Source organism: Myxocyprinus asiaticus, chromosome 2 (assembly GCF_019703515.2).
Source record: "Myxocyprinus asiaticus isolate MX2 ecotype Aquarium Trade chromosome 2, UBuf_Myxa_2, whole genome shotgun sequence".
Classification (NCBI taxonomy): Eukaryota; Metazoa; Chordata; class Actinopteri; order Cypriniformes; family Catostomidae; genus Myxocyprinus; species Myxocyprinus asiaticus.
Genome location: NC_059345.1, coordinates 48,259,657 through 48,331,745, shown reverse-complemented (window position 1 = coordinate 48,331,745; position 72,089 = coordinate 48,259,657). Strand labels below are relative to the sequence as shown.

Here is a 72,089-nt window from a genome sequence, read left to right as displayed (position 1 = left end):
CCCACGATGACAGAGGTTGTTTCTGAGTCTCAGTCCATGCCCACGACCACAGAGGTTGTTCCTGAGTCTCAGTCCATGCCCACTGCCACAGAGTTCGTTCCTGAGTCTCTGTCCATGCCCACGACCACAGAGGTTGTTCCTGAGTCTCAGTCCATGCCCACTGCCACAGAGTTCGTTCCTGAGTCTCTGTCCATGCCCACGACCACAGAGGTTGTTCCCGAGTCTCTGTCCATGCCCACGACCACAGAGGTCGCTCTCGAGACTCTGCTCATGTTCATGACCACGGAGGTCATTTCCCAGTCATCCTGGACTCTTAGCCTCGAGCCTCCCATGGCTCCGCCTTCCACGGCTTCACCCTTCGAGCCTGCCACGGCTCCGCCTTTGGAGTCTTCTATGGCTCCTGTCTTTAGTCTGTGGCCGCCTCCCAGGCCTCCTGACCCTTTCTCAACCCTGTGGTCACCACCCAGGCCTCCTGATCCTGTTTCATCCCTGTGGTTGCCAACCAGGCCTCCTGATCCAGTCCCTACCCTGAGGTGGTCTCCTGGCCATTCACCTGATCTGCTCTAGTCTCCCTGGTCTCTCAGCCATCCGCCTGATCCGCTCTGGTCTTCTGGGTCTCCTGGATGTCCATCTGATCTGCTCTGGTCTTCTGAATCTCCTGACCATCTGCCTGATCGGCTCTGGTCTCCTGGGACTCCTGGCCATCCGCCTGGTCTGCTCTGGCTCACTTGGTCTCCTGGCCATCCACCTGACCTGCTCTGGTATTCCTGGTCTTATGGCCATCCGCCTGGTCTGCTCTGGCTCCCTTGGTCTCCTGGCCGTCTGCCTGATCTGCTCTGGTTTCCTTGGTTCCCTGGTCATCTACCTGATCTGCCCTGGTTTCTTTGGACCCCGGCGTTCCCTGCCTCCTCGCTTCAGGAGCTGCTCGCTGGGGGGGGCTCTGTCATGAATCCCGCATTTGTTGTTCCTCCCGCTTATCACCAGAGGGCTCCATCACCTGGGGATTGACTTTAACTCTCTGGACTCCATTTCCCATAATCCCTGTACCTGTCAATGATTACCTGTTCACCTGTTTCCAATTCATGCAGCTATTTATGTCTCACTCTCACTCACTGTCATTGGATGTCTTGTTTTGCCCAGGCTGACATTTCTGAGCATTTTCTGGGTGAAATAATCTTTTTAAATACTAGAGTTGTTAGAAGAATTCATTATGAATTCATAATAAAACTATACATTTTAATATTTATGACCAAAATGGACAATAGTGTTTTTTATACATCAATGTTCGCAACTTGCACGACTTCCTAAGCGTGTCGCAAGTAATTGATTCATCTGGGTCTCAATATTCGGTGGGTCAGCACCAGTGCTTGAATTTAATCAAGTCTTATGGGGGGTCCTCACCATAAGATTTTTTTATTTTTTGTTTGGTGGTGGTGCTGGTGGGGGGGGGGGGGGGGGTTAGTCTCGCAATATACAATTTATACAAAATATACAATATATTTATTTGATCATAATATGCATAACCATATACTATTTATTAAAAACAGGCTTACATAAAAGAACAGGCTTTTGTGTTGATAAAGAATAAAAAAAATATATACATTTTCAGTCCAATGTTATATAACAAAGAGAGATAAGCTACTATTCTTCTTTTAAATGGCTTACTCCAAGTAATACTGGATTTAGAGGGTGACAAAGCAGCAGACCCAAAAGGGCAACTATGGCAAATATACCAGGGGACTACATATAAGGCACCCGAAGACCCATAAAAGCATGTGACTTCAAAATACATTGAAATGTCTCAAAAACAGTAGAAAATAATCAGAAGGCTTCCAGACTCACTGGATGGTATCACTGTCAGATTCAGCAGTGGCACAGGAATAATTATTTCATAATGTCTCAGAAAGCAGAGATAAAGGAGCAGTCAGTAACTTCAAAAGGACCTGTTTAAGGACCTTTTTTTATTACTTAAACAGTAGTAAAAGGATGGCAAAAAAACTACTGGATGATTGATATGACACTTTGTGATAATAATGTTTGTTCCAAAAGACTTGTTTAAATGCATGAAACTAGTTTATTAGATATTAAAAATATAAATTGTGACAAGACAGGCTGTCAGTGTTGGTGGGGATTTTTCAACGATTTTAGTGCAGTTACATTGTTACGTCAGTAGGTGGCGGCAAGGGACTGTTATGAGTGAGTCAGTCAGCAGACTATTCAACCATTTCGGTCAAAAAGGCTGCTTTATTCAGGAACAAACAAGGCTATGTTTATCAATATGTCAATCACTGCTATTTCAAGAGTGAATCCCGCATTTATATGCGGATGTAATTCCCGAAACTTTGCAGCGTGTACGTGGCCGTTGGTCCTCCTCTTAGCAGCATGAAAAACAAGGTTTATACAAATTCTGAATGGATTACATATAGCATAGAAAGCGCACAACGAGCGCTCCCTTTATAATCACTAAAAAGCTGTCACTCATCTTCATCGAGATCTCTAGCACCCCCATAGAACCAGGCCTATTAATAATGAAAAATGAGTAAGCCTAAATGTTTCCAATTTATGCAAGGAATACAAAAGCCCCGACATGGAGTGGATAGATATAGTAGAAAGATATATATATAGAGAGAAAATTACCACTCAAAAAAGTCTGTAAGAAGCTTTCTCTTCCCAACTGCGAGTAGAGGTTTATTATTCTCCATTTTTTAGCTAAAGTTAGCTTCACTGGAGCGGCGCCAAGCAAGCAGTCATGTCAACGATGTCATGCGCTTAGTGGTCTTAGTGGTCTTTAGATGTGGGGCAGGGCGTTTACATGTGAAAGAGACATGACAACTAGACTATAAACAAACTTAATATAAATTATTGTAAATAATTAATTCACGAAATTTACCGTATCCACTGCATGAATTTAATCAGATTTGTCATTATTATTTTTACTAAATATAAGTATCTTGGGGAGCCCCCTAAGTCTATTTTTTACTTCTTATGGGGGGTCCCTAATGCCTAATGGGGGGTCCTGGATCCCCCCAGCCCCCCCTCAATTCGAGCACTGGTCAGCACCCTTGCTAGGGCCCAAATTCATGTTCACATACTGCTACATGACATAGGGAGCAAGATGAGATGAAGGAAGGAAATATAGACATTATTTTGAATTTATTAAGCAGAAAAAAAAAAAAGAAAAAAAACTTTTCTGTGAGAAAAGTAACTTAGTAAAACTTAGTAATGTAATTAGTAAAGTAATTGATTTTCCTATCAAGTAATAAGTAATCACATGTAAACTGATAACAATTTTAGAGAAGTAATTTATACTTGATTATTTTGAATAATTTACTAAACATAGTTCCTAAGTATTTTCTTATCCATTTATCTTTTTCTTTTTCCTCTCTCCATTCAATTAAATTCAAAGTGGCTTTAGTGGAATGACTGTAAATAATACTGTATATATATATATATATATATATATATATATATATATATATATATATATATATATATATATATATATAATTTGAGTACATTTCACAGGTTAATAAAATAAGTACATTTTACATAACTTTTCGAAGCTGGTGTTCCCAACATGCACAAGAATTGAATCATTAACGAGCTTGCATGGTTTCACTGCATGCAAGTTTATTAACACCGTTTTTATTGTTAATTTTGTTGTTACATGTGGTAACTTCTTGTTTGTGCAGTCCTTTTCTAATCAAAATTACCCATTCATAATAAAAAATAAATAAATAACTGTTGATTGTCATGTCATGGTGTTTTGTGCACCAAGTGTTGAGATCTGTATTTTGTTTTTTTCGCAATTAATACAGTGTAATGTTGGCATAGCGTGCAGTAAATTTCCCTGTGGGAGGCTTCCAAATGTCATGTAGTAAATTATTAAACATATGTTTGTAAGAAAAATTCAAAATGTGATATGTTCTAATATGATGTTTATTTTAATTTTATTACGTTTATTTTAGTACCATGTATATCATATTTAATTTACTAAAATGTTTAAGTTAATTTTACTCACTCACTCTTACTCACTCAATATTATGTCATAAAAATAAGCAGATTTTACTAGTAATTTTTTTCAGTGTAACTAAAAACATGTCTCCACACATATACATTCATATACACACATATACTGAGGGTCACTGTGGTGAACAATAGGGTAACATACAGTACTATAATACACATTCACCCACTGCCAGTGCTAGCACTCTCTCTCTCACTCTCTCTCTCTCTCTCTCTCTCTCTCTCTCACTCTCTCTCTCTCTCACTCACTCACTCACTCACTCTCTCTCCATCTCTATCTCTCTGTCATTAACTTCATCTCTCCAAGTATGTATTTTAGAGGTGAGGCTTCTGCTTAGGAGGGCTGAAAAATAGATGGAGCAAAGAATGTCAGCGTAAGATAAACACTGCATAGTGAAGTGGCTCTCACATGCTTGACAAGACACAAGAAAGAGAGAGTGAAAGAGGAAGAAAGATTGATCTTTAAGACCAGTTGTGGCTCTGATGTTTATAGTAGAAGTGATTGTGAGTCCTTTTTTATTTATTTTTTTATTTTATTTTTATTTTTTTCAGCACTGCTTGCCATTTCAGCATCATTTTTCAGCACTCTTTTCTTGTTTGTTAACCCTTATTATTTTGTTCCATAATTTCCAGAGTCTTTCATGATTGCTAGGGTGTGGTTATTTTGAAAGGTGGGAGGTGGGAGTTTGTGTGCATAATGAGGAAGGAAGCTTGACAGAGAGAGGTTGTATCAGTGTTACATCACACCTAATTAATAAAGCAGTCCTGCACAAATTTAAAAAAAGTGTGATTAATGGATTAATGTCACTGCTGGCACACAGCTGTAGCATCATTAATGGCCACATGGGGTAAACACACAAACATGCTCAGTGGCTCTCTATCTCTCTACATCACTTTATACTTTCAATTCTTTATTATGAATAGAAGAAAGGGACAAAAACTGACAATATAAAAGGATGTTAGAATGTCATATGCAGAGGGGGAAAAATTGCTAACCAGAATGTAAAAAGACAGCAGCTATATTTAAACACCAGTATAATGACAGCAAGTTATAAAAAGTTATGAAAACACATTTCGGATTATCCCACTCCAGCTCAGTCACAATCAGTGACTCACTCCAATTCCTGAATCATGACACTCATTCCAATGGATATAGATTGCGCTCTCTAGTAATATCAATCTCATGGGAGCAGAATACTGGGAGTAAACCCAGTCAGGAAGCCAGAATGAGTCAAGCTCCATCTGCTCTATAAAAATACACATATGCCTTGATTGGAGCGGGTTGATTTGACGAAAAATACATGATGCTTGCATTGTGTTCTGCACTATTCCATTGAGTTCATGTTTTTTAATGATTCTCTGCACGCCAAATCATTCCGGAATATTAAAACAAATAGTAAATATTATCGAAATAATATACAGTAATATTTTTTTGGGTCACCTAATCTCAGAAATGCCCGAGTCTTGTTTGATTGTTAGTGCTTTTGACCTTGTAGGTCTGCTTTTCAGAGCCCGCTTGCATCATTAATAGCGTTAAAACAGGGCCAGGGCTATTAGTTATTCCGTTAGGAGCTGTGAGCTTGGCCGGCCATGTTTGTCTGGTTTTCATTGGGGTAAACATTTGTTCCAGTTGTAGATGTTGTGCGGCAGGCACATGAATCAGGGACGAGAAGCGGAAAGAGCTCTGACAGCTGCAGCTCATTACCACCACCATTACTGCTATAGGGGGCTGCTGGGGGAAATTCCTCCTTCCAGGGAAAACGTTCCTGTTTACCATACAGTGCTGTGGATCAGGTCCCGCACACAGAGATGCAAGGCGATCACATACAGGCTTACACACATACACTCAGATGAATGAAAAAGTGCCGTTTTGCACACACAGGCGTGCTTTAATACACACTTACAAAAGTACTTATGTCTGCGGTCACGCTCAAATACACACACAGAGACAAGCATACACACAGACAGTCAATTCTTCTGTTTCTCCTCTCCCACACATAAGCACTCTCACACACTAACAATCATACTTTTTGTGAGCTGATACTGAGTAGTACCTCCACCCACCTCTTTTCTCCAGCCACCCACCACCACCTCCTTTCTAACTGCCACACACACTCACATATTCCTTCAATCACGACTGACTCATGCCTGCTTTACGTCATTCTGTCCAATCAGAGCGAGTTTCAAAGGCCCATTAAACTGAAAGTTGTTTTCTTTTACTTGGTCATTCTTTCACCACTACATCAAAGACAAAACATTCACTCATAATCAACCTCTTCACCCACATCTGCTCCTTCATTGTATACTCACTCAGTAACCCATCATATATCTTCTGCACAAACACAAACTGCAAGTCTTTATCTCAGCAGCTTCAATCACTGTCTGTTTCAAAAAAATGTTCAGTTGAAGCAAATACTTTTAGTGTGAACAAACACCAAATGCCTCAAGCTGCATGCAGTCAATGCTAACTCTGACATAAAACCAGGAAAGTGTATGTACCTTATTCAGAGTAGCGCCATATTTCATTTGTGATGGGAATGAAAACGAGGCTGTGAGGGATAGACTTACAGTCTCTTCAGTTGGTTGTACTGTTTAAATTGGTGTTGATCATTCAGCTGATGAAACATCTTTCTAAAAAAAGCAAAAAACAAAAAACAAAACAAAAATCAGAAGACAAAAAAACTCCAGAGAACATAAGTTGAGAAAATGATATGAGATCTAGGAGCTTTATACAGCTGTATACAATGAATGACACTGAAGAGACTGTAAGTCTATCCGTGGGCCTAATTTTCATTCCTGTCAAGAATTAAATATGGTGCAACTCTGAAAAAGGTCTGTAGAACTATAGAACTACAGTAATAGAAATTTAACCAATTTCATTGCTATGTAATTGTCACGGCTTATAGGAATATTTCTGGTTCAATACAAGTTAAGCTTAATCGACATATTGTTGATTGCCACAAACATTAATTTTGACTCTTCCCTCCTTACATGGGAAGTGAATGGGGCCAATTTTGTGGAGGACATAGACACAATGTGCTTATAATTTTATTAAAAGCATTTAATAAAAGCACTTACATGAATTCTAATGTAGGCCCTAATTGCTTTTATAAATGTAATATGTACTATGTACTACCATGTACTAAAACTTGTGTGTTATTTGAGCTGTAAAGTTTAAATTGTTGTTTTTTTAGGATTACAGGGTTTACGGCATTAAAGCACTGTCACACATACCTTCGCACGGGGAAATTCAATGGGCGAAGATGACATGGGCGGACATTGAGCACGTGTGAAACCAGCAAAAATATAATTGTCAAGCAGCCTCTTTTTAATGCTGCAATTTAAACTCTGTGAGACTGAAGTTAAAAAAGAAACTCATTGCTAAAATTATATCCTTATCCTTTGTAAAATATTCAGTATAGCTGTGTACGAAGCACCACCCACACAAAGGTCACTGCCAAACTAAGCAACTTCCTATTGGTCAAAGCGGTGAAATTCGCCTGTCAAAGTTCACCAAACTTGAACTTGACGTGAAATCTGGAAGGGAAATTCTTTGCCATCAAGTGTCATGGAATGCAGAGACAACAGGGAGGCTCAGGACCCAAGCGCAGAGTAAAAATAAAGGAATGTATTTAATACAAAAAACAAACACAAACTCCCACAAGGGGGAAAAAACAATAAACATAAACTACCCAGAAGGGGAAAAACACAAAGTAAATAATCCAGGCTGGGGCAGGGGAAACTAGAGACAGGACCGACCAGACCGGGTAGGGATGGGGGAACAAACCGACTAACAAACTAGACCAACCAACACACACGACCGACTGGAACAAACACAAGATGAACTGGTACTGGACAGCAAACACGAGGAAACTGAAATAGAGAAAGAAATTAACAGATTAACAAGACAGGGGCAGGTGTGACTAATAAACGAATAATGGGCAAACAAGGAGGCGGGGTATGACGAAAGACAGAGAGACACGCGGCGATACAGAAACAAAACAAAGCCACATGCTCTCACAAGACAACAAAACACCCGAATGGCATGAGCGCACATCGCCAAGGCAATAAGGCAATATACGCCCATGCCAACCGACAAACAAGATGAGAGAATGCATAGCAACGCCAAACAAAGCGACGCCACACATTCTCACACTAAACAAAGCCTGTGCACGCAACAGGCGACAAAAACAAGACAGGACACCTGTGCGAGAGTTCAGCCACACACACACACGACACCTCAGACTGAAGTGCTCCCGTGTTCGCGAGAGACAGAAAAAATACTGACACGAATGCATGCTGCCAAGATGACATAAGCGCGATGCACCCACATCAGTAACAGACAGACATAAAGCATGAGTGTCCAGATCCCGACACAGACCGAAACCGAACCAGACAGGAAGTCAGGATCCAGACACTGTGCTCCCGACATGAAACAATACAGATCGAAGAGCGCACGGCAGGGGATACAACCGAAACCGTGCGCTCACACAAAGATAGACAACGAAACAGACAACAGCCACAGTCCTGTCAGACAAAAACCCAGACTGACAGAGTGACAGGACTGTGACATCAAGTCCATCATGTGAAATTCACGATCGTGCATATTCCCGTTGAGATGACTGTAATTCGCCTGCGGAATTTTGCCGTGCGAAGGTATGTGTGACCAAGCCTTTACATTTAACTTTACACAGAAAAGATTAGTAAGTGATTTTATCAAACTAAAATCACGTTGACATGTATATTGTTTATGTCTTATGGCTATAGTTTAGAAATAGTGAGTATTTTCGCATTTATGGATTGGCCCCATTCACTTCCATTGTGCCTCACTGTAACCCAGATTTTTCCTTTTTTCAAAGAAAAGAAGGAACAAGTCTAAATAATTTTTTTGTGGTAAGATATTATGCTACCAAAGCTATCAATTGAGCTTAACTTATATTGAACCTGGAATATATATACGTGTACACACCCCCATATACACCCCCAGTGTGTATATACACTACCGGTCAAAAGTTTTGAAACACTTGACTGAAATGTTTCTCATGATCTTAAAAATCTTTTGATCTGAAGGTGTATGCTTAAATGTTTAAAATTAGTTTTGTAGACAAAAATTTAATTGTGCCACCATATTAAATTATTTCATTATAAAACTAAAAGTTTATAAAAAAATAAAAAAATAAAAAAATAAAAAAACGTTTTTTGAGAATTTGATAACTTGGACCAAATAATAAAGAAAAGCAGCCAATAAGTGCCCAACATAGATGGGAACTCCTTCAATACTGTTTAAAAAGCATCCCAGGGTGATACCTCAAGAAGTTTGTTGAGAAAATGTCAAGAGTACATGTCTGCAAATTCTAGGCAAAGGGTGACTACTTTGAAGATGCTAAAATATAACACGGTTTTGATTTATTTTGGATTTTGTTTAGTCACAACATAATTCCCATAGTTCCATTTATGTTATTCCATAGTTGTGATGACTTTACTATTATTATAAAATGTGAAGAAAAAAAAATTATAATAAAGAATGAGTAAGTGTTTCAAAACTTTTGTCTGGTAGTGTGTGTGTGTGTGTGTATATATATATATATATATATATATATATATATATATATATATATATATATATATATATATATATATACTGGGCGTGCTTCAGCAAGGCTAGAATCGGGCAGATTCGCCTTTGTGAAGGATGCATAAATCAAGCCACGTACAAGGTTATCCTGGAAGAAAACTTGCTTCCTTCTGCTCTGACAATGTTCCCCAACTCTGAGGATTGGATTTTCTAGCAGGACAATGCTCCATGCCACACAGCCAGGTCAATCAAGGTGCGGATGAAGGACCACTGGATCTAGACGCTGTCATGGCCAGCCCACTCTCCAGACCTGAACCCCACTGAAAACTTCTAGAATGTGATCAAAAGGAAGATGGATGACCACAAGCCATCAAAAAAAAAAAGCTTAGTTGCTTGAATTTATGTGCCAGGAGTGGTAGAAAGTCACCCAACAGCAATGTGAAAGACTAGTAGAGAGCATGCCAAGACACATGCAAGCTGTGATTAAAAATCAAGGTTATTCCACCAAATATTGATTTCTGAACTCTTCCTAAGTTAAAACATTAGTATTGTGTTGTTTATAATGAATATGAACTTGTTTCCTATGCATTATTCGAGGTCTGAAAACACAGCATTCTTTGGTTATTTTGACCAGTTGACATTTTCTTAAAATAAATGCTCTAAATGAAAATATTTTTATTTGGAACTTGGGAGAAATGTTGTCAGTACTTTACTGAATAAAATACAAATTTTCATTTCACTCAAACACATACCTATAAATAGTAAATCCAGAGAAACTGAAATGTTGCAGTGGTCTCAAAATTTTTTCCAGAGCTGCATATATATATATATATATATATATATATATATATATATATATATATATATATAACATTGGCTTTGTTGTGGATGACTTATATCAAACCCATTAACATAAAGTTCCTCATCCCCCAAACAAACCTGCAACGGATCCTAGTGTTGTGGCTCTGAAGACCAAGCCATAGGTTATACCTAAACTGGGCAATGTTTTAATTTCTCTGTTACTCTCTTTGAAAGTATAAATCAACAGAGATGAAAAAAGCAAGCTATGTTTTGACTGGCCCCTCCTTCTTTGACCTATGCCAGTTTTCATCTCAACCTGCTTTAACTTTGTAGATCAGACTTTAATTTTGAAGCAGGTCTGTGGGACAGTGATGAATTGGATATATCAAGCAGGGCTTAAATTACCCTCTCCCTAGTGGCAGAGGATGGGAAGGTGCTGGAGAAAGACTTAGACGAGCGAGGGGAGGGGGCACGCTGTGACCTAGTAACATGCAGAGAAAGAGGGCTGGTCAGCACTTGCCCTCCCAACTCTGCAAGCTAGCACACCCAGTGAGAGAAGGGGGTCAGAGAGAGAGAGAGAGAGAGAGAGAGAGAGAGAGAGAGAGAGAGAGAGAGAGAGAGAGAGACCAACAAAAGAACATCCCCTAACACTTAAGGTAGCTCTTCTGAGAAATAAGTGTGTGAGACACATCACCAGTAAGAGGCAGAGGAAATATTGTGCCTCTCTGAAGAGGCCAGCAGTAATTTTCTTACTCAGAGAGCCCTTTAATTCTCAGTGCAGCACAACAACTGTGAGCTATACCAAACTATATGCATGGTGAACTAGCTCTATATCTGACATTGTTACGTAGCTACATATGATCAGACAGCAGCAGTCATGACTCACATGGTGCCATTGGTGCGATCAGACATGGACCTCAACCAAAAAAACCCACCCACCAAAAGGAGCAAAATAGACCTTATTCAGAGTAGCACCATATTTGAATTTTGACATGAAAGAAAACGAGGCTGTGAAGGAATAATTGCAGTCTCTGCAATGGGTTGTACTGTTGTTTAAAGTGGTGTTGATAGTTCTGCAGATGAAATATTGAAAAGAAAAATATTTCCCAAAAAATTCCAGAAGAGAAGAGACTCCAGAAACACAAGTTGTGAGAATTAGATGTGATCTATGACCTTTAGTTGGCTTTTTAGAGTGCATGCCATTTTAGAGACTGTAAGTTTATCCCTTATATCCTTGTTTAAATTTACATCAAAAATCAAAGATGGGACCACTCTTAATAAGGTCTATTGACATGTTGACACCCTTTTACTATCACTATATATACTGTAAATTAATATTGCTTTTATTGTATGGTATATTACCAGGCTAAATAAAATATAATTTCAAATAAATAAATGAATAAATAAACAAACATTTGCGGTTTCATTTTATCCTGTGATTTAATTAACTTGACCTTACATGGCGCTATTATCATCCATCCCTCCCCCATTCTGGTTCCTAGTGAAAAGACAGGCCGCTTATCCTATTTCCATGGTGCAGAAGTAAGAGGGGGCGGTCATGTACAATAGATCGGGAAAAGTTAACCGCTTCGTCACAATTATTTGGGAGAGGGGCGAGCGGAACGCTGAATAAGGGAAATCGTTTGAAACTGCCGCGGATGAGCAATAGAGAAATGGACTGAACGTCTGGTTCCCCACTACACATCTAGAACAGGCATTTGCTGCCTGTATCTGAGTAAAATGTTTCCCTCTCTTGAGAAGATCTCTCTGATGCCTACCCTCTTTACACACACTACTAGGAACACGTGTGCCGTGAAGATGTGCGCTCCAGAGGAGGAAAATCTCCTATAGCTCTAATTACATGTTCCTTTTTTTTTTTTCTTTTTGTTTTTTTTTTTTTTTTTTTTTTTTTGTAGCCGGCCAGGATCTAGTGCTAGCAGTTGTTTTCAAAAGGTAAGCTGTTGTATGACGGTCAACCCATCTGCCCTCGTCAAATTGCATAAAAATGTTGGGCACTCCGTTATCTGAGCTTATGTTGCATGGGTCTCGCATGATCAGACTTGACCTTGGGCTCTGCATGGCACAGCTGGGTCTCCTGGTCTCATGGGTGAGTGGGGGAGTGGTCACAGTATATTAACCTTTAATCATAAGAGATGTTACCTGAAACAACGGGCCCCTGCCGTGCGTTTGGGTGAGATTGATGCTTTGTGTTCCCGTATGCTCTTTTATCGCATTGCATTGTAGGCTGCATTGCGTTGTGTTTAATATTAGGGGCAACTCTCCTCCACTGACTGATGCTCTCCACTCATGTATCGATCACATCCAACTGCGCCTTATATAAACGTGCTCTTGTCGGTACGATAAGGGTATAATCGGCAAATGGCTCATGCTCCATCAGAAAGGCTGGGCAACGTAGAGGATATTAAAGAATTTAGTTTAGACTATAATATCACTAGATTTCATGCACGCACAGTAAAAGAAAAAAATATAAAAAAAAAAAAAAAAAAAAAAAATGCCAATTGTCATAAAGGTCACAGTATACAGAACTACGAGGCGATAGTTAATACTCGTTAACTAATGCTTGAATTCTTGATGACTTAAAGTGAAGTTTAAATTTAGCAACATCAATATATATATATATATATATATATATATATATATATATATATATATATATATATATATATATATATATATATATATATATATATATATATAACACACAATCACTTTTATTTATTTTTTTGCCATTTTTTTGCCATTTTTTTCTCGAGCAATTTGAGAGGTTAGTGGATGTTGGGCTTACCTGAACACCTGTAACTGCCTCAATGTAAAAAAAAAAAAAAAAAAAGAAAGAAAAAAAGGCTGTTTTACTTGGGTACACAAAACTAACGACTACTCACGGGGCAACACTAATATATTAATGTAAATTAAATTAACAGTGACCCATTTAAAATAATGGACACAAGGGATTACACTTAACACACAACTAAACTTTCAGATCTGTATGGCAAGTTAGTTTAAGAGTCATGATTAACTCGTGTCGTTTATAACGTTTGTTACTTTGCACTCTATTGTTTCGCTTTAATATTACGTAACTGCCTTAGATTCTTTTTTTTTTTTTTTTAACAATGTAGGACATTTTATCCTTTCTTTCTTTAAGACAAAATTTAACTCACACAAATGAAGAAAAATGAACAAGAAGACGAATAGAAGCCTGTAAAAGAGCGCGCAAAAAAAAAAAAAAAAAAAAAAAAACGCGCTGTAGTGATTGTGTTATTGGATACCCCATGTGTCCTTTCCCTTGCCTTTCCCTCCTTTACTTTCGTGCTTGCATCGGACACTTTTGGCATCCATACTTTCTGAAATTATAGAGCTGAAGCTAAAATGTCTGGATTAGTATAGACACATTAAATTCATCTGTGTGATTACAGATGGGCTAGAACTTCCCAACAGAGTCCTTGTTTAGACTATAAAACGTATAGAATATTACAATTATGTTGTCAGGCTATTGTGACTTGTGTCTTTTGAGGCTATTTCAGAAATGCAAACTTACTCATAGCTACATTTGTTCGACTCGTGAGAACTGCAATTATATCAGCAGAAAAAAAAAAAGTTTTTAAAATTATATTATTTCCTTATCCCTCGTTTTTGTTCGTTTTCGTGTTGTGAATTTCAGAACAAAGTTAGTCACTTTTTGGAGAAGATGAACTCCCATCCTGATCTACCTTCTTCCTCAGATAACACTTGCATTCATTTATTAATTTCAAGAAACAAGAAACTTTATGTAATGAAAAGTTAGTGAACCAAAACATAGCCTATTGTAAACCAGGAATACTGAGTAAAGCTACAAGAGCATTTCTTTTGCGGCTAATAACACATATTAGCGTGCCCGCTGTCTTTAGCGCATGTGGCGATTAAAATAAGCCTGCAAGTGCTACTAAATCACTCATTATTTATGATAAAGATATTAATCTCTCTCTCTCTCTCTCTCTCTTCATCTATATATAGTGGCAAAAAAATGCCTACTGCAAACATAAAACAAAATAAAATAAAAATAAAAAATAAAAGAAAATCTCAGAAATTAAGATAAACTTAATTCAAAATTAAAAGCTGCATTATCAAGTATAAAGTTTATCTCCTGTTTCAGGTTTGTAGTCCAGCTTCATTTGAACACTTAGAAAATCTTTGTTTTAATGTGATGTCACTCTCTTCTGCCTCAACAACAATAAATCACTGCACATTTTGCAATTAAAAAGATTGTGTATTACTATTGTAGACAATAATAATAATAATAATAATAATAATAATAATAATAATAAATAATGGAAGGCCCCTTTAAAATACTTTTTCAAGCTGTGAAGATTTGTTAGGCCTTTGGCAGAACACAATAAAGAGATATCTCTAATTTTGACATTTAAAACTTATTGCTTACTTGATATTTGGACAGTTGAACACACAAAAACACACACACAGGTTGATAAACATATGAGCCAGGTTTAGTTTAAAACATGGAGGGTACACATGAATGAAACCACAGAAAGTTCAAATGAAACACAATGGCATAACTTAGAATAATCACAAATAGAGTTGTAGTGAAAAAAATAAAATAAAAATTGAAAATAAAACATTTTAAGGATTGTTTTTTTTTTTTTTCTAATAAGTCTTATGGAAGGGGGCGGTAACACTGGACAATGCGCGCTCACGGTCATACACTCCTGCAGCTGTTCACTAATCACACACACACACACTCACTCACACACTCTCGCGCAAACACACAATCACTTATTAATTATTACATATAGGTAGCATTATATGTATTTATACATTACTCATTATATGTATTTATACATTACTCATTACATGTATTTTTACAATTTACAAATACTCAATTTAGTTCAATGCATTTATCTACACTGATGTAAAGTACAAATTTGAGGCAGAGCTTTGTCGGTTAGGCTACAATTTAATCCTAAATTTTGTCCTAAAGTCTACAACGGGCCTGCATTAGCACAGTTTAGCCTATTATTTTTATTATTATTATTATTATTTGACAGTCACTAAAAGTTTAAATGAAGTTAAATCAAAGACGTGATTCTCAAGAAATGTGATGATATAAAGTTGCTGGTTGATAGTCACATGTTTGTAAACTGATGCAACCGGTCAAAATAGACTCTGAAATAAAGACTATAGCCCAGATATGGCATGCAATTTACATGTTTAATCAAAGTAGTTCACATCAAGACAAAACATTCACTTCACTGCAAAACATGCTTTAAATGGTCACTGAAAAGTCTCGTCAAACTTGAAATAAAATAGAGATTTGTGTGTTACTCGAAGACAATGTTTTACATTTTTAAACAATTATACGATGTTAATACTTAGTTACTCGTCGTACACTCGTATGATATAATTGGTGGCTAAGAGAGAGAGAGAGAGAGAGAGAGAGAGAGAGAGAGAGAGAGAGAGAGAGAGAGAGAGAGAGAGAGAGAGAGAGAGACATTAGTTCACTGTCGTTTGAAAATACAGCCTTGTACACATGTTCGGTGCAGCGATCAATTTTACACTTAATGTGAGCACAGTCGACAAGAAACAGCTTTCCAATGCACCATTCTACTACTTAATGATATATCAATTAGTCCTACATAAAATATTATTTGTCCAACTTCTCTTTTTTGGTAGGAAAGCGGAATGCGTCCCCGTTAATCACTTTTATTCTTGCTTCATCAGTCTTTCGATGATGAAGAAGAGAAGCTGCCCGTAGTTAAAGCGACTCCGTGTGGCGCGCGCGCGTGTGTGTGTGTGTGTGTGTGTGTGTGAGAGAGAGAGAGAGAGACACTGATGGATGCGCCAATGGTTAGACGGACAGATGCTTGGGCGGATCTAACGGCATGCACACACGGAGTGAGATTGGGCAAAAACATCTGAGATCCGCGAAAGACTGCTCTTTCCTTTCAATCTGCCCCTGTGAGCTCGACGTACGGAGATTCGGCTGTGATTGAACGCTAGGACTCCCAGTTGCCCCCTTCCGAGGGCTCAATGCGATTCCCTGTGCGGTCAGGTATGCGAGTATTGACTTTAGTGAGAGAAGACAGCGCGATCTCAAGGCGAAAACACGGACTTGAACGCATTTAGTAGAAGAGACAGTGTGTGACAACTCGCCCCTCAGCTAGTAAACCGTTCCCATCTCGCCCTCTAATAGTGAAGGGACTTTACATTTATAATCCAAATACGGACAGCTTCTCCCTTTCTCCACTGAAAAGAGTTTACACTTCAACTCCAATTTAAAAAAGAAAAGAAGAATAAGAAGAAAAAAAAAACTTTAGTCAAAAACATTTACCTTTTTTTTTTTTTTTTTTTTTTTTTTAAGTAGTGCCAAATATCGGCGATGATGGACATATTTGGAAAATGTTGATCTTACCGTCTTTAAAAGTCCATTCTGTGAAGGAAAGCTAACCGATTCTGAAAGTGACATTAGAGGAGAGAAAGGCATCTCGGAGATAGAGGAAGACGCGTCTGCTTCGCCCGTTGCTGTTTTTAAATACCTGCTGCTACAAGCCACACAAAGAAGGGTAAAAAGTGCTATTAGCGGCCAAGAAAGTGTTTGGCAATAGCTCAGTGATCCATGCTCTCGCAGCAGCAACAGCAGCAGCTGAGACGCAGCCCGAGTCCATCCCCTCCTTCTGATGTGCGTTATTACAAGCAGGACTACCCAATCAAACACCTATCCCATCGATTCGCAACGCTCTCAGCGGATTTCCAACGCGCGCGGACAAAATAAGCAAACGAGGCAGCGCGCGGGCGACAAGTCCGTCCATCTCCTCTCAGAAGCTTTTGGCCCTTTTCCTCGTTTGTTTGTTATGAAAGAGTTAGGCGTCTGAAAGGCGTCGGGGACTTGGAGGCTTTGGGATTGTCACAAGGAAGCTAACGGCGACGCACTATAAGCGGCTGCCCCGCTGATTTTTGTTTTTCTTCTTTTCAAATTGTATGCGATTACTTGGATCGGATTCCCCATGGATGGCACATTTATTCAAGCGACCGAGTAAGTACAGCTTTGCTTTTTACGTTGGTAAATAATTGACTGCTGCCTTTAACGCATCACGCGGTTTTTTTTTTTTTTTTTTTTTTTTACGCTGAAACAGTCAAGTCATTTATTGCTTTAAGACATTAACTCGAATAGTTGTTTTTTATATGTTAGTCATTGTGTACCTTTAGTGTTGTGCTTATGATCTGCTCCTTGTACTATTAGAGGGCATGGGGTTGGCTGCGGTAGGGAGTGAAAGAGAGAGAGTGAGAGAGAAGAGAGAGAGACATATGCCTACCCACATGACATGAGCTAGCTAACCCATTCGAATATGACAGTGCTTGATGTTTGCCCCTGTTTGCAGACTTTGAGTGACGCGTTCATTTCGTTTTCCTTTAAGCTTGCCTGTTGCAGCTTCCAGCGCGGAGTGAGCGAGAATCGCACTGAGGCACGAGCCTTTTTTCTCCCCACTGAAACGGCTCGACTCTCCGTCACATCCAAAAGCCGAGCGGGGGGAACGAGAGAGGGAAAAGAGGAGAAAAATCCCGCTTCGTCTTCATCACCTTCAGATCTTGCCGTCTGATTTTTTGTTTTTGTTTGAAAACTGCCGATACATGTCAGGCGTGTGAAAGCGCCCCAGGTGCCGTGTATCAGAGCAGAAGCGGAGCAGCTCTCGGGATCTCAGGGGCTGAAACTCCTGGAAAAAAAACCCCTGAAAGAGAAACATGCCGCGGAGGAAACAACAAGCGCCCCGGCGCTCGGCAGGTACGGCTCTTCTTCTTCTTCACCTCTCTGTTTATGCGCTATTTTCATCATAACGCTGTGTATGAGCGAGCGCGTGTGTGTGAGATGGAATTATTCACGGCTCTTTTACTCCAGTGAGATGATTGTAGCATTGTATCGGGGGAAAAAGTTTGTTGTTCCTTCTTGTCTTTTTTTTTTTTTTTTTTCTCGAAAGTGTGGTGATTTATTAAGTTCATTATGTCCATGTGGCAGACTATGTTTTCCCGTTATAATTAGGTAATAACATTGTTTAACGTTAATCATCGCAGAATAACAGTTTTATTCCCGTGAATACGGATTATTTCACAGTGATTTGACTTCGTAATTTTGGTACTTTGGTCAGTCCCCTGCTAAGGCTGCCCGAGTCGACTCAAGTCTTTGATCGTTCTCTCTTTAGCCTCTTTTATACCGCTTCCTTTCCTCGTAGGGCGTAGATATCGACTCCATGAATCGGAGATCTATAAAGAAGCGCAGGAAAAAAGGGCTTGGGTGTCAGCTGACTGTCATGACTCTCTTTGATGCTCGCCTTCGTTGTTTTGTGCGAAAACATTTGATCACAACACACCAACTTTCGCCTAGTTTTTTTTTTTTTTTTTTTTCCTCCCCTCCGCGCCGTTTCTGGGAAGGACTCAATTATTTTGTAGCAGACACCGGGGAGTACGACGGGGTGTAAGAAGAGGCTTTAATGGACAATTGCCACCTTTGATTTGACGGCTGATTGATTGCCTGTCATCCGGCTGCTCTTTGATCTATTCATTCTTGATAAACATCAATAAATCACTCGCCATGGCAACGCCAGAACCCCGTGACGTCACGTCTGCCCTGACAAACGCCCATTAAAACATCTTTAATTGCTGCTTTTGTACTTTTTTTTTCTTCACATAGATCAGTCACAAGGCCACATTTACTTCCACTGCTGAGGAACACGAAAAAACAGACCGTATAAACAGCGAAAGGGATATAAATGTGTACATTAAAATGCATTGAACTTTGATTGTTAGTTGACAAACTTGGAACAAGGAAATAATTATATATCTTGCACCAAAGAAGCAAAAATACAAATCTATGACAGCAAAACTGTTGCTAATTTATTGTTCTAGGCCTATATTTTTCCTTTTTTATTTATTTATTTATTTTTTTTTAAGTGGTGACTAAGATATTTTAGTTAAAACTAGAACCCATACATCTAGAGATCTTGAAACCTTGTCTAAACTTTACTGGCAGACACCAGAGGTCTTTGTGTATTCACAGATGAATCACACGATAAATGTAACTGCTACGTATTTACATAAACCTCAGTAACTTTCAGAAGTATTTATGCATAAGGCATATGAATTATCAAGTATAGATCTTGCACGCATAAAGATCTGACTGGAGCAATATACACACATGAACACACTCCAATAAAGGGCACATCAACCTACAATCTATATGTGCAGCTGGTTTAAACACACACACACATACACACACACACACACAACTAATAAACTAATCTGGAGACGGAAGAATGGTTTGCTCCATCAGTATGACCCGTCAAAGCAACTTTGTTTCATATTTGATTTAATTGTCTCTCTTTTGACAGCCACATTCATCAATGGCTCTAATGGTCAATCAGAAGTTGGCAGAGTGAGTGCTCTCATTTTATCCCCCCCCCCCCCCCCAACAATACGTTAGGCTTGCGCTTTACTTTATCAAAATGCTTTTGCCTAATGGACACACAGAGGTAGAGGGAAGGAGGGAGGAGGGGAACGATTATGACTGAGAGGCTTCTCATTTCAGAGGAGTGAGAGAGAGAAAAAAATCAGGCATTTATGCCTTTGATGAGCGGATGAAGACAAATACGAGAGCAGACTGAGTGCTTTTTTCTCTCTTTAGACGAGGCAACTTCCTGTGTTTTTTTTTTCAGTGTTACTCCCTCCTTTCTTCAACCCAATGCCCCTCCCCTGTCTCTCTCTCTTCTTCTCACTCTATCCCACCCTCCCAGCAGCCCTCACAGCTGCAAGTTATAAGGTTGACGACTGCACTGTGGCATACAAAGAGTGATGACAAATTGATTGCGCCGTCGTGATGGAAAGAGCAAAGGAAAGATGGCAGATGATGGGCCTTGATTAGGAACTTTGGGAAATCCAGTCCCCTGCAACCTTGAGCTTTGCATGAGAAAATTTCGCCCTCCCTCACATTTTCTGTCTCTCTTTCTCTCTCCCAATTTCTGTCTCTCTCTCTCTCTACCTCCTTCCTCCCACCAAGTCTGAAAGGCCCGCTCAGCCGTAGAAAAAGAAAAGTTGTTTTGCCAGCTTCATTAGTGTTCACCTAATTAGCTGTAAAGCTGATGGATTCCTGACAGGCCTAATGATTGGAGATGACAAGCTCCGCACACTGTCATCCAGCCCAATTAGGTTTGCAGCTAGTTTGATGTAATCAAGTTGATATTACACAGTCCTCCATGCCTTTAGTTGGTGAACTAACACAATTTGCTGCTGCAGGTGACAAATGGGCCGGGGTACCTGGGTAATCACATTGGCTGGAATAGAACACTTTTAATGGTCAAGAGACTAAGAGCAATAATAGCAGCGAGGTGACAAAACAGAATCAAAAGCCATAGAAAATTGCGTCGTGAAAGAAATGCTTCATAGCCTCTGTACGCATACATGGACATCTTGGTCGTGATTTCTTCATAGGGGAAAAATAGCTTGCTCTCTATTTGGCCAGTCTTCTCTATCTCTCTATTTTAACAGATGGACACAGCACTCTCTGTCTAGTGAGGGTGATTCACCCTCTACCAAAAAAAAAAAAAAACACTCATTCAGGCACAGGAAATGCAGCGTACCCACCGTGTTTTCGTTCACAGACTTCAAAGCTTTTACCAGACCAAACATATCAATTGTTTTGGGGAGTCGAAGAGAACATCAGACTTCTTTTTCCCAGCTATTTTTTGTTTTTTTTGTTTTTGTCCGTCTCGGTTTTTAATATCAAAACACACTGTTGTTGGAAACATCCATGTGCCCTCACTACCTAACTGTCGAAACTACAATCTCTGTGTTGAAGTGTCTGTCTTGGCCCAGGTTTTCATCTTGGTTTAGCAAATGTAGTTTGTACCAAGTGGATTTTATGTATGAAGACATGATGTTGATAACGGTCATTATGATACCATTCAAAGCATATTTAAAGTTAGTTTATCTCATCAGCATTGGAATAAATACAAACTCTCAGCATTATGTTTAGAGAGACTAAATATGATTTATAAAAATATTTGGCTTGTGATGAAGGTAACTGAGGCTGTGCTGAGATGGATTGCAGTTGGGGAAAGGAGCTGATTTCTGTGATTTCGTGTGTGTTTGATTGATTGCAGACATGGATCAATGATAAATCAAACTCAAAGCCTGTTCCAGAGGGGGTGTGGAGCTTTGGATCCGTGAGATCATGTGGGGGAACACCACATACTTAGATCAAATGTTTAACATAAACACTGATGTCCATGTCGACCACAGGTTAGTTGTGGTTAGCATAGATAAAGTTGTTTTCATACTAGGGCTGGGCGATATATCGGATATTAACGATATAATCGAGATAATTTTGCTGACGATGTCAAATTGGCCAATATTGTGAATATTGCGATAATTTTAATGCGCTTTCATTTGGCCATTAAGTTTCATAAAGAGCACATCAGTAGACTAATTTCACGATCCTTTAGGACTGCACAATTAACCAAAATAACATCAAAATGGCGAGTTGGTCATATGTGATTATTAATCCACAGAAGGCTGTGATTTAAAGACAGATAAATATGGTCTGTGTGTGATTCAGATAAACCGTTGACGCGCTGATCTGTGTGCACGCACATGGCGGCACTCTCAGATCAGTTCACGTACATTGTGAAATCAAAGTAATGCAGGCTCAAGCATTCGCACGATTCCAAACATTAGTAACCGCTGCAAGATATTATACAAATCTACAAACACGGCATTGGATAACAGAAAAGGAGGAGATTACAGCGTTTCAGGAAATGTGGAACATTGACAACAACTGTCATAAAAAAGCAAGACTATAGTTTGCAAGTGCACATGGGGACAAAGATCTTACTTTTTGGAGAAATGTCCTGTGGTCTAATGAAATAAAAAGTAAATATGACAGCACTTTCGGTGTCAAAATAAAAGCCCCCAGGTGAAGATGAAGTAAACAGGACAGAAATATATTACTTTTGTATAACGCGAATCTAATAATCATAATAATAATGATAATTCAGCATTATATTATAATAATAAAAAACCTGACGTGTCCCACAGTAATAATTTAGTATTATGCAATGTTCAACTGGGGTTTCAAAAATAAGTCAGTGAAGTAGTTTTGCACATTAAAAACATTTGAAGGTAAAATATGTATCATTGTGTATGAAATATAAATATAAAGTGCATATCAGTGAAAATGACTGAATTTCATGCGCCCTTGTGTTTATTTAATCAAAAACTAATTATTACAATTTTATTTAATGTCTTTAAAACATTTAATCTACTTGGCTACAATGGCTGTTTGGATGAAATGATGGATCATCTGATTAAAAAAATCAAACACTTTTGAGCCATTTTTGAGCAAATACATAATTATTGATATATATATATATATATATATATATATATATATATATATATATATATATATATATATATATAGAATATCATCAATAGGCTGAAAAATATAGAGGTATAATTTTTTAAGACATATCACCCAGCCCTATTTTATACCTACATTTTCAGAAAGCATTCTGTTCCAGTTGGCGGTGTATCTAGCAGTGCATACGTGAAGTTTCTTCACATTTGTTGTGTGTGCTTGTGTGTGATGTACTTTGACTTTTTTATAAATCAAGAGTCATCCACTTTGGTTGAAGGGTTTTTTTCCGTCTGCAATTTAATTAAATTATAATGAAACATGGCAACTTGATTATGCTAATGACCCTTATTAAAACCTAGACATGATAATCATATGCATTATTAAGAAAAAGAAAATTATGTCATGTACACCACTGTCCAGAATTACATTCAGCTCTTCCACTGAATGGATAAAAAAAAAAAAAAGAAAAAAAAAAAAGATTGAATTCACAAAATGATTAATCAAAACTTTGTATTCTAATGCACGTACAGATAAATATAATGTTAATCTAGATGTATTGCATTCATGAAGCATGTGATTAAAATCTTTAAATTTAACAAGTGATGTATTAAAAATCATCTGTAGCTCTTAAATAGACATTTCTGTATCAGTATTTATGTAACTCCTTCCTTATTTGACAGTGTTATGGATGAAACACATGAACACATTTTATCATAGCTAGATGCTCATTTATCAAGAGTGCTAAAAGGATGTTACTTTGCCCAATTGGACAGAATATTATACTGAAATTGTGAATTGTTGTAGTTTGCTTACATCATAGAAAATCATGCTGTTACATATTTTCCCTTGCTTTCATTCTCACGTTTTTACATGCGTTCTGATTCCTGCACACAGCGTTTGGACAGAGGGCTACAGTTGGCCCTGTTTAGGTGTCTCTTCAGCTGTGTGTATGTATGTGTGTGTGTGTGTATGTATGTGTGTGTGTGTGTGTGTGTGTGTGAGTGTGGATTATGGGGCCTGAGTCTTCGTCCTGCTCACATTGCTCTGGCCCATACCCTGCGCTCCCAGGCAGCCAACTGACACTATGATTAGTTATGGCTGTCCTCCGCCTTTTTCACCGCAAGAAGTGAGCAACAATGAGAAGGGTTAAGAGCAGAGGAGGCGGGGATAAAGCACAGGAACGGAGAGAAAGAGAGAGAAAGAATGAAGGAAAGAGGGATGAGGGTTAAGGGAAAAAGCTGAATAACCAGACAGAGTGAGAGATAGAAGGAGAGAAAGAGAGAGGGGAGGGGAAGTTCTCCTCCCTGTGGATCCACACCAGGGTTGATGGTTGATAAACAGATTTTTTTCCTGAATCCTCCGTCATGGCTCCCATTAGCTTGACAGCTGTCAATTAGGGCTCCCTTGGTCTCGCGGGCTGCAGTTTATTGCAGGCAGTTGATGCTGTCATTTCCCTCACAGTTTCGCCTTGAGCGTTATCAGGAGTGTTCACACAGTCAATAGCTGATGCATCAGCACTTATTTCTTAAATTGGCTCACAAGGCTGCATCCTTCCCTCATTTTCCCCCTTTCTATCCCCTTACTATCTCTCTCTCCCTCGCTCTCTCGCTCTCCATCTATATTTCTCACTCTATATGTTCCCTTTTTTTTATCCCTTCTTTAACAGAGATTGTTTGGTTAAGATATGACAATGAATGGCGAGTGCAGGGCGATTCCATGCAACACACACAAACGTGTGTTCGTGTTCACATGCCCCTACACACAAAATAATTTTTCATGCTGTTGACGGATGCCACATATTGACCTACTATCTTTCAGGTTGTTATCTCGTTGTACACAATTATGTATAGTTCTAAATATCGTTAAAATGTATGCTTCGAAATATCTTTCTGTGTGGTAATCTGTTTATAAATATATATTGGCCATACATCTGCTATATTACGTTTTGCTTGCTTATTGAAGGGGTTTCATGGGTTGTCTTTGATTTTATGTCTGGTTAAATATTAATCTGTTTATACTGTTAAATAGAAAAGACGGCGCAGCTATCGGTCCAGTTTGATTGTATGATGTTCTTTTAATACAGCTGAGTAAACAACACAAATTGAAAATTATTTTTTTCACAGTTATTAGCGAGGTTTAAACAAAACATTTTGGTAACTTATCTGCCATTTACACTGCAAAAAGTATCAGGAGAAAAAACATGTCTAAATGTTTACATATGTTCACTGTCAAGGTTCCTGTGTATGTCGATTTGACGAAAGTTTAAACGATTTTAGTTCAACTGGTTGTTTTGCAGCTTGCTGTACTGTGCTGATATTCATTTGTTCTGTCATTCAGAGAATTAAAACTACATGTATCGCAATAATTGTACTTATTTTATGAAGCAGTTCTCATGGACAGAATGAATCACAGAAAGTGCTGATCAGATTCTGATCCAGCGTCTTTATTCCCATTTTGCTTATTTTATTTTATTTTTCTGATCTACAATTCTGACAGTGTTTTGCCTAGTTCGATATTCTCGAACTGTACATACAGTTGAAGTCAGAAATTTACATACACTTAGGTTGAAGTCATCAAAAAAAATTTTTAACCACTCCAGATTTAATATTAGCAAACTATAGTTTTGGCAAGTAATTTAGGACATCTACTTTGTGCATGACATGAATCAATTTTCCAACAATTGTTTACAGACAGATTGTTTCACTTTTAATTGAATATATCACAATTCCAGTGGGTCAGAGGTTTACATACACTAAGTTAACTGTGCCTTTAAGCAGCTTGGAAAATTCCAGAAAATGATGTCAAGCCCTTAGACAATTAGCTTCTGATAGGAGGTGTACTGAATTGGAGGTGTACATGTGGATGTATTTTAAGGTCTTCCTTCAAACTCAGTGCCTCTTTGGGAAAATCAAATGAAATCAGCCAAGACCTCAGAAAAAAATTGTGGACCCCCACAAGTCTGGTTCATCCTTGGGAGCAATTTCCAAATGTCTGAATGTACCACAGTCATCTGTACAAACAATAGTACGCAAGTATAAACACCATGGGACCACGCAGCCGTCATACCGCTCAGGAAGGAGACGCATTCTGTCTCCTAGAGATGAACGTAGGTTGGTGCTAAAAGTGCAGATCAATCCCAGAACAACAGCAAAGGACCTTGTGAAGATGCTGGAGGAAACAGGTAGATAAGTATCTATATCCACAGTAAAACGAGTCATATATTGACATAACCTGAAAGGCTGCTCAGCAAAGAAGATGTCGCTGCTCCAAAACTGTCATAAAAAAGCCAGACTACAGTTTGCAAGTGCACTTGAGGACACAAAGATCTTACTTTTTGGTGAAATGTCATCTGGTCTGATGAAACAAAAATTGAACTGTTTGGCCGTAATGACCATCGTTATGTTTGGAGGAAAAAGGGTGAGGCTTGCAAGCTGAAGAACACCATCCCAAACATGAAGCATGGGGGTGGCAGCATCATGTTGTGGGGGTGCTTTGTTGCAGGAGGGACTGGTGCACTTCACAAAATAGATGGCATCATGAGGAAGGAAACCTGGATCTATTGAAGCAACATCTCAAGACATCAGCTAGGAAGTTAAAGCTCAGTCAAAAATGGGATTTCCAAATATACAATGACTCCAAGCATACCTCCAAAGTTGTGGCAAAGTGGCTTAAGGACAACAAAGTCAAGTTAATGGAGTGGCCATCACAAAGCCCTGACCTCAATCTGATAGAAATTTGTTGGCAGAACTAAAAAAGTGTGTGAGAGCAAGGAGGCCTATAAATCTGACTCAGTTACACCAGTTCTGTCTGGAGGAATGGGCCAAAATTCCAACAACTTATTGTGAGAAGCTTGTGGAAGGCTACCTAAAATGTTTGACCCAAGTTAAACAATTTAAAGGCAATGCTACCAAATACTAACAAAGTATATGTAAACTTCTCACCCACTGGGAATGTGATGAAAGAAATAAAAGCTGAAATAAATCATTCTCTCTACTATTATTCTGACATTTCACATTCTTAAAATATTGATCCTAACTGACCTAAGACAGGGAATGTTTTCTATGATTAAATGTCAGGAATCATGAAAAACTGAGTTTAAATGTATTTGGCTAAGGTGTATGTAAATTTCTGTCTTCAACTGTATTGCACATTCTTTGTTTGAATGTGTAACATAAACGCTAACATAACTGACCACAGGTTAGTTGTTATTAGCACAAATAAAGTTATTTTCACAGTGAAATATTATAGTTTACTGATCAACAAATTAGTGTTTAATCTTACAGAATATGCTGTAATATCCCAAATGCACCTATACACATGCTTGCTAGTTCACAGTGGTGATTGGTCAAGACTTGCAGCTGTGCTACATGATTTGCTGCTATTGTGTCCCACACCTCATCTGGGGGGGTTTGGGAGGAGACAGGAAATGAAGAGGGTTTCTGGAATCTATGTGTCTGGCTGTGGTAGACAGTTATTTTTACCCTGCTTGCCCGGTACCGTGAGGGATATTAGCTTGGCCTCGCACAGAGGTGGCTCGGAGTGTCACAGTATTAATGAATCATCCAGCCTATGCTCTTTCCGTCTGCTTTAGTTGTTACTGAGCTTGAGCAATTCTGTAGGTCTTTGTGTGTGTATTTGTAAGGCCTGTCCACTCTAGCAGCTACATGCAACTGTGAGAGTCCCAGTGTAGTCCAATGAAATATGGCTGCATAGAAGTAATCCCTGTCTGTGCTGTTGTCACGTCGAAGAGCAATGGGGACGTGTAGAGGGAGAGAAATAGAGAGTTGGGGGCAGGGACTAGACGGTAAAGATTTTGGCAGGGGGCTGGTTGTTGGTTCGCGGCAGGGGTTGGGTGTAGAGTGTCACTTGGGCCTTTGGTCTAAGTCTGGATTTCTTGTGTGTGTGCGTGTGTGACTCCACCACAGAAATGGCAGGGGTCTTGCCCCATCGCTCCACACAGCTCCCTCCTCCTCTTTCACTCTGTGCCTGAAAACTGACAGCCATCAGTCTTACACTGCTTTTTTATCTGTGTGTGTGTGTCTGTGACATGCAGGCTGATTTTTGATGGTGGTGCTGGTGATGAAAGACAGAGCAGTAGAGAATGAGAGAGGGGCCCTAGTAATCAGGGCCAGCCTGAGCTCTGACATCCTTCTCCAGCCTGACAGGCCTCTTCCTCCTTCTCTCCTCACTTCCCAGACCAGGAGAAATAGAGAAGGATTGAGAGAGAGAGAGGGGCGGCCTCAAATGCCTGCATATTCCTCTCTCTTCATGTCCTGATCAGTCTCAGATGCTGGGAATTATCCCTCCTCCCTCTGCGTTGTGTTTTATTTAATGAGGGCAGAGGAAGACAAGGGAATGCAGAGACCAGGGGTAGGGGATGTAGTTAACTCCGCCAGAGTCCCTGGTGTGTGTGTCCATGTCTGGCTGCATTAGCGGAACCTCTGCATACATATATGAGTGTTTACGTATGATGATGTGTGTTTTCCTGTGTGTAATGTCATGTTGGCGTTTCCTTCCCGTGTGATCACAAGTGTGGTTTCACATTGTGCATGTGCATGTTTGTACGTAGGGTTAGTCGCTTGGGTTCTTGGCAGAGGCAGGCAGGTGTGAGGGCCAGAGAGAGAGGGAGGGAGGGTGAAAGAGAGGGAGAGAGAGACAGAGAGAGAGAGAGAGAGAGGAAGTCTGTTTTATTTTATACTGCGGGCCTGTTGCTAATTAATGTTTCTTGGTAGGATTCTGTCTGAGTTGAGTAATGTTTTTGATCTTTATGCCTGATAACTGCATACCTAATGAGATTTCAAAGCTTCTCGAGATGTGTGTGTGCTGCTCCCTGCAATTATTGACAGATGCCTTTTCTCCACCATTGGGTTCGGCACCATAAATCCTCTGGCTGTAATGAGCTTGAGAAGTGCCACCCTGCCAGTGAGCTAATGAAAGAGAGAGAGAGAGAGAGAGAGAGAGAGAGAGAGAGAGAGAGAGAGAGAGAGAGAGAGAGAGAGAGAGAGAGAGTGGAGGGGGGGATCACGCTTCCTTGACACATTTTTTTCTTTAAATGCACTCTGCAGATGTCAGGCACCCACTGCCAGTGTGTTAAAAAAGAAAAGAACATGAGATAGAAAAGGGGAAAAGAGAAGACTGAGAGATTTACTGTAAAGGGGGGTCAGTCGAAGCCTTCCTCTGAGTAGAGAAAATATGGGATGAGAAGAGAGTTTCAGTCGGCGAGGCGTTTCGGGTTTCGGTCTTGTGTTAAGGTCATTTGTCTGCCGTATGTAGTTTTTATTTGAAATAGTAGTCGCATTGTTGCCGAAGTTGACTTTGATTGATACCATTGCCCTCTCCCGCTACTCTGAGCCAGGTTTTTTTTAGGTACTTGTCTTTTTATTTCTCATACATGTTTTTTTTTTTTTTTTGTCTTTTCTTTCCTTCGTTGGCCTGTTTCCTCTTCCTTTAAAAAAAAAAAGGAATGTTATGAAAGAGCAAGAGAGAGAGTGAGAGGGAATGATAGACAAGGAAAAAAAAGGAGAACAGGAGAATGAAAAGAAGGGCCAGTCTGTTCTTGGGCTCCCACATGCACAGACACAACACTTCGACCTTTTTGACGGTGTCCTGAACCCGGATAGCAGGACAGAGAGAGAAAGAGAGAGAGAGAGGCACTCCATGCCAAACAGTCGATTTCCCCAGCTCCTCAGCACGGTCATACATCATGGACCCACCCTTCTCTCCTGACAGAATGACATGTGTCATTTATCAAATGGGCCCTTGCCAAGGAGCCCAGTGTTAGGGTCTGTCCCCCCCTCAGAGAATTGCCACAGCCCTCACGCCACCGAGTGGTCTGCACAGCCAGGGGAGGGTGCGTGAGGGGAGGGGGGATTGGGGATGAGGGGGAAACGGCTCCAGTAAGTCCAGTAACAATGCCACACAGATCACTCCTCAGTCTACCCAGAATTCCTCCCTTTCTTATGTGAGTTTATAGCTGTGTCTGAATTTGTGAACGGTCAGAGTGTGTAGGCAACTGCATTTGATGCATTTGTTATACAAGTACAATTTAACCACGAGGAACAACTTTCTTGGTATATATAGCACTTACATTCTCAGCAGCTCCCATGGGATTATCAGATAGCAAAGTTTCCAGTGGATGCACACTTCAGAATCTCTCAAAGTGGTAGGTCATCCGGGTATTTCTTACCTACTGTTTTGTGAATACTGAATATTCTGACATACTACGCAACTGACATACTGCTTTTGGCATATATACATATTAGGGAAGTATGCATATTTGGGCATATGTTGTGTGTCATTTGTGGATATTTTAATTAATTTAGTTTATTTATGTATTGAGCTCACAGGAAGTTTGTGCTCCAAGTTTTAGTTGTTTAAGTAGGGTAGGCTACATGTGGCCCCTCACTTCTCAGCTAAAGTGCCATGCCTGTGTGCGCAGACAGGATGTCAGGTATCACTCACAACCCAAATCTGCCATCCCCTACCCTCCCTCTTCCCCTACTTCTGTCCCTCCTTCTGCCTCTCCATGGGCCTGCATAAGTGAATCGGAGCTCTTTCGCTTTCCCATGATTCAAAAGAGCATTACTGAAGATGGATGCTCCTTAAAAAAAGAAATTGATGATGGATACGAGGCTGGCCATGTCATTCATCATTTTGAATATTATTTAGACTGGCCATGTAAAGCTGTAACCTGAGCAGGGCTCAGAGAGAGAGAGAGAGAACAAGAGAGAGCTCCGAGCAGGACGTGGGCTTCCTCTGATGGATGGGCCGAGCTCTTGCACTCTTCGTTACCAGATACCAGAGGAGACGCACTCCTTTGCTCACTCATTCACCCACTCACTCCTACCCATGTTTTCTTTCGTGCCTGAAAGGGGCAAAATAAAACAAAGGGTGGTGGTGCTTGAAAACAAAACTCAAAGTGTTTTTGTTTGCCATCACTGTGGCCCTGTAACCTAGGTATCCCTGTCTTTTCCCTGTTTTTTGTTTACCTCCCCCTGACATGTTTTTCATTGAGTTCATAAAGTCTTTTGACAGCCCCTCAGGATAAGGTGACCATTGTCGTCAGGAACGCGAAAAGAGTGGGAACAGCTGGGCTTCATTAGCAGGAAATTAAACCGACCTTTAATGCAAGAAAAAAAAAAAGAAACATATCTCTGAGTGCTCTAATCACACGTGATCCTCCGCACCCAGCCCACATTAATGAAAACATTTCTGTCATGTTTTCACTTTTGTGACTGTAAGATGAGAAACGTGACACAAATTTGGAATCACATTTTCACAATATCACAATCTATAAAATCAAATGGTCTGATAATTCAGTTAATGGTGTGCTCTTGCTGTGTGTCTGAAGTTCACGGGCTGGTCAGATTCCTGTCATCTTTGGCAGTGGCAGCTGAGCTCTCAGCAATACTTGATACATACATTTGTCCATTGTTGTGATAGGGGACTACATGACCAAAGACTTAAGATACATTATGCTCTCGGCTGCATTGAAATGGGCTTGATGAATAATTTTGCTTTGTGTCATGCTACAGTCTCGTTGTTGGACATGGTGGGAGTGCTTGCATTCATTGTTCCAGAATTTTCCAGCACCTAGAACGTGTCCCAACTTAGGACAGGCCCCACCCTATGACAAACTCAAATAAAGCTAAGGTTTCAGCAGTCTGAATCTATATAACCCTCTGGGGTTTTTCTGCCCGTAGAAACCCCACTTTTGAGCTGCACCCTTCTGAGGGAGGTTGAAAGCTCAGGTCAAACTATAAAGAGAGGATCAAACCCATTCCAGAGAGAGAGAGAGAGACCATGCAAATAAACATAGGGGCATGAGGGAAGGCAAGAACAGGATGGAGAGAATAGGTTGTTTTGTTTTTGTATGCTCTAATTCTTCCCCTTGCTAGTACCCCTCTCTCCCTCCCTTGCTCTTGCTCTCTCTCTCTCTTTTCCAGTTTTATAGCAGGAGACATGATTTATTGTGGCCATCCATCTCTGGGTCTCATCCATCACCTCCTGGTTGCTAGGCAATCATGGCAGCAGCTGTTTGCTTTGACTCAGACAGAGGCATTGTCAATCAAGACGGGCAGGTGAAAGGCATTAGAAACACGCTATTGTCAGAAGGAATAATTAATCAAAGGCAAGAAAGATAATTAAAAAGATATGACCCTTGCTAGTACTGGCTCAGGGTTGCCTGAGAAGAGAGTGAATGGGGAAAAAGGAGGGAAAGGAAGAAGAGTGGACGAGGAGGAAGCACTGGCGTATGGCATGTCCTCTCTCTCTTTAACTCAGTCTCTCTCTTTTGACATAGTGAGGGAATGAAGCAGAGGAAGATAAAGCTCACTCTCTCCGTCGCAAGACCAGGTTGTAATTAATTAAAAAGAGATCGGAGGAGAAAGAGAGAGGGGAGAGAAATAATAAAAGGGTTGGCGGAAGAGATGAGAGTGAGTGAGGGGAGAGAGACCCAGAGAGAGAGGAACCAAATGAAAGGGTTGAGTACCTCGCTCTGATACGAGCAAATGCTACAAATGCGTACTTAAAAGTGTTCCTCTTCAAATCCATGTCGCTAGCTCTCCTGTGTGCCAGAGCGTGTGTGTGTGTGTGAACGTGCTGTGACTTTCCTACAAAGCCTCAGGCCTACATGGTGTGCCTTCTTTAACTCTAGCTTAAGATGTCTCAGTTGAAATGCGCAAGCACACACACTTTCACACAGTTATTTAGATGGCTAATGTTATTCTGAGAGTGAAGGAAGGGACTGTTATTTGGATACAGTGAGAGACAGACAGCTCTGCAGATCAGAATAGTGACTGACTGTCGGAATATCTCGGAGATGCTTTATCAACACCTGTGCAGTTTTTCATATAATGTAGAAAAGCATTTTGTTCCACCTCATTAGCAAAGTAGTCAGTAACTTTGTTTACATGGACACTTTTTGTTTTAATTGGAATGAAATCATTTCGATTGATGATTCCGAACACACTGTTTACATGAACACTACATAAATGATCGGATTGATGTGAGCGTTTATATGCATCAAGGATCAGATCGGAACTGCTGTTGTGACTGCACGATTATACAGCATTCCCTCGACGTTTGAAGGGGTGTTCACACTTGACTTTGAGCACTCAAAATTATTTCGGACATCTCTACAAATAAGGATATGATGTTATGCATGACGGCTTGTAGTTTAAGTAATCAATACATCATAAATAAAAAAAAAAACTATTCAATTCAATATGTTCAAATATACCATCTGCTCATTTCCAGCAACAATAAAAACATCCAGCTTTGAAATATACAGCCTTTAAATTGAGCCAAGAGGTCAGTTCTATTTACCTGTTTCATGTGATATCATTATATGACCTCACTGCCATATACCGTACAGTTTATGAACAAAACTCTACATACCTTCTGTGTGCTGCGCTGTGGGATGCGACAAAATTCAGCAAAGTTTTGTTTCTATTTATAAAGCTTAATAAAGTGATACTGCTGTTTACATAACAGAGCCAAAATCACAGTCAACTAGTGATGAAGGGGGAGAGCAGCGATTAAACACTTAAATGTATAATATCACGGCCGTGTAAGATGTTTGACAATTGTAACATATTGTATACAAAGCACTATAATGTCACTATACAGTATATATTAATTAAAGGCTATACAGTGTGCTAACATTACATTTACATTTATGCATTTGGCAGACGCTTTTATCCAAAGCAACTTACAGTGTACTTATTACAGGGACAATACTCCTGGAGCAACCTGGAGTTAAGTGCCTTGCTCAAGGACACAATGGTGGTGGCTGTGGGGATCGAACCTGCAACCTGATTACCAGTTATGTGCGTTAGCCCACTACGCCACCACCACTATGCATAGTGCTAAGCTAATGTTAGTCATTAAACAACACATAAGATTTTGAAGCACAGAATGTATTCATGCCACCAGATTACAATGTTAACATAGTCATATTTACACAGCAAGTTGATATGGAAAATGCTGGATATTTTTAAATTAACTACATTAACTACGCTATAAAAGAGACAACATATATGACAACATAAATAAAACAATAGTAATAATTAATAATTTGCATAGGTTTGTTTGCCTTGGTTGCTTTCTGTGTTCTCTTTATGAGCTTAAAGCAGATCTTATTTTCATATAGGTGGGATCATCACAGACGTTTAGTAATATAGTGACCGAGTCAGACCAGAAAACAACACTAACATTTGTAACTCCTGAATGAGAGATGTTTACGTTGATATACCGTAGGGTGTGTGTGCTCGCCGATCACACGTCAGACTGGCCGGCGTATGGAGATGAATCGTGAATTAAATATATTTAAATGTCCATGAAAATCAAATCTGGCTACATTTCTGCTGATTTCAGGCATGTACACACTTTTCCTGGCACTTGGCATGGATCAAAAGCAACTTTAGGATGCTTTTATTGACATCATTTCACAGGTTTTTCTCCATTCACTGCTGTTGCTTCTTTACGTTGATGGTCACAAGTATGGCCACTGTGATGAAAGTGTGACATTGTGCGTGAAACTTCATGATGCCATTACTGCGTCAGTACTGAACATGTGCATATTGTACTTCTTTCACAAAGCAATTCTCAAAAAAATCTCTTTTCAAACAGATTAGAAAAGGTTTACACCACCCCTTACAATCCGAATGAAATTTAAATCAGATGTGGCCAATTTAATACGATTGATGTGATTATATGAGACTTTTTTTATACGGATTGTGCTTCTAGTCAAATCACAAATGGATTACGATGGCCCATGTAAACATAGCTACTTTCTAAAGACTTTAGAACAGGCTCCTCGGTATGAGAAAATCATTGATATTTTGTAGAGATAGCCCAGTGTATTGACCAGGTTAAATAAATGGAATATATTTAGCCATTTTGAGATTATTGGCATCAACTGATAATTGTCTCGATTTACAGTAGTCATTGCACCTAGTGTCGGTTCCAAAATAAATATTTAATCAATTTTGAGTAAATATTCTGTAAAAAATAATAGTAAATAATGAAAAAAAAAAAAAAAGTGTGCATTGAAATCAGCAATATTGTATATATCTAATACTTGGTATATTTAAATTGTATTATACTGTATATACCAGCATTTTATCACCCATCAGCCACCCTGCTCTCTCTAGATATGGTTATGATAAAGAAAATTGGAGAAAAACATTGATATTTTGTAGAGTTAGCCAGTTGTATTGACCAGGCCAATTAAACTGACAATATTTGGCCATTTTGAGATTTGTTAATTAAATAATGTAAAATAATGTTCAGTATATTAGACATTTTGTGTAGATCTTATTTGATATATATATATATATATATATATATATATATATATATATATATATATATTTGGGATCGATGCCAAAAAGAAAAAGGCATCGATAATCAGAAAATTGTCCCCGAAAAGTATCGATATGCTGCATTTTTTTCATATATAAATAGGGCTGTTCGTTGCACATTAGTCACAAAAAATATTTCTCAACACAACTTTAGTAAAGTTTTAAATACATCAATCTAAACATCATATCCGCGTTATATATTGGTGTCAGTATCGATCATTAAAAACAAATATATTAGTGAGCTGTGGAAATCAGTTGCCTGGGACAACTTTCAATTATATAGTTTAAGCTGGAACCATGCTAGTCAAGTTTTCTACAGATTTTCAGGTGTGATTATCATTTACACAGTCACTGGCCAGGAGGATGGAGATGGAGTACGCATTAGCATCTGCCAGAGGGAGGTTGTTAATCCCTTGACCATCAGGGCTCTGCTGAGATAATCACTTCACTAACTCCTAATCAACAACCAGCTTGTTTGATATTATCACTGGCAGTCGGTGGGACAGGTACACGTGACCAAGGCAGTGACCAATGAGCTTCAGGCTGAAGTCCAGTTTATAGAAAAGCTTAAGTAAGTGTTTTCCAGAAGTTTTTCAGAGGACAAAAGCAAAATATTTTTCTACAGAAAAAGAATGGCGTCCAGTTGAAAGTGCGTGTGGATGGGTGGAGAGGCTCATTGCTCTTTGGAGCCAACATGCCTGTTTGTATGACAAATTATATAATATATTATAATTATTTTAGATATTTATATATTATTTATAATTATATTAAAATGAATATTATTGATATTGCATTTCTGAGAATTAACTTAATAATAATTGTAATTATTTTGTACTTAACAATAATAATTGATTGTGACTGTTCATTCTAAGGTCAAATATTGTCCCCCTTGTGCCGCCAAAACAGAACCAACCCGCATCTCAGACTAGCATTCTGAGGTGCTATTCTTCTCACCACAATTGTACAGAGCGGTTATCTGAGTTACCGTAGACTTAGTGAGTTCGAACCAGTCTGGCCATTCTCTGTTGACCTCTCTCATCAACAAGGCTTTTCCATCCACAGAACTTCTGCTCACAGGATGTTTTTGGTTTTTGGCGCCATTCTGAGTAAATTCTAGTGACTGTTGTGTGTGAAAATCTCAGGAGATCAGCAGTTACAGAAATACTCAAACCAGCCCATCTGGCACCAACAATCATGCCACACTCCAAATCACTAAGATCACATTTTTTCCCTATTCTCATGGTTGATGTGAACATTAAATGAAGTTCCTGACCTGTATCTGTATGATTGTATGCACTGCACTGCTGCCACACGATTGGCTGATTAGATAATCGCATGGATGATTGTTGGTGCCAGACGGGCTGGTTTGAGTATTTCTGTAACTATGATTATTTGGTAAAAATGAACAAATTGCCATTACTGATTAAGTACATAAACAGTCAGTTTTCAAAACAATGTCCTTACCTTACCCTGATTCATTTCGGTAAGTCTATAAAAAAAAAAAAAAAAAAAAAGGTATTTTGAACTGTTGGGTCAGATTTGGCGTGAAATCGCTGGCTTATGTCGTTCCTCTTTGCATCATGACGTTATGTCTGTAAACACAGGAAAAAGTGCCGGCTGAGGACACTGTTCAGCTCAAATCAGTAACACTCATACAATTCAGGACAGCATCGCTGCAGTCTGGATGGATGTTTATCTGTTATCCGTTTGGCGAAGTTGTTTACCTGCTATAATGCTTGGAATTGGATACAGTATGTTGTCTGGTAGAGTTATAATGTGTTGAATCGAGCATTACTCGTGTTTACCGATCGCAATCCATTGTCAGGGGAAGTTACTGTGCATGTTTACTAATACATATGACTTCTGAAATTGACTCCTTGTACACATTATTTTCATGTTTAATAAAGTAGGTTTTATCCCCATTATTGCTCATTTTATGTTTTTAGTTTACAGTGTTATTAGGCCTACAGTTTCACTTGCTTTATCAACTGCCGTGTTCATTTTTTCAGTTTTTTGTTTTAGTCACAGTTTGTCTTTTGACAAAAATGTCCTTTAAAAATAGTCAGTATTTTGTCATATTAATTAATTTTAGTCAGTTTTACAAAAATAACATACAATTTTTGTCATCGAAAATATATCTTTTACTTGATGATGAGGTGCAAAATGGACAAAAAGTGTCAAACTGTAACATACCAAATTTTAATATAATATTCAAATATCTAGAAAAAAATATATAAATATTTTCTAATGTAAACATGTATCAAACATACAGTATAAATGTACAAAGGCGTACTGTCCTTATGAAAACCTGATCTCCTGAAATAATAATGAATAGACTGAGGTATTAGCTACTTTTTAGAAGTTAGCCTACTGTACTCTGAATTCTTCGTGCTTTAGAGACTTATTAATTTTCCGTGAAAGGATCTTACATTGTGTGTAGCGTGTTTCTTATGGAAACAGTGTATAAACAATGCAAGTTACGATTATTTTGATTAGCGTATCATTTAATTCCAGTTCACAAGTATATTCGTTTTGTTGTGCAGATGTAAGTTGTTCCATAAATGTTGTGGTTATATTGATGAATCTCTTGTATAAATAGCATGCATTTGAATGAGGTATTTACCCCATTTTAAAGCGGTTAATTTTGCCGGTGTTAGCAAGTTCAACTTGCGCAGCTCAAGCAGAGAAATGCCCAACACACTGGATTAATGGAGTAAATGAATCCATATCTAATATTTTCTTCTATTTACAGATTAAGATGTTTCTTTCTCTGTTTTTATCTTGCATTGTTAATATATTGCAGTATAATTTTTATGTAACTGTATGCTTTAGTAAAATAATTTAATAATCTTCATGATGCGCCTTTTTCGTCTCGTCTTCGTTATCATTGAAGAAATAAAAAAAAAACCTTTCGTCTACAAATGTTTTCATCATTGATTTCGTTGACAAGATTAATAATGTAAAAATAATTAAGTCTTACAATGAACTCGAATCAGCAGTATCACGAGTTTCACCTCTTAAATTGATAATACAATACAATACAAACATTAATAGTATGTAAAACACTTGAATAATCATATTAAAATATACTTGTATCTGGTGGTGATTCAGGAGAATCCCCTGTTCTCTAAGTAAAAGTGCTTTGAGTGTAGTGTCAGAAGTGTACAATTCATTCATTCAATATATGTAAATAAGAGTGTTGTTTATCTTCATTACAGCAAGTAATATTATTTTTTTTTTTTAATGTTTAATAGTATAACAATTATATCAACATGAAAATAGCACGTTATAACTCTGGCTCTGAATATCTGCCAGTCATGATCACACAGGCGATTCCAGGTAACCTCAAATCATGAGATTCATCCACCAGAGCAGTAGTTTTGAAACACGACGGACGTAATGTATTCTTCCGTAAATTGCTTGCGATTTTAAATTTCAACCACAGATGTCGCTAGAGAGCACAAAGTTATGTAGTGCAGCTTTAAATAAGCAACTGTTATGAGCGTGTTCTTATCTCCATTTCCCAATGGAGAATTGCCAAGCCGTATTGTCCGTGACCCTGCAAATGTGGTCTCGTCCAAAACTTATGCCGCTGCTTCTTCTGTTTCTTTCCATGTGCAACCGCAAATGATAAGGGACAAATTCCAACCGCTGCCAGGAAACACTGATTGTTGCTCATGGTTATTGTTTATGTTAGCGCAGTGCTCTTGCTCTTGACAAGCTTCAGATTGATTGGCTGTGAAAATGGGGCAGTCGTTTAGATGCTACACCTTTCCTCCATTCTTAATCAGTGCGTGTGACAGACCCACCGACTGAGGAGGGCAAGATCAGCAACAGCAGTCTCTAAGTGTGACACCCCTCACCCAAAACGAGTTATTCTGAGTCTGATAGTGTGGCGCCGGCTTTATCGTGCACTAGGGTTGCTCTGATACCAAAATTTGGCTTCGGTACGATACCAGTCCTGGTACCTCGGTAACGATACTAACTTGATACTTAGGCAAAAAAAAAAAAAAAAAAAAACATAAATTTTTTTATGAAATTGCACAGAAAATTACTTGTCTAAAAGAACTGCATAATAATTTTTTTTCTGGATTCCATAGTAAATGTTTCAAATAAATGTCATGATCAAATTGTGTTTAATCAAAAAAAAAAAAATATATATATATATATATATATATATATATATTAATTTATCAACATTTGCACATATACAGTGAAGTTCTTTTTTTTTTTTTCACATATCCCAGCTAGGTTGGGGTCAGAGTGCAGGGTCAGCCATGATGCAGTGCCCCTGGAGCAGATAGGGTCAAAGGCCTTGCTCAAAGGCCCAACAGTGGCATCTTGGCAGTGCTGGAGCTTGAACCCCTGCCCTTCTGATCAGTAACCCAGAGCCTTAACCGCTGAGCTACCACTGCCCCTAATATATATATATAACAGATAAAGGATGGGCAAGGAGGAGGTGGGAACCAGCTGAACAGTAAACATAAAGTTAAGTAAGAAACTCAACATAAAACAAACATAAACACAGACACACATGCAACGCGGCCGCGTGCATCTCTCTCTCTCTCGAACTGCTGCCTCCGGCTCCCCTTTATCTCGCTCTCCCGCTGATCAGCTGATTCAGCACTGGCTGTGCATCATCACTGCCCAGCCTCGTCACGCTCCTCACATGCCCGATTCAGGCTGGCCGCTACCGGTCTGACCAACTCCCCCCCCCCCACCCACCCCCGGCCGTTCTGTCAGCCGGTAGTCCACCCCATCTTCTGTGAACCTGGGGGAGAGATGAGGAGAGGCGTGGGGAGAGGGAAAGGGCGAGCGGACACACAGAGAGAGAGGAGAGAGAAGAACTTGCTCGCTGGCTCCCGGACATGCTGTCGCTCAGTCCTCAACCGCTCCTCTGCCCTCTGGCGGACACCAGCTCGCTCCTCCCCTGGCGGATGGCAGTGAGTCCTCCGGCCCCTGGCGGATGGAACCACTCCTCCCCTTCTTGGCAGCGACCCCTCCGTCTCCAGGCAGACGGCCACGGCTGCTCCCCTGGCGGATAGCAGCGGCGAGGACTCCGTGACAGTGCATCCCTCCTCCCTCCCGGGTTTCGGCACCACTGTAACAGATAAAGGATGGGCAAGGAGGAGGCGGGAACCGGCTGAACAGTAAACATAAAGTTTAACAAGAAACTCAACATAAAGCAAAAATAAACAAACACAGACACCCATGCAACGCGGGCGCATGTGTCTCTCTCTCTCTCTCAAACTGGTGCCTCCGGCTCCCCTTTATCTCACTCTCCCGCTGATCAGCTGATTCAGCGCCGGCTGTGCATCATCACGGCCCGGCCACTCCCTCCTCCTCATCACAATATATATATTATTTTTGGTTAAAAAAAAAAAACACAAATAATAAAGTAGAAGAAAAAAAAGATGCACAACAGAGCTTTACAGTATTAATGAAAACATTAAATGAAAACAATCTGATTACCTGAGGCAAAAGGCTGACATGGCTGAATCACAACATGCTGATATTCAGTACACTTGCTTATGTGATATTGCTTACAGATAATAATACTAATAATATAACCATTTAATATTATATTATTGTTACTTTGAGTATTATTGCGACTGCTTTGAATTAACACTTTTATACAGTAGTAATATTTTTCTGTCATAATGTCTTCAATTTCATGCAATCAGTTGAATAGAGCTCTCATTTCAGCAGGACTTTTATTTTGAAAGATATTTGAAGTTCTTCCTGTTTGTGAAAGGTTCGTTATATCAAGCTTCCCACGATTCGTGAGCTGCAATCTCCGAGCTGCAATGGAGAAAGCGTTAATTTGAGAGTTCACAGCTGTTTATACACTCAACACACTGATCTGTGGCTCTGCAGATGGACACTATTGGACACACTGCATGAAAATCAAGCATTAGTAGTGTGTGTTGCATTTGTGTGTGTGATCGTGTGCGTGCCTGTGTGTGTGTGAAGGAGATGACAGGGCAGAGAGGTGCCTCTTATTCATACTGTGGCATGCAGTGCATGTGACTGTATATTATTTAATTAAATGACATCCTTCTGCTGTTTAATTATCACACTTGTCCACATAGAGGCTTTTTTATTATTATTTTCAAATAGTAAATTATTTATTTCATCTCAAAACTCTGATAGAGATTTTGCTATATCATGTATATCGCGATATGTAAATATCCATGTGTGCAGCGTGGGCTTATCTACAGTATCAGTGGGCAGGGCATCATGTGAGACTGAGAGAATTAAAGAAACATGGACAGGGATTTTCCGACATTGAAAATTTTTCTGCGGTTGTCCAAGCAAATTTAATTACCTTCATCATGCGTTTTGCACTTTAAAAGCGCTACATATTCTACTCATTTGACACGCAAATGTTTCACGTGACTGTGGCGCATGCTGTTTCTGGAGCTCCAGAGTGCGCGCAAATTCAGCTGGCTTTCCAATATTTGTACTCCAGAGACAGGAGAGCTCAGAGCGGGACCACTCGCTCTACTCAATAATTTTTGACCCAGGAAAACCCAAAATGGAGAAAGAAATCTCTACAGAACGACTCCTAAGCAGGTCAAGAATATGGATAGGAGCTTGTTATTAAAACAGGAGCGACTTCTGTGGTTCGCATGACGATAATCACTCGTAATACAAGCAAACTGTTTTACCACCTCAAAATAAAGCATGCAAAAGAATATTATGAAAGCCAAAAGATGAAAAGATGGTCATTTTTTTTATTTTATTTTTTTAAAGAAGTGATATTTATTTTATATTTATTTTCTTCAATAAGTGTTTATTTTCATTTGATATTTTTTTATTTTATTTATTTTTTAATTTTTTTACGTATGTTTTTATTTTCTTTGTCAAATTGCTTTGAGAAGATCTTAAGTTTCTTGAGCAAAGTTTATAATAGGCCTAATAATAAAAATATTGGTCAACAACATTTTAAACTGAAATGTGGCATATTATATTTATCATTTTGGTAAGGTTGATTTTTTAAATCAAGTTGATTTGTATTTATTTATTTATTTACTTAGTGTTTGTCTTGTTCCAAATAAATATAATTCATTGACTGGAGTTCCAAAAATAGGCATTACAATAGGGTTACTTAATATATAAATCAATTTTTATTGATTTTCAAGGAAACTGTTACTATATTGTGATATACAGTATATCATTATTGAAGTATACAATTACTGGTCATATCGCCCACCCCTAGTGTGCACTAATTAGTCATCGTTCAAAAAATATTTTACTGCTGAATGCCACGATTGACCAATCAGAATCAATTATTCCAGAGAGCTGTGTAATAATTTGCAGTAACATGGTGTGTGGAGTGTTTGTGCCTGTGTCTCTATTCACTTGGTGAGACAGCAGTGTCTCCTGCACCTACATGTCTCTGAGGTAATGTGAGGTCATATTGCCTCTAGCAGCAGCTCTCCCATGGGTCCGTCTTTTTGTCTCTGTCTGTCTTGTGTTCACTCTCTCTCTCTCTCTCTCTCTCTCTCTCTCTCTCTCTCTCTCTTTCTCCACCATTTCTGTCTATGTACATAGATAAGATTTAGAACAATGTGCTCACACCCCAAACCAAAACATTGTCTCAAACGTTAGGTTTATATCAAAGTGTATTTACAATTGCAGAATTCACGCAACAATCATTGTGCATACCCATACAATGTTTTGACTCAGAGCAAGACAAGAGGGTGTATTTTTTTTTAAACAGTGCATTTCCCGCATGCTAGCTTAAACATGAGGGAGAGTATACATGCTCTCCGTTGTAAGTTATGTTTGGTTTGTCATTATCAGATAAAAGACTCGCTGTTATCTTCTCACACAGGTGCAGATTGAAAGTTCAGTCAAAACACGGTAAAACACACTCACAGACGTCACAAATGACACGGTCTTCACTTTCTGTTAATGGTGAAAAAATAGCTTTACTTTTTAGCATTGCCCCACACCACAAATATCTTTCATAAAGACACGACTACTCTCAAACCTCCTCAACATAGCTGTCTGATAAAATTATAGAGAGGAAAATGTCAAGGATCTTAACTCAGTGTCTGTTTGAGTGTTACAGTCTTTTTTTTTCTCAGGATGATTACTTAAGTAGTGTTGTTCAAGCTGTATCTGATTAGTGTTTCATATGTTTGGCATAAACAAAACTCTTAGGGGCCATTCACACAGGACATGTTCTTGCATTCAAAAACAGCTAGATGCAGCTTAGCAGAAGGGAATAAAATGCAGACGAGATGCCAACAATTATAGACCAACAACTAAAAAAGCAGGGGAATGCAAGAATGAATGCTATGTGGATCGCCCCTTACTGTGCAAGCAAATGTGATGAGCCTTTTTTTTTTTTTTGCTACTTTATTGACAGACAGTAGAGAAATAATATGAAATGAATAGGGAGGCAGAATAGGATCAGGTCACATTAAAGCATATTTAAATTAGCATCACTCAGTGTGGCCATGGCTCTGACCTTCTTATTTTTAAATAACATATAATGCAGTTAAGAGAACTATATATGAATGCTTTTTTTTACGTTAGGGTAAATCACCTTGTTTAATTTTTTTTTTCCTAATGTCTCTGCTCTTGGTGCATAGCCTAATCAATCATAAGTTCAGTCAGTGGCTCTCAGGAAATGTGCAGCTAAATGGCTTATCAGCGTAATCGCTCTCCGTAGTTGCACTTATGTCAAACATGGATTTAAGTGATTTATTGAGTCGCTGTTGGGTTACATATTGACCCGGTCCTGGGTCAGTCTATAAAGCTGATATTTACACACTGAACTCTACAGCTTTGGTAAATATTACACTAACTCCTACAACTGATTACTGATGCAAATTTTTTCACTCCAATGCATGTTTGACCGGGGCCGTTAATATTACAAACAATGCTTTTGAATGAAATTTAAATTAAATTAAAATGGCCTCGGCATGGCAAGCCGTGTACAAGTGGACTGCTAATATGATATTCCCCAAAAATCGCCTCGGGGGCTGCTGTGGTATTTTTACTCTTATTAAGTTGCATACTTATAGATATGACCTTGAAGTCCCCTGGCATCACATCTTGAAGCTAGAGATGGAAAACACATTAATAGTGTCCAACATTTGTTTTAAAATAAAGCAAATTATTCTAATTACAGTGTTGATCAGTTTTATTTTTATTCTAAGTAAATAAATAAATAAAAATAAATAAATAAATAAGTTAATAAGAAATGTATTTTTATTACTACTAGTAGTATAGTAGTAGTAATAGTACTATAATTTAAAATTTTTTTGGTATATTTCTACGTCACAATATATATTTTTTAATTGTCATTTAAACTAAAATTGTTGATGCCTGTGAAAAATAAGGTGCTATTTACAAAAATATTTAAAGACTTGCTGTTGATTTAGTGGTTTTCAGCTAGGGTGGTGACTCAAAATTAGGTTGTTGCAAATCTGATTAAAAAAATACAAATAAAATATCAAAAGCTGAGCGTGGCAGGGCGGAGGGCGGAGGGCGGGGCGGGGTCGTGATTCCGCCCCGTCTCGGGTTGCCTTTATCCCTCTCGGGCTTCATCAGCCTAATTAGGGGCTGGGTGTGAGGAATCATGACCCAGCCCCACCCTCCGCCCTGCCACATTGAGCAAAAAAAAAAAAAAAAAAAAAAAAAAGCCACAAGAATTCCATTGATTTCCATAGGCACTGATGTTAGCTTCCGTTTTTATAAAATTTACAAAATTGTCAAAATTGACATTTCTATGCTTGATTTTAAAGACATTTTTATTTACCTTTGTAAAATAAATAATTCTGGTATTGTGTTTAGTTGAGAACCACTGCTCAGCATTTTACCTAATAAATACATAAATAAAAATTAACAAGTGCAATTCACTCCTCCCTCCTTTCTGTGGCTGTCTGGGGCTTTTTGATGACACGATCCACATAACGTCTGCTGTGCGCTTGAGAGGATGCCCTTTCTCGGCTGATAAGGCCCCCACTGTTTATGAATTCCTCTTCTTCCATCCAGTCACCCAACCCTGGAATTCAGTGGGGGGAAAGTTTGAATGCCAGAGTACATCTCTGTGCTTCCAGCTGTGCGTGTAAGACCACAAATGTTATGACGCTGCCGATCTTGACCGCATATCTTCTGTTACGTACACACATGCATGCCTGAGCAAGAGTTATTTTAGTGTATGTGAATGGGACATCCTCAATTGGACAAAAAATGCAAAACGGTTATTTATTTATTTATTTATTTATTTTTTAGGGTTAGTTCATAGTATTATATTTAGCTTGATATAAAAACAATAGAAGTCGAAGGTATGTCCTCATTTAAATAGCTAAGTGTGTGTGGTTGGTAAATGAAGGCTCTAAATGATTCAGATTAATTGTGGGCTATGTAATTGAATTCCACACATGCTGAACATGAGTGTAACAGTTGGGTCAGAGCTCTGATTGTACAGCTGTCTCTCTGTGTCCACTGTGTGTCCACACACCCTCCCAGCAGCCATTACAAATCACTCATTCACCATCAGTTGTGCCAGACATTTTTCCCAATTCATTTTTCTGTGTGTACAATTACGTTATACTAAACACAAATACAGACTCAACCATAACAGAGCTTTGGGTTTTTTAATATTCCTCTGTTAGATGTGTTTCCATTAAAGGCTGAGGGGGGAAACAATCAGTGTACCTCTGACTGTGTGTGAGTGTGTGTGAGTGTGTATGTGTGTGTGTGTGTGTGTGTGTGTGTGTGTGTGTGCAGGTTTGGATGGTTTATGAGGACTTTTCTTTAGGTTACAAACTAATTACAAGGGCATTATGCTATAAATGTGGTTTATGAGGACATTGCTAGTGTCCCCATAATTCAAATAGCTTAAAAAACATACTAAACAATGTTTTATTGAAAATGTAAAAATGTAGAATGTTTTTTGTGAGGGTTAGGTTTAGGGGTAGGGTTAGGGTTAGGGGATAGAATCTATAGTTCGTACAGTATAAAAATCATTATGTCTATGGAGAGTCCTCATAAGGATAGCCGCACCAACATGCGACGGGTCATACTGATGGAGCAAACCATTCTTCCGTCTCCAGATTAGGTTATTAGTTGTGTGTGTGTGTGTGTGTGTGTGTGTGTGTGTTTGTGTGTGTGTGTTTGGAGTATTGGGGACCGCTGTGGCAGTGTGTTTGTTTATCTCTCCATCGTGACACAGGGAACTGCGCTACATTAATACCTGCGATAGGGACTGTCTGCCTCACACCTCTCTACAATGCAGATAAGCTTCAGCTCTGGAGGATTATCAACAGAGCCTGCTTACACACACACACACACACACACACACACACATTCTTTATTTATTGTTTGGAGGTGCAGCAAGAAAGGAGTGAGTGTAGAAGTGGTAGTGGAAAAAAAAAACATGAGACTAGGGAGAAGATGGTATCAAGTAAAAATTGAGAAAAACTTTAGAGCCTTGTGTTTTTCATCTTTCACTGATTCACACACACACTCACACACAGATTTGTTCAGGAAGAAGGGAGTGTTCATGCTGTCTGTCTTTGTCTTGCAGGGTTTTCATTCCACTGGAGTGAAGGGATGTGACTTCTTTTAAAAATTATGATGATGATACATTTTTAATAAGTGGATTATTATGGCAATAAATAAATAAATGTCCATAATGTATGATATAGTTAACACAGGGATGTTTTAATAGGGTCTTTAAATTAAAGTTCAGTAGTAAAAATGCCATAAGAATTGGTAAATTTGATTTATGTCCGTTAATCAGTCAAACTTGCATCACTACTCAAAAACGTTTATGGAGGTCTTCTTGTCAAATTTTATATATTAAAATGTTAAATAAAAATATCAAAACAATATATGTAGATATAGCTATTAATTTATTACTATGAATTATTTTGCTACATATTAATATACATGATTAAAGGAATATTCTGGGTTCAATACAATATTACAACAGCATAATGTTGATTACCATAAAGAAATAATATCGACTTGTCCCTCTTTTTCTTAAAAAAAAAAAAAAAAGCAAAAATCAAGTTTAGTGAAGCACTATCAGTGGAAGTGAATGTGGCCAATTATTGGAGGGTTTAAAGGCAGAAATGTGAAGCTTATCATTTTATAAATGCACTTACATTAATTCTTCTGTTAACAATTTTGTATTATTTGAGCTGTAAAGTTGTTTAAATTGGTGTTTGTGTGTGTGTGTGTGTGTGTGTGTGTGTGTGTGTGTGTGTGTGTGAGGTCGATTTAGGGTTTTAGTGTTTGTCAACATTATGTTGTCATGGAACGAAGATACAAAATTGGCTATAACTTTACACAGAAAAGGATATTAAGTTATTTTATCACTAAAATCATTTTAACACACATATTGTTTATGTCTTGTGGCTATACTTTTGAAAGAGTGAGTATTTTAACGTTTACAGATTGGCCCCATTCACTTTGATCGTTTACAGAGTGCCTCACTGTAACCCAGATTTATGCTTTTTTTATCTAAAGAAAAGGAGGGGCAAGTCAACATAATTTTTTTTTTGTGTTTATTAACATTATGCCACAAATGCTGTTGATTGAGTTTAACTTGTATTGAACCCTGAATATTCCTTTAAATATTGTGGTATTTTAGTGGAAAACTGTGTTAAGCATGCCTTGATTATTTTTAAATAGATTTTGACCTTGTTTTACCTCTTACATTATTATTATTGTTATTAATAATTTACATTATGCATTTGGCAGACACTTTTATCCAAAGCGACTTGCATTTAATGTATACATTTCACATAGCTACATAGCTTGTTTTGTTACATCTTGGTAACTAAAAGTACTATTTGGTTAATATGGAAGCTCCTCTATTAAAAAAAAATAAATAAATAAAAATAAAAAAAAAAACTTAAATATAGATTATACTGTAGATATATATTGAATATTATCAAAAGGCTGAAAAATGTTGATATATATATATATATATAAGCTATATCGCTGAGCCCTGTAAGTGGGTAGCATACATGGTTCCACATATCGATATTCAATATATCTGTGGTGTTCATATATGGAGGTAATATGAGTTTGATCCTGTCTTGATTCCTGACTCCTAATCCTGTTCCCCATTATTTCCTGTTCTCTCTCTGCCATCTTAGAAATAATAAAAAAGCCAAACAATCTAAATGAAATTAATAAAAGCACTGTTAATGCTTTGCACGGTCCATGAGCCGAACACTTTTGATTCGTATTGTTTTTTGTTTTGAACTCAGTGGGTGAGGGAATGTTATGCACAGTTCCCAGCTCAGGTTATTGAGGAGACCATGACCATACATGTGCAGTATGCTTAATATGTCTTATTGTTTGTACAGTTATTATTATTTATTTTTTTACGATGCCACAGAGTAGTTCTTCATAGCGTACTATGCGTACTATGCAGCAACGTTTATGCTGCAGGATATTGCAGGAACCTTGTTTTTTGTTTGTAGCCGTGAGTTGTGTGCAGAGTGTGTGTGTGATATTGATTGCATTGTGGTGTTATTGTGAAGTTCATGGCCGTGGCGCAGTTCTCTGTGCTCCCCCGTGGAGTTCCATCCTGTAAACACAATGCTAGGTGGTAACTCTTCCTCATCCTTACTGCACTCATAGCAGACACTCTGATTAGCTTTTGTGTGTGTGTTTGCCCACATTTCATCCATCGTATGATTAATTTACAAAACATTCACATCAAGAACACACAGAGGAAAAGATGTAGTATTTCACACACACATATGGAGGCAAATGTTTACTCTCATGCGCACACACACACACACACACAAACACAGACTCGCACAAACTTTCACTTTAATTGGGTAAGGAGAGGTTAATGATCTTTCCGAGCATAAGCCCTGAGGGTGTGTATGTGTGTGCGAGTGTGTGTTTAAATGGCAGTTTAAAAGAGCTTGTACATCTAAATACGAGCCTTTAGTTCTCTAAGCTTTGACGTACCTTCTCAGAAACACACACACACACACACACACACACACACACACACACACACGATTGCAGAGGGGCCGTTTTAACGTTCAGAGTTTCAGGGATCACTCTTTGGGCTGCTCCATTTGTGTTTGATTGCCGTTGTGTGATAATGAGATAATTAAATGTGGCGTGCCACTTCCTGCTATATTTCATACCCCCCTTTCTTGGAGCCGTGGAACAGGCAAGGCCTTTGAAATTGATACTCTATCAGTTCCAGTCAAGATCAGTGGCCCTGCGGCCCCTAAGAAAATGAGGGGGTTGGGTAGGAACCTGCGGCCTGACCAGTCAGATTGCGGCCCTCTCTAAGAGGTGTTGATGGCAGTAGAGCACTAGCTATCCATCATTCACTGTGATTTTAGGAATAACTTGTCTGTAATGCAATATCAAAGTAAACAAATGCCCTTTTAGAGCGAATGCCATTTAAAAGATCTAGAGTTACATTTTAATTTCAGTCATGCAATAAATCATAGAAAGACAAACAGAATTTTGTTTTAAACAAAACAAAATTTTGTTAAAACAAAGTTTTATTCCAAATAAGAGCTCAGGTTTTGAAATGCCAAATTAAGGAGAAAATATGCAGGGTGCAATCTGATACTGGGGGAAACTAACCTCATTGAAAGAGTCCTGAAATGTGATTGATATGCAGCAATTGTGTTTCTCAGCACTAAAATAGAAGCCAGAGTGTTTATTGCACCATTTTGTACAAATAATTGTAATATTTAAATGTATTATTATCATTATTAAAATTCAGTAAGATATTTCAGTATTGAATACATCCATGCAGTAGGGCTGGGCAATATGGCTACAAAAACTATACCTCGATATATTTAAGCCTATTGACGATGTTCGGTATATATCTCGATAATAATGTATTTGCTCTGAAATGGCTCAAATTATTATTATTATTATCATTATTATTATTTTTATTTATTTTTTCAGAGGAATCGTCATTTCATCCAAAAAGCCATTGTAGACAAGTAGATTCAATATGTTAAAGACAATGAATAAAAATCTATTTAAAATTTGTACAGACATGTTTCACCAGTTTTTCACTAAATGAACAGAAGGGAGTGAGATCTAAACATTTTCTTTGATATGCAATTTTATATTTATATTTATATACAATGATGCATAGTTGCTTAATAAAAAGAATTATTTACCTATATATATTTTTACTAAAATATTTTGTTTTGTAAATGAACAAGGTGTGCAAAAACTACTCCACATATATTTTTTTGGAATCCAGTTGAATATTGCATAATACTAAACTATTACTGTGAGACCCAGTCAAGTGTATTATTAACATATAATACTGAATTATCATTATTATTTTGAGGATTAGATTTGCTTTATATTAAAGTAATATATTTATGTCCTATTAACTTTTTTACTTATTGCTTTTATATGACTCTGAAAGCGTCAGTGTGTGTTTGACAGTTTACAGTGTTTAGAATCTGGTGACTCACTATCATCTAATTTTCTGTTGTACTGTGCCACCTTTGCAGGTTTGTATATAACTTGTAGTGGTTACTAATGTGTGGAATTGAGCAAATGCTTGAACATGCAGTACTTTTCTTTCACAATCCATGTGAACTGCTCTAAAAGTGCTAAAAACACGAGCCCGAGAGCATACAACGTGTCACCCAATTATTCTGAAGTGCACACAGACCAAAGTATATCAAAATACCAAAAGTCTTTAATCGCAGCCTTTTGCAGTTTAATAATCACATATGACCATATCGCCATTTTGGTTTTATTTTGATTAATTGTGCAGCCCTGAAGGATCATGAAATTAGTCTACTCATGCACTCTTTATGGCTACATAAAATGCACATTAAAATCATTGCAATATTCACAATATTGCTTAATTTTATTGTGAATATTTCGATATAACGCCCAACCCTATGATGCAGTCAATTTAAATGATGACTTAAAACATATATATAGTCAGTGCATTGGCTATATTACTGTAAACAAATCCCATTCATGCCCTTTAAAAAACATGTATTTTAAAACAATGCATTTTTTAAAAATAAACTTGCATCCGTTCTGCATTTCTCGGTGCATCTGTGTTGTGTTGTGTGTGTGTGTGTGTGTGTGTGTGTGTGTGTGTGTGTGTGTGTGTGTGTGTTATGTCATACATCAGCCCAACTGTCTGGACTGGTGGTGTCTTAATTGCACATCCTGTTTACATCCTATTGTGTTTCATTTCGGCACGTAGCACACAAGTGAAACCGTTTTCCCTCCACTTTCTTCTCTATGTGTATAATATAGATTTTCCACTATTTCTGTACATATATAGAATTGACACAAACAGGGGGAGAGAGAAGGCCAGGAGATAAAGATAGAGAAATAATGGCTCTATAGCATCACAGTGACCTGGCGTAGTTGGCAGACATTTCTAAACGTCTCAAAGCAAAGGTCCACGGCTGCGCCGGGACAGCTGTAACGAGAGCCATTCTCTCGTTAACAGTGGAAGCCTGTAAAGAGAGAGAAAAGGGTCCTCTGCCCTGGGCCCCGGTTTTATGAGCTGAGAGAATGTACTGCCAGAGCCATGTCTGCTTATCTGGAGAAAAAAAAGGAAGCCAGAGAGGATAAAATGAGGTTTCAAGCCTTGGTCTTTCACGCATATACTGTGGGAAATGTGCTATTTACAACATTTCATTCTCCTAAATTTCTATGAGTCTTTACCTTCTGGTATCTTATCTTTGTGTTTTAATCCTCCAGCTATTCCCTGACAGTTCTGAGAATTTTGTGAGAAAAAAAAGAAAAAAAGTAAATACTCCTTTTATAGACCACCAACATATTTCCCCACCCATATTAAGTATGTGATATTAAGATCTTAAATCTTTTGCCAGCTACAGTGGGTGTGTAAGGGTGTGGGTGGGTGTCTCTCAGTGGAGGGACTGTGATGGCTTGTTTTCTTATTGCATCATTAGTTGAGGGGGTTGTGTTTACCAGGGCAGGCTGAACATTGTGGACATTAATGTGTCCTCCTGTGGTTTATGAGCCATTCAAAACACGTGCACACACACAGACACACATGTGCAATCGACAGTTTTCATGACATACTGTACATTCGAAGGAATTTGCACACGCACTTTCCTATAACCTCAAGACACATATTTTATTTTCAGTATAGAAATGTGAAATGCGTTGAATGTATTCTACTTCCACAGCTATGTGAATGTGAATTGGCCTCATAGCTGTAGAAGCAAATTATTAACAGAAGGCAAATTTGACTCGCAGGGTTAACGGCTGATTAGGTAGCTGCGTTTGTTGTTGGCACAGTAAACATTTTAATATTATTTAGGGGCATCCCAAAGAAAAGCAGCCCATTGAAATGCAGCTGAACACTGTAACATTCCTGCCCTCTGCTTTCCATTAATATCCAGAGATTGAGTGGAGCATTAGCCCATAGCAGCTGCAACAAGATGAGACATACTCACTCGAAATGAACAAATCGAAGACAATGTCGTTTTTCCCTGCCAAAACCAAGAGATTTTCTTTCCAACTGCTTTACAAACTGTATCTCTTCCACTGATGTAAATGTGTACCCTTTGAAAATGCATTTCTTTGGTTCTCTGGTCAACAGTGGTAAACAAATAATAGGTTGGCTTCACGTGGCTACTGTGAATTTCCTCTGCAGTGCATCAGTAGTTGGAAAGCTACTGCATTTGCAGCCTGGGTGTTTCTTTGAAGATAGATTCAATGAAAAAGATTAAAGATTAAAGTTCTTGACATTCAGCCTGATCTCATGAAAATTCTGAAAATATACCATAATGGCATTTTTGCTAAATGATATTACATGATTCCTACTTGGATATCGCGGCAGCTCTGAGGTGAAATGTCCACTGAGTGGCGCTAAAAGCAATTAAAATGTTCTCCCAAACAGGTTTCAAAGGTTAATGCTTTATCAATTTTGTAATTATTTTGTAGTGCTTATATGACACTTTCGGCTCATGTCAACTCACGTTCCCTCAAGACTCATACGGTCTATTATTTTAGCTACCACACAATTTGATTGCGCTAGAACAAGCATGTACATTTAGTTGGTTATGTAATGTAAACATTAACGTATCACCTTACAGGTCATGCACAGTATAGTAAGTGTTTAGATGTCAAGCTAGCATTGTGTAAAGGACAGGGCAAAAAGTGTTTATGAACTAATAACACGATGTAGCACAATTTTTGTTCATGGGTAGTAAGTGTTATTTCCTAATTGCTTATGCCTCAAAAGTATAGAAAATGGCTATTATTCCCCTCAAACTTTGCTTTTGTGACCTGGACAGTGATATTTTGAAATTTACCTATTTCCAATGAGAAAACGGGCGAATTTGTGTCTTTTCGTTCACATAAAGTCAGAAAAAAACAACATATGAGTCCAAAATCCTTCTTTATCTGTGGTCCAATGAAGACACTGGCTTTGACCTTTGCCTCAGACAGCTTAGGGAAGAAGTCTTGAAGGTACTTGAAGGCTGCCGACTCCTTTATATAGAGCTCTGACAAATTGTTTCATAAGGCCCAATTTTATGTGCAGTGGTGGCATCAGCAGCTTCCGGGGGTCCACCTGTGGCTCCCACTTGACGTTGTTCCTTCCCACAGAGAACTCGGTCCACTGTGGCCAGTTCCGCTTGTGGTAGTGAGCCTTGGTGTCTCTGCTGTCCCAAAGGCAAAGATAGCAGGGAAACTTGGTAAAACCGCCTTGGAGATCCACCAGGAATGCCACCATTTTTAAGTCTCCAAGTTATAATCCTCTTTGAGGTGCACCGAATGAGCCAGGAGAAGAGATGGGTACTTGTTACAATTATGGACCAGCACGGCTTTGAATATTACTTTAGTATAAATACATGTTAATTTGGATTCATATGTTGTTTTTTTCTGACTTTATGTGAACGAAAAGACACAAATTCACCCGTAGGTAAATTTCAAAATATCACTGTCCTGGTCACAAAAGCAAAGTTTGTGGGGAATAATAGCCGTTTTCTATACTTTTGAAGCATAAGCAATTAGGAAATGACACTTACTACCCAGGGGAAAAAAAATAATAATAATTGTTACCCAGTGCAATCTTTTGTTTGTGATTTGTGTGAATTTTATTTGTAATTTTTTTTATTGGTTCTAGTGTTTCACCAGAAAACTTCCACGATACGTACAACGAGTCAAGTAAAAATTATTTTGCTTAAATGTACTTATAGTAACGTGATTCCAAGAGACCAGGTTGGAAAAATCACAATTTATTTTATGTGCAGGAGTCTGGTTTATTATTGCAATGCTCTTTTTTGACTATTGATCTCAGATAAGTTTTATCAGTGCTCCTCCTAATATTATCCACTGCAGTTAACCCTCCTATTCTCTTGTACACAGAGTATTTTTTTTAACGGTTTTGAACAGGTAATATATTATTAAATGCGTTTACTAACATGATTTTAGATGATATGGTACAATGGGGCTAAATGCCACCCAATGTTTAAAGACCTATTGGATATAATTTTCTCCGAACACATTAGATGGCAGAAAGAACTATTACGGCACCTTTTTAAACCCCTGTAACACTGCAACAAATTGTTTGACATTAGTGGGAAGAATGGATTTGTTGGATTGGACGTGCAAAGTGATCCCATTTTGACTGCAGGAAAATGCAATGGAAATACATTTGTGAAATAGGCATGTACTAAAATTCGTTGATTTTTTACAAGCAGAATAAATCTGAAATTGTTGTAATATAGTTTAGTTATTATAAAATGCCAAACGTAATTGAAATAAATGTATATTAAGACATCAATGGCCAGTGTTTTCAATATGGGTCAAAACTGACCCAAATGACAAAAGGAGGGTGCTGTTTCCTAAGACAAAGAAGGGTTAAAAGGACAAAACTTACCCAAGCCCTGTGACCAAGGGCGGCAATAAACGGCTGCACTGTTGTACACAGAGTGTCTCTTTAAAGTGTCTCTCTGACTGGCTATTTTCAAAATGGGGTCGGAGGGTGTGTGTCGGGGTGGGGGGGGGTCTGGGTTCACATCACTTTTTATTAGCTTAATAAATCACCTTTGTTGTCAATCAAGGCACAGAGAATAATTGGATATGGTTGAAGCCTTGCGCGATGGATTATAAATCATTCCAGATTAAATTAAAAGATAATGCACAAACTTAATGGTTTGTGTTTTGCAGTCTAAATTGCCTCCGAGCAGTGTTGTTTTCTCGCTTTATTGTGTGCCGTTTTTCTCCCCTCTAAAACCTCGTGCATTTCCCAGCCTTTTGCTGTGCTGCCTCTGCAGAGTCCAACTGCCTGTGTAATTTTCTTCATTTTATATGATGTGTCCGTGTGCCGATGTGTTGTTCCTATGTCTGGTTTTGTTTAGATTATGTGTCTGTTTTCACATCCGCCCCGCAGCTCGTCTCTCAAACACAGCGTGAGCAATATCATAGACAATCAGTCCCCTCCCAGCTCATCTACACCCTCTGCCCTGTCGGCCTCCAAATCAGAATAAGGCAAATCTCTTTCTGTTTGCCTCCGCGGCCCAGCTCGATGCTAACAGATTAACCCTGACATCCTCAACAAGCAGGGCTTGCTTCTCAGGTGCCATCCAATGAGAGGAGAAGGCGCAAGAGAGGGATAAGTCAACCCAATAAAGAGAGTAGCAGGAGCGAAGGAGGCAGAGGCAGAGAGGCTATATCCGGCATATTAGCGCCACGGCTACCCTGTCCGTTTACGTGCTGACAGATCCACTATTATCATAATCGGCCAGAGAACATGACGGGACGCTGAAGCGATGATGTCGTTTTATTTACGGGTGAGGCACCCCCCTCCCCACCCCGTGCTTGCGGGCCACATACCCCGGCGGGCCGGCATGAGTGGGCGACTAGGTCAAATGACATCTTTTGATCAGAGCTGTCTAAAGAGATCAGAGGAGAGTGGCAGGTAATGGATACCCAGTGACACACTGAATGGAGAGAGCCAGCGACTAGATGACTGCTTGTCTACCATTAGGAGCATCTCTCTCTCTATCTCTCCCCTCTTTGCTTTTCAGGCCCACTCTCTCTGTGTATCTACACATACCCTCCTACTCCTCTATCTCTCTCCCTCGCTCTTTCAAGGCCTTCAGATTGACGTTTTAACGTAGTACCTAAATCAGTGGACTGCCACTGGCTAACACTCTGCATTATGGGTTGGAAAATGCCTATTATTTTGCTGCCTAACATATCTGCCAAGTTCAGGGCTTGTGTACGTGGGTGAAACAGAGTGACTTTTTTCGTTTTAAATCAGAGATCTTGTCTATTTGTGTGTCTCGTGTGTTTGCATCAGACTGTTTTTTGCATATTTATGTTGTCTATTTTGCCTGGTTTTGTTTCTTTATATATTTTCCTTTGTGCACACACAGAAGTGTGTTTATATTGCGGTGTTAATATGTGTTTTTATGTGTGTGTGTGGTAGCTGAGCCGAGTGAGGCCCTGGGGATCGCAGCAAGGCAGATCTGTTCTCTCCCATTACCCAGCAACCCTCTCTAATGGGAGACTGACACACTCCTGTGATTCTGAGTGGGACAGAGGGAAAGACAGAGGGAGGGATGAAGGGAAAGACATGTTATGGGTGGAATTACTGAAAGGGGAAGAGGAACAGCACAACTCACAGAGCAAAACAGAGATTCAAAGAGGGCTATCTCAGTAAGATACACATGTAAACTCATTCAAAGACTATTGCCCCTCCCTCTCCCTCGTTTTTGGCCTCTTGGGAGATCCCTGTTTGTTTGAGTGTGTGTGTGTCTGACCTCTAGTTGCCCTGTGCTTTAGGAATGTGACTTCTTCAAGTGGAGCACATCTGAATAACAAAGGCGGGTGGGTGGATCGTTTGCTGGAGATCATCGTCTCTCTGTTTTATAATTGTTTGTGGTGTCTGTTTGAGGGCTGCTATAGACAACAGTGCCTGTCTCCAGACTCACGCACGCACACACACACACACGTTGGTACTCCTATCATTACGAGGAATCTCCGTAGACTTAATGATTTTTATACTGTAATTAATAGTGTGTAACCGAAAAAAAATTCCTTGTAAAAAAAAAAAAAAACTCACTCACACACACACACACACACACACACACACACACACACACACACACACACACACACACACCACACTGATCATTGATAAAGCAGAGTTCATCTATGCCCATATCTACATTAAAGTATTACTATTTTCGACATTTTTGAATTATAGAAAAGTCATCAAAACCATGAAAAAACACAAATATGTGGATTATATAGTGATCAAAACACTTATTTTTAGAAAACATGCCTTCATTTAATTAACTAATTTCAAGCTTTTAAGAATATGCCATTAGATCAGAAGGTTTTTAATATGAGAAACATAAATTCATTCCAGTGTTCCTATATGTTTTTTTTCTTTTTCACAGATAGACAAATATACACATGCATTTTTTTCCTTAATGCTTTCTCATCTAGTCTGCACAGGTGAGCACAGTGCACACTAAGTTGATCTAGTGTCACTTCCATACAGGAAACACCTGCTGCAAACATAGCTTTCAGCTCCTGAACATTCGCTCATCGTTCAGAGAACAGCTACTTTCACCATTGAGTTTCAGTGTGATATCCTGAAAAACAGATCATAGACCTGGGTCTGAAGTTAACCTTAGTTGGAAGTGTATCCTATTTTAAGCTGTGAATGTGTTCCTAGACATTGTAGGTACACAAAAAGCTTGGTTATAAAATAGAAATAGCTAAAATAACATGGCCGTATTATTTTTTGAGGATGTCTTCAATTCGTCATTGCTTTGTTTGTGAGTTTATGTCATTTTTAAGTTAGAAAGGCCCACACAGAATCTGCAGATTTTCACCTAACTGGAACATCTGTTATTCACAATTTCTGCATATTTTTAGCCCATTGCATGCTCATTCTTTAAATATTTTGGCTAATTTGATTTTGCCCCATATAAATCAGTGCAGCAAATGTGGAAAAGGTCTGATGCTTTCGTCTGGACCTGCATATAAGTAAACAAGTATTTTCACACATTAAGTATTAATGACATGAGCAGTAAGAATCAAACACCGTTACTTTACCTCAGCAGGAGAACAAAAAGTGGTTCTTGAGTGAATAGGACACTAAATATAATATTATTTAAGACTTAAAAAAAGAAATCGCTAATAACACAGTAAAAGGTAAAAACCATGCTAACTTCAGTCTAGGGCTGGGCGATATGCAAGAAATATTTCAGTACAAAACTTTTCTTTATGGAGTGAATGTTGAAAACAAGTGGATGACACAAAGCAATGTGCTTTGAACAACTTCTGAGTAAAAGTTTTACATAAAAACTGCAATGTTTCACCACTCTCATTATTTTTGGTTTAATGACATTTCATAATAATGTCTTTTCCCGACAGGCTGTATTTCTTTAATAATGACATTTCTAATATATGTGCTGTTTTTGATCTAGTTGCTAGGCCATAGTGTATTTTTTACAAGACATGTCTGAGTCAAGAGAGTAGGTTATAACTGGAAAAAGTTTAATGCTATTCAGAGAAAATGTCAGCTGTGAAAATGGACACAACCGGCTTCTTTAATTTATAATGCTTTTAATATTTAGATTAGCATCGCCTGTCCATGACTATCACAATCGGCATCGGGATATTTGTCAGATATCGTCGATATCTGATTACATCGACCTATTGCCCATCCTTCAATCCACATATGCATAGCTTTACGGATAGGTCTCTGTGGAGAAGCTGAAGGGTGATTAGCCTACTGAAACAAACTAGAATACTAATGTCTTACCTAAACTTTACTTTCATGAAGGGATTGTCTTTATTTTTAAGAAACTACATTTTGTGGCAGCAGACTCTCCTCCAATCCATGTTTGAGACTGCAGTCTTTTTTTTGGTGTCTAACACCAAAGTGCTTATATCAGGTTTGCGAAAAATCTTCTGAAGATCTCGTAGGGCGCTTTCTTGGCAAATGTTAATGTTCGATAGTGACTGATAGCCTTTTGAAAGAGGTGGAGTGTGTATTTACTCCTGAGAATTTTCATGCTGTGCTGTTTTAACATCATGGTTCAAATATCTGAAGGAATATATCCAAAAAGCACATCTTAGGTTTTTATTGGAGGTGTCTCGAGAGGATATGGCTCCAAAATGATTTTGTCAACAGAACAGCTTTTGGTCAGCGAGTGATATATAATTAAAGAAGTCAATGATCAAATTATATTTTCAGTTCAGCAGTTATTTTAACAATTAGTGATTGTTCTGTTTGCTTAAACGCTCTCATCAGAGGTTAAAGACATGATCACTACCTCTGCATTTCATCAGCAAGGGTTTTCTAAATGCCTGCATCAGCACCGAGGGTGTTGTTGAATATAAATCAACTTTTTGTTTGTATGTTGTTGTGTTGCACACAGATCATTTGTATGACTGAGTGCTCATGTGTGTGTTGGAGGCTGTCGAATCTTGATGCCGTGTAGGAGTGTTAACTCCAGTGGAGGTGCTATGGCAGCAGGGGGAAGCTCTGTTCTCCAACGTGGTTACCGGTTGCTGTGCACATGCAGGGGGGGGGAGGGCGGGGGTGTGTAAACATACACACACTGTCAGGGGCTCTTCCACTGAGTGGCATGAGCGGGCGATTAGCCGTGCTAGCGTCTGTGTTTACCAGCTCTCTCTCTCAGTTCTGCCAGCACTGATGCAGCTCCAGCCCTGTTTCTTTTCTTTAATCCAAACCAGTTTGCTTGCTCTCTCGCTCTCATTCATTCTCAGACATAATCACTCCTTTTCACATTATTATAGCAAAAGATGCAAAGATCTTAAAGGTTTGTAGTAGTGGTTGCCCAATAAATCGCCGAGGCCAATAAATCGGCTGAATATTCTGAATTTTTTCATTATCAGCATCGGCCAATACATTTTCCCCTTTAGCCGATTTGTTACTTGAGGGTGCTTAGAATCGCCTGCTTGCATGTGAAGCGGCTGAGACATGTAAACAACCAGTCACAGTTTGTTTTGTTATGTGCCATCGTGTTACTGCAATAATAGACCGGTGTGCAACATAGTGTCCGTTTAAATGGTCTGCATATCAGAGCCGCGACAGATGCATTTGAGCTCATAATGTTAAAGTGCTCACCTGTTTCATTCTCCCTCTCTCTCCTCAACAGTTCCTGTAACTTTTAACTGACTTGTCTAATGATAAAAAGGCAAATATCAATAAGACTAATATCATACACCATCTGCAAATATGCAATATGTGCATATCTCCTTTAAACAGATGTAATATACCAACCTCACACAATTTCAGCAGATCCAGCATCATGTGGGATGTCCATAAATCTTCCTCTGAAGCACGTATTCTAACAGTCTCTCCTCAACAGTTCCCTGTAACTTTTCTAATGATAAAAGGCAAATATTAATAAAACTTCTATTATATACCATCTACAAATATGCAGATATCTCATGTAAAAAGATGTAATTCACGAACCTCACGGAAATCCAACGTTTTCTTCCCATCGAGCACTCCATCAGCCAGAATCAAAAACTTCAGGATCAGGATCAAAAGTTCCTCTGATTCACAAATCATGACGGTGACTCCGTGACAATCCAAGCATGCGATCCAGGCCATTTTAACTGTCAGGAGATTGCTGCTCGTAAAAGTAAAAGCGCTTCACGTGCGCTATATGTAAATGTCTTATTCACTACGCACTTAATGTACAATTGGTTTGATTCTATATTTTTTTAGAAAATGCAATTGCTAACGTGGACATGCCATCCATGGTTGATGGACGACTGTGTGTACTGTTATTACCTTCTTCCTAATATATTCACAATTTCTTCATGTGCAAATAAATTACTACAATTTGATGACTAAACAGAAATCAGAAGAAACTGCTATCTACTATTTAAAATACAATATTATTTATTTAGATTATTTTTTTACAAAGATAAAGTTTAGTGTGAAATTGAGTAAATAGTGTGCTAAATTAGAGTTTATTCATTTTTTAGCAATTTTATGTTTATGTTATTTTCTATATTAAATTGTGTGATATATCAGCATTGTATCAGCCTATCGGCCACCCTGCTCTCTGGATATTGGCATCGGCCATTTAAAAAAACATATCGGTTGATCACTAGTTTGTAGTGCATATTAATAATTCTTAGTGTACTCAATGTTTTGGAAATCTGTGACTGTTGTAAAGGAATATTCCTGAGATACAGTATTTACAATTTAATATGTATGGATTGTCTCTAAAGCATGCAGTCGTTTAACAAAATTTTTATAACAATGAGCGCATGTACATACAGAGCAATTCGCTGATAAATATATAAAAATAAAACAAAATCAGCTTTTTAAAAAAAAAAACAACAACAAGATAATAAAACTGCGATTACATGAGACTTGATTTTTCCCTGCTTTTGATGTCAAAAAGTAAACAGACATGCGTGCACTTGATAAGCCGGTATGAACTCCGGAAAGGTGTTTGCATGCATTGTGAAATCGGGTAATGGGCAAAAATCCACCTGAATGGATCTTTTTTTGCCTATGACCTTACCCCAATAAAAGAAAACCGTTTAAGGTGTTTACATGACCTTACACATTATTGGCTTAAGCATAATTGTCTTGCAGTGTAAACCTATAGCAGTCAAGCATGCTGCACTGTAAATAACTACTTTATTATTTGTCCATGGACATTAGTTTAAAAAATATTCCTTAAACGATATCAGAAATATCTGATCTCTATCTGGTTGCTGAGACAATGCAGCAAAGTGGAACTCGTTACGGTTATATCCATGGTAACTATCGCTTGGTAAAGGCCAAGCATTCTATAAACAAAACATCAATGGTTCCATAGGTAGAAACCCCTTATCTGCGTCTGCCTTTTCTTTCTTTTGTTTTCTCTCTGTAACACTCCTCCATCCATCCAATCCATCTCAATGTGCTGTTTGTGGACTGGGCAGGGAAAGCTGGTTAGAGAGGTCTTACTGAGCTTTCTCTTTCTCTCTGGCTAGCCTTGAAGCAGGGCCTCCATCAGTCAGTGGGCCTGGTCGATGGGGCGTCACTTTGGAATCGATGGCACGCCTGTCTGCTTCGTCCATCCTTCTCTCTCTCCCTTCTCTGTCCAGCCATGCCCTCTCGCCCACCCCTGCACAGGACACACACATCTCCTCTAACATCCACATGCATGCGTACACGTCTGGCCTCCCCACCAATTTGTCTGTGCATGTCAAATTGCAATAATTAAGCATTATTGATCTCAGATTCAATTAACTTCATTAACGCGGGTCATGATAGCCGAGGAGAGATGGATGGGAGGTGAGGAAAGGAGTGTGGGAGGAGGAGGAGAGGAAAGAGGAGAAGAGCAGTGGATTGGTGCTATCTCATATTCTCCAGCCACACACAGACAGCCTGTCTGCTTAAGGCTACAAACCATTTTCCTCTTAATGATATCACATTGCAGATAGTGGCATATTAGAGAGAGTTACCTCCCATTATAAATGTGGGCTTTAGGGGCTATATATAGCAGCTTTAATTACCAACTACTCACTCTTTCACTCTCTCCAGCTCATCTGCACACCCAGAAGTATTGGACTCGGCTGCCGACTTCAACTGCTGTCTGTATCAGTGAGGCCGATTGCAAACAAGAACAAATGCCTGCAGATGAGAGGGGTGTTTACTTGGTTCACACATATAGTTCTACATTTTCCTTGCACCGTATGAAACATACATTAAAAATACATGACAATTAAAGGCTTAGACATTATTTCTGTTCTAATCTAACTTTTTACTTTTGCATGCTCTGTCCATCATAGAGCAGATTAGTGATAGACCATTTTACAGACCAGGCAGATAAATTTGCTGATATTTGGCCATTTTGAGAATATCTGCATAGTATGGTAACTATGCTTACTTGGCAGATTAGCAAATACAGTTTCAAAATGTACTGAAAACATAATGCATATTTTCTGTTGTCATGTTTTAGTGAATTTTGAGTAAATATAAAAATAAGAGGTTTTCATTTAATCTCATTTGCTATTATTAAATGTGTTTATATATATATATATATATATATATATATATATATATATATATATATATATATATATATATATATATATATATCAGCCACCTTGCTTTTTACATATCAGCCATTGGAAAATCCACATTGGTCGACCACTAGAATAGAGTACAAAACTTTCTAGAAACTTTCTAGAAATATCCTGTGTACTTGAGGATTACAAGCTCATTTAGTTAAACTTATAAGAACACCTTAGTTCCTGAAATAATTCTAAAGATTGCACATTGTTTTTAAACAAACTTGCATAACACTCAGTATTGTCAGCATTCAGTCTTGTTCTTTTGATGAAATGTCTTGGGGATATTTTTATAACTTTGATATGTATTAAGGTTTTCACTCACTCTTATAATTTTGCAGATAGTATGCGTTCTAATAGTCCAGACCCAGATGGCCATCTAAATTTGCAAGGTTACGCTTTCCACTGCTTTAGAAAACAGCATTCTCTGCTGGTTGTCTCCCTGGACATCCAAGTGTAAATTAGATCAAGCTCTTCTTCCAATCTGACGCCAAATCATTGGGAGGTCATTCTCATTTTACCTCCCCACCACCACTCTTGGATCAAAGCATCCTGTTTTCTAATTAAAACAGCACCTGTGTGGTGTGGCTAGGCCTGGACCAGAGCATTGGCTTCAGAAGGTCCAAGGATGAAATCTCAATATTGTTCCCAGCCAGAACACACAGACTCTGGGTACACTGGGGACTTGGGAACCTGGATTACAGCCAGGACATGCACCAACACTCAGTGTGTGTGTGGGTCACAGATTATCTCTCTCTTTAGCCCCTGTCTCTACTTTCTTCTCACCTTTTTCCACTCCTCTCAGGTTTCCCGTTAGCCAGGGGCCGATTGTTGTGTTGTCAAGCTGGGCTAATTTTGTGTTTGGTGTCAGAAAATGAATTTTGAACAAAATACGCACACATTCAGATTTGCCGTAGGGCGTACACCTACTCACCGGTAATACTTATACTCTGTGCTCCACATTCAGTCAAGTTCAGGTCAAGGTTACCACAAGACAGGTTTGCTTATACTTGAAGTGATGAGCAAACACTTTTCTCTCTCGTGTGCTTATTCTTTTCTCCCACCAGCACCCGACCCTCCTTTTTAACTTTAATTACCAGCTAATCATTTTTTGTAATTACGTTCAAGGTTGACCTTATATTTTAACATGTAGTGGTTTACTGGGAGCTAAAGATGTCTTGGTACATCTGCCACATTTTATGTGCGTGCGTGTGTGTGTGTTGAAAGCATTGTGAGGAGGTTTAAAGTCAGTGTATGTATTTGAAGGAAGGGGATTTTACATTGCTATTTGGCCTTGATGTAAAGCTCGGCTTCTCCTGCTTCCTGAACGAAGGCATTGTTCTCTTAAACAGCTGTCGTTTTGGCTGATTCAGAACAGATGGCTGTGTGTGAGCTTGTGCATGAATGTTTGTGTGTGCTGCACGATCACAGTTGGTTGTGATTTGTGTAGGGGGTGACTCAATTTCACAGACTGGCTGTGATGTGTGTAAGAAGATGGATCCTAATAATAATGCTGTAAAAAAATTATCTTGTTTTGAAAATAAAAATAAAAGATTTTGTCCTTTGTTCTAGGACTTATGCAATTTCCTAATGACTTTTTTTGCATTTCAGTTTGATACAAATATGCACAGTTCAGATATCAACTATATCATATTTACAATTTACACTAGAAGGGAATACATAATATTACATTATTTTGGGATTTGTCAATTTAATTGTATTTTGTAATAACAAAGATGATGATGATGATGATGATGATGATAATAATAAAGTAATATTAAAAATTAATAATATCAAATAAATAGTAAATATTAATCAGACATGAGGTATGTACATTAAAACCAGGAAAAAAATTAAAAATCCTTTTGTGCCTTTGCCAAACCCTTGGCATCATTCGTCAGAGAGCTACAAAATGTCTGTCCTTATTTTGATGGCATTCGTTGTAATCTTTTCTTTTTATTTGTTACATGACCAACATGGTTGCATCATGACAGTGTCTTGTGTGTATGAGTGTGTGTGTGTGTCAAGAACAGCTTAAATCCCATTAGTAACCTAAAAAGAGATTTTTAGGGTTCTTATATTAATTTATAAAATTGTTCGATAGTTGATTATTTTCAAACTGTTGTCTTTATTGAGCAAAGGCTGGAGTATCAAATGTCCCTTTTAGACAAATTGACATATTATATTTAGAATAAAATCTATCTGCTGTGTGTTGAAGTTTTGGCATGACTAGTTTGACAGTTGTGGTATTTAGACAAGATAGAATGTGTTCACAGAAAACCAGTGTGACCAATGGAGTGTCCTCTCCCTCCATTGTTTACATACCTGGTCAAAAGTGTGATTAACAGACACAGTAAGGAATGCACAGAATTATTTCAGTGTATAACATTTCTCATGCTGTCTCTCTTTCTCTTTCCCTGTCTTTTTGCACTTGCATCAAAGTTAAAAAGAGAATTTTTTTATCTTGCTGCTTTGCACATAACATGACCATTTTTTATGAGCAGTTGCATTCTCCAGGCTAAACTGTAAATGATAACTTTCAACTTTCTAATCTTTCGTAATTGACACAAAATGTGTTTGTTGCAAGGATTTTTATGTCAGAAATGTACATACGATCATATTTATTTACAAGCAGGCGAGCCTTAGCTGGGTAATGAGTGAGAATTCTTTCTTAATTTAAATGGTGAGTGTCTCTGTTTGGGAATGCATTAGGGGCTGCTGAAGATGCATAAGACATATTAATTGACAGACAGGAACTGCTGTCTCTGAGGTTGATACAAGTAATTTATTACTTCAGAAACGAATGCCACCTCCAGAATGTGCTTCATTAATTTCAAATTTAGCTTTAATTTCAAGCTGTTGCCCCTTGAGAAGAATAAGGTGGAAACTTCAGTTTGAAGAGTAATTTTTTTCTGTTCTTTTAAACCCCCTCCTCCTCTTTTTTTGTGTCTCACACTTTTTTCAGAACAAAGGAAGGGAGGAACAGTACTTCATTCCATGTGGCAATGTTATGCAATAGGAAAGTAGAGAAGGAATTAGTGCAACAGTTTATGATATAAAAACGCCTGGCTGATTGTTTTGTTTGTCAGTGCTGTAGGGAAACACTGATGCCTGACATTTCTATCATCTGTCTATCAACCATAGTAGGCAATGTATTTTGTGTGTACAATTGGACACTGTGATAACATGTCTTTTCTTTCTTTTCTTTTTATCTCTTTTCTTACCTGCAGCGTATGTGCCAGAGGAGCTGAAGGAGGCTGCCTTACTAGATGAGGATGTTGAGGGAGACGATTCAGCTCTGGAGGAGGAACCTGCCATGAAGTATTTGTGCCAAGACAAGGACTTACTCCTTAAAGACAGACCAGGCTTCCACGAGTCTCCACCTGCTGATATCTCCAGCCACGAGATGGACAGCGAGTCACACCTGAGTGAGACTAGTGACCGCATGTCAGACTTTGAGAGTGCATCAGTAAAAAATGAAGAGGACAGCTCAGCCAAGGAGCCTATCACCTCACTTTCTTCAACTTCATCTATGATGATGACAACAACCGCCATGCCAAGCAGTGAGGAGGTGGCACCACTAGGCCCAGACAGCCTTGAGCAGATGAAAGCTATCTACACTAGCTTTCTGACCAACTCCTACTGGTCATCTCTGAACTTGAATATGTCTCAGCAGCCAGCAGAAAAGCCCCCACGTAGTCACAGTAGTAGCAGCAGCAGTAGTAGCAGCAGCAGTAGCTGTGGTAGTGGAGGTTATGACTGGCACCAGACAGCCGTGGCTAAGACCTTACAGCATGTTTCGCAGAACCAAAGTAGACTGCTGCATCCAGCATCCGAGCCAAACCTATTTAGTTCTGTGCAGCTTTACCGACAGAGCACAAAACTGTATGGCTCCATCTTCACTGGTGCAAGCAAGTTCCGTTGCAAAGACTGCAGTGCTGCTTATGACACTCTGGTTGAGCTCACGGTACACATGAATGAGACAGGTCACTATCGAGATGACAACCATGAGACAGACAGGGAAGGTACCAAGCGCTGGTCAAAGCCTCGCAAGCGTTCCCTCCTTGAGATGGAAGGAAAAGAGGATGCACAGAAAGTTCTTAAGTGCATGTACTGTGGTCATTCTTTTGAGTCACTGCAGGACCTCAGTGTTCACATGATCAAGACGAAACACTACCAGAAAGTGCCTCTTAAGGAACCTGTAACACCGGTGGCAGCCAAGATTATCTCCTCAGCTCGTAAAAGAGCCCCCATTGAGCTAGAACTCCCCAGCTCACCAGACTCCAATGGTGGCACCCCCAAGCCCTCTTTATCTGACCCCAGTGACCTTTTTCAAAAGATTCCCAATCCCTACATCACACCCAACAATCGGTATGGACACCAGAATGGTGCAAGCTATGCATGGCAGTTTGAGTCACAGAAATCCCAGATCCTGAAGTGTATGGAGTGTGGAAGCTCGCATGACACACTGCAGGAGCTAACAGCCCACATGATGGTCACAGGTCACTTCATTAAGGTCACTAACTCTGCAATCAAGAAAGGCAAACCTATCATGGAGTCAATACCAACAACTGCTCCTAACACTGTACCAACTAATGAAGACAAGGTACAGTCAGTTCCACTAGCTGCTACTGCATTCTCCCCACCACCACCTGCACCTCCTCCCCCTAGTATTTCCCCTTCCATTACACCCATGGAGATAAAAAAGGAAGAGAAGGAAGTAGAATGTACCAACGAGCTAAATAATAGCAGCAAAGAAAAGAAGGCAACAGAAAGTGAGACAGAAGAAAAGTTTGAAGTTTCATCCAAATATCCATACTTGACAGAGAAAGATCTTGAAGAAAGCCCAAAGGGGGGATTTGACATTCTGAAGTCTCTAGAGAATACAGTAACATCTGCTATCAACAAAGCACAGAATGGCACACCCAGCTGGGGAGGCTACCCCAGTATTCATGCTGCCTACCAGCTTCCAAACATTATGAAACTTTCTCTGCGCAACTCAGGGAAAAGTTCCCCTTTGAAATACATGTTTTCTGGAGAAGAAATTCTGTCTCCTACCAAAATCCAACCACTAATCTCTCCACCTAGTTGCCAAACATCCCCTTTGCTCAAAAACAACTTCCATGCCATGGAGGAGCTTGTCAAAAAAGTGACAGAAAAAGTGGCCAAAGTAGAGGAGAAGATGCGGGATCCTGGAGCTAGGACTTCCCCACTTAGACGGACCACTCCTTCTCCTTGCAGTAGTGATGCAGGAGAATCTGCCAGAGGGGAGTCCCCCAAGGAAAGAAGAGGAGCCAAAACCCCTGAGGCCAATGGTGATGGAAACACTCACAAAGACTCAAATAGTAATGCTTTCACAAAAGAATCTCTGGAAAATGGCATTGACCATGTTGCCAAAACCCCTGTTTCCACCTTATGCAGCAGCACTGCTATCATAACTGACCATCCTCCAGAGCAGCCATTTGTCAACCCTTTAAGTGCGCTTCAGTCTGTCATGAATGTTCACCTTGGCAAAGCTGCCAAACCTGCTCTGCCATCCCTTGACCCCATGAGCATGCTTTTCAAGATGAGCAACAGCCTGGCAGAGAAGGCAGCTGTAGCTGCCTCCACTCCTTCTCAGACCAAAAAAACAAACGAGCATCTGGATCGCTACTTCTACCACATCAACAATGACCAGCCTATTGATCTGACCAAAGGCAAGAGCGATAAGAGCAACTCCCTGGGATCTGCTGCCCTGTCCTCCGCCACCTCCACTCCCACCTCGATTTCACCCTCATCAACCATCACCATGACCAAGGCCTCATCTGCGGTTGCTTCATTCATGTCAAACTCACCTCTGCGTGAGAATGCCCTGTCTGACATCTCTGATATGTTACGCAACCTCACAGAGAACCACACGTCCAAGTCCTCCACACCAACAAGTCTTTCAGAGCGCTCCGATATTGACGGGTCAACACCTGAGGAATCAGAGGAGATTTCTCCTGCTCAGAAACGTAAAGGCCGGCAGTCCAACTGGAATCCTCAGCATCTACTTATCCTACAGGCACAGTTTGCCTCCAGTTTGAGGCAAACAGGTGATGGCAAGTACATTATGTCAGACCTCAGTCCACAGGAGCGTATGCATATTTCCCGCTTTACTGGCCTCTCAATGACTACTATCAGCCACTGGCTGGCCAACGTCAAATACCAGCTGAGACGGACAGGTGGCACAAAATTCTTGAAAAATCTTGACTCTGGCCACCCTGTCTTCTTCTGTAGTGACTGTGCATCACAAATCCGTTCCCCTTCCACCTATGTTAGCCATCTTGAGTCACATCTGGGCTTCCGGCTCAGGGACCTGGCTAAGTTATCAGGAGAGCAACTAGTTAGCCAGATCTCACGCCACACCAAGGGGCTCTCTGAGAAACTGCTCGCAGCCCAGGTGCATTCTTTGGCCCATTCAATCCCCAACCCCAGTCCTCAATCACTCTCCCCCTCCCCTTCCCCAGATGAGGAGGCTAATGGCACATCATATCAGTGTAAACTGTGTAACCGGACTTTTGCCAGTAAGCACGCTGTCAAGCTCCATCTGAGTAAGACCCATGGTAAATCCCCTGAGGACCATCTTATGTATGTTAGTGAACTTGAGAAACATTAGCGATGGCCAAGGACAAAACTGTCTCTCATCTCTTTAGCTCTGTCCTTTTTTCCAAGCCTTTCCAATTAACATTTCTTATGAATATATATATATATATATATATATATATATATATATATATATATATATATATATATATATATATATATATATATATATTAAAATAACTGAAAGTAACTACCGAAGAACTAACTGCACATAGATGCCAGAACACTACTGTTTAGTTTTGGCACATCTTTTGGAGTTTTCCTCAGGGGAACACTCATTAAGCCCCAGAGACATTCACTTTCTGCATTTTTAGTTAAAAATTAAAAACAGAGAAAAACAAATGGTAATTTTCTAAATGTGCAGTGTTGAGTAAAGAGGTGCTTTTGTCACTTGTAAAATATGAAGGTAAATAAAAAAAAAAAAAGACTTAAAATGAAGTTGTATGTATTTAAAAGTTGTGTAAATTGGATTTTTTGGCATCCTTGAGATGCAGTAAGCTGCATGCATTAATGAAATGGTTTAGTTCAATATTTGATAACTAAATCTGGGCTTTTCTTTATCTCTCTCTCTCTCTCTCTTCTTCTCTCTTTTTTTTATTTTTTTTTTTTTTACATTGACATAAGTATGCTGGTGTCACCAGAAAAAAAAAAAGAAAAAAAAAAAATATCATTTAACCCTCTGAGTACGTAAATTAAAAATATAAATAAAAAAGAGAGAAATTAGAGATTGGAAATTTCCAAGTTCATATGAGTTTGAGCGGGCAAGTTCTAGGTTATTTTGACCACTCAAAAATCACATCGTCTGATAGATCATTTCTTATACTCCAACAGCGTGCAGTGCAGAAATATATGTGAATCCAAAATACAGTCTTTTAGTTTGCTCAAATCAGGGGCCTTTATGAATTCAGGTCGGTGTAAAAATATGTACATAAAAACATATAAACTAATTTCTGTCTAAATTATGCATCATTTTATATTTTTTTTTATTTAAGACGAGTATGACTATCTACTGGTGCACAATATATGAAGACATTAATGAAAATGTTTTGCACAATAGTTTTATAAATATGTTATTTAATTAGATGATATGAAAATGAGAAGAAAAAAGTAATGAAAAGTAACACCCTAAAGTTTTATTTCAACCTCGTGCTCAAAGGGTTAAACTTCTTGTACAAGACTGTACCATCATTTCACTTAAATGGTTGTACAATAAGATGCTACTTTATTATGTAAGGAGGAATTCCACAATGTAATCTTTTATTTATAAACACTCTTGGTTGTTTCATATTGTAGAATGCCTTTTTGATTGGTATCTTTTATTTTGTTGTTTTGTTTAATTATTTCTCCATACACCACACTGCATCTTCATAATTTTTGGGGATATGAAAGGTAACTATGGTTACCTTACCTCCAACTGACAGTTTTGCGACATTTTGGCAGTTAATTTACTGAAGTAACTGACAGCTGCCAGTGAATGGAAATCTTATGTGTAAAATATTGGCATGTTAACAGCACAGGCACTGTTATGCATTCTGTGCTATGTTTCTTTTTGTTGTTGTTGACAATGAAGCACTCATTATATGACTTCATATAAAAAAAATTTCTACTGCAGCATTAAATTGAAACTGTTTTTTTTTTTTTCTTTGCAATAACTTGATGTGTCATGGCTCACAAGTCTGTCAGGTGCCAGAGATAAGAAATGAGAAGATTAAAGAGAGCCGCTGTCAGTTAAATAGCAGATGACAAGTGTGTGAAAAGAGTGTTGTGTGGCAGTAGTGGTCAACCACCGGATGTGAGCATTTTACTATCAGCCAGGTGTGTGTGTGTGTAAACATCTATTGTTGATCTCTGAAGAATTAAGTGTGTATCTCTGATTCGGCAGAATTTACAGTAGTGGCATCATATGTTTTGGGCAGATCTATCATTTCACTCCTCTCATCTAATGCCCTGCTTGGTGACACACTGACTCACAAAGGCTCCTAATATGGTTTAACTAGGGAAGCATCAGACAGTGTAAAGAGCAATGTGCCTTTCTGTCTCTACAATGGAATCTAGAAGGTAATTGCTCTGGCATTAACTTCCCTTTTTCACCATTTTGTCTATTGTAATTAGCACAGGCTCCTATTATCTAGGGTAATCCTTGTTTGGGCCTCATCCAGGATGATAACAGAACCACAGTTAGTGTTTAACATTTGAATTCTGGTTTAGCATAGCC

At 38.8% G+C, this 72,089-nt stretch overlaps 1 protein-coding gene across 2 annotated transcripts; it reads left to right on the top strand.

Annotated features, from left to right (window-relative positions):
- The first annotated feature begins 17,165 nt into the window (after nt 1–17,165).
- Nucleotides 17,166–70,017, top strand: LOC127409854 (teashirt homolog 3-like). Of its 2 annotated transcripts, XM_051644760.1 has the most exons (3): nt 17,166–17,444; nt 17,827–18,191; nt 66,481–70,017. In XM_051644760.1, the coding sequence occupies exons 2-3, from the start codon at nt 18,152–18,154 to the stop codon at nt 69,885–69,887; spliced, it is 3,447 nt and encodes a 1,148-aa protein (XP_051500720.1). In that variant the 5' UTR covers nt 17,166–17,444; nt 17,827–18,151; the 3' UTR covers nt 69,888–70,017. The 2 variants fall into 2 exon arrangements, with proteins under 2 accessions (XP_051500720.1, XP_051500729.1); XM_051644769.1 differs by lacking the exons at nt 17,166–17,444; nt 17,827–18,191 and adding an exon at nt 39,619–39,672.
- Nucleotides 70,018–72,089: the final 2,072 nt, after the last annotated feature.

Coding starts and splice junctions, on each gene's coding strand:
- LOC127409854 (XM_051644760.1), top strand. CDS start 18,152: ATGCCGCGGAGGAAACAACAAGCGCCCCGGCGCTCGGCAG. Junction 18,192..66,480: donor AGCGCCCCGGCGCTCGGCAG/GTACGGCTCTTC, acceptor TCTTACCTGCAG/CGTATGTGCCAGAGGAGCTG.